Below are 72,089 nucleotides of genomic sequence, written 5' to 3'. Positions count from 1 at the left end.
AGGGTGGCATGACTGTCATTACAAATGAGAAAAATGAGCTTATTCCTACTAGGACTGTAACAGGATGGCGTGTATGTATTGATTATAGAAAATTAAATGACGCCACCAGAAAAGATCACTTTCCCTTACCTTTCATTGATCAAATGTTGGAAAGATTAGCCGGAAACAGTTACTATTGTTTTCTTGATGGTTTTTCTGGATATTTTCAAATTCCAATAGCACCCGAAGATCAAGAGAAAACCACGTTCACGTGCCCTTATGGTACTTTTGCTTACAAACGCATGCCATTTGGACTTTGCAACGCCCCTGCAACCTTTCAAAGGTGCATGATGGCTATTTTTCACGACATGATAGAAGAATGCATGGAAGTTTTCATGGATGACTTTTCAGTCTTCGGTGATACTTTTGAATCATGTCTAGTTAATCTGGAACGAATGCTTATTAGATGCGAACAATCAAATCTAGTACTTAATTGGGAGAAATGCCATTTCATGGTTAAAGAAGGCATCGTTCTTGGTCATAAAATTTCAAAGGAAGGAATTGAAGTGGATAGAGCTAAAGTAGATGTAATTGCTAAACTTCCACATCCCACCAATGTTAGAGGAGTTAGGAGTTTTCTAGGGCATGCCGGTTTTTACCGACGTTTCATAAAAGATTTTTCTAAAATTGCCACTCCTATGAATAAACTCCTAGAAAAGGATGCTCCATTCATCTTTTCAGATGAATGTATCAAATTTTTTAATATTCTTAAAGAGAAACTCACTAATGCGCCGATCATGATAACACCAAATTGGAATCTACCGTTTGAATTAATGTGCGATGCAAGTGATTTTGCAATGGGAGCCGTTTTAGGACAAATGATTGAAAAACGATTTCAACCTATATATTATGCTAGTAAGACATTACAAGGAGCACAAACGAATTACACAGCTACTGAAAAAGAACTCCTTGCTATTGTCTTTGCTTTTGACAAATTTCGATCATATCTCGTTCTAGCAAAAACGGTGGTCTATACCGACCATTCTGCTCTCAGATACTTATTTTCAAAACAAGATGCCAAACCAAGATTAATTCGTTGGATCTTACTCTTACAAGAGTTCGATATTGAAATCCGAGATAAAAGAGGAGCAGAAAATCTCGCCGCTGATCATCTTTCTCGTCTTGAAAATCCTGAATTAGAAGTTCTAAATGAATCGGCCATACAAGACAACTTTCCTGAAGAATATCTATTGAAGATAGATTATAATGAAATTCCATGGTTTGCAGACTATGCAAACTACTTAGTATGTGGATTCCTTGAAAAAGGATTATCGTACCAAAAACGAAAGAAATTCTTCAGTGATATAAAACACTATTTCTGGGAAGATCCACATCTGTTTAAAAGTTTTCCAGATAGAATAATACACCGATGTGTATTCGGAGATGAAGCTAGTAAAATTTTAAACCATTGTCACACAGGACCAACAGGAGGGCATTATGGGCCTCAACTAACAGCAAGAAAAGTTTATGATGCTGGATTCTATTGGCCTACAATTTACAAAGACGCACACCTTCTTTGCAAATCCTGTGATGCTTGTCAAAGGGCCGGAAAAATAAGTCAACGTGATGAAATGCCATAAAATGTCATTCAAGTATGTGAAGTATTTGACATTTGGGGTATTGACTTTATGGGTCCATTTCCAAAATCTCATAATAATCTCTATATTCTCGTAGCCATTGATTATGTATCTAAATGGGCGGAAGCACAAGCTCTCTCAACTAACGATGCACGAGTTGTAGTCAATTTTTTAAAACGTCTTTTTGCAAGGTTTGGAACACCGAAAGCTTTAATAAGTGATCGGGGTACTCATTTCTGTAACAATCAACTTGAGAAAGTTCTCAAAAGATATGGAGTAACTCATAAAATCTCCACCGCATATCATCCACAAACAAGTGGACAAGTTGAAAATACCAACCGAGATTTAAAACGTATTCTAGAGAAAACTGTAGGATCAAATCCGAAGGAATGGTCCATTAAATTGGAGGATGCACTCTGGGCTTTTAGAACAGCCTACAAAACTCCAATTAGAACCACACCTTTTAGACTTGTTTATGGAAAAGCATGTCATCTTCCAGTAGAAATTGAACACAAAGCATTTTGGGCTTTGAAGACATGTAATCTTGATTTACATGAAGCTGGACGTCTACGGTTAAATCAATTAAACGAATTAGAAGAATTAAGACATGAAGCATACGAAAATTCGTTAATCTATAAGGAAAGAACGAAGAAATGGCATGATAAAAGAATCAGAAGTTCAAAAGAATTTAAAGAAGGAGACAAAGTTCTTCTTTTCAATTCACAATTCAAGCTATTTCCTGGAAAATTGGAATCAAGATGGTCTGGACCATTCATAGTCAAAAGAGTTTTTCCATACGGAACGATAGAATTAATAAATTCAAATGGAATTGAATTTAAAGTTAATGGTCACAGAGTTAAACATTACATAGATAGTCCAATGGAAGTTGACAATGAAGTTAATCACAATTTTGATACCACAGCTAACTAAGTGTGGGGAGAATCAAGTCTTTTAAAGGATAATATGTATTTCTGTTAGAGTTAGATTTTCTGTTTTCGTGTAGTTCTCGAAAATGGAACCCGAATGGTCTTTCCCTAGCAGACCCTAAAGAACTAGTCTTCTCCCCCTATTCTGAATTTTTATTTTTTTAGGTTTTTACGAAATGAAGACTTCCTGTGAACTAAACCATGGTCTAATGCTACACGTTTTGATCACTAAACGTAATAATGACACACTTCCGAGTGAACTAATATTAGTAATCAGAGAAAGATTGGACGGAGTAAGAAAAGAATCTAGATGCGAAGATAATAAGTTACAATTTGGTAAAGGAAAATCAAAATCCGCAGCGAAAAGAAGAGCACGACACCTAGAAAGATGTCACAAATGCGGAAAATGGTCACATGGAGGTAAATGTTCAAATAATCAAACCTATTCAAACACCGAATTTGTTACTTTATGCAGAGACGGACCGTTCATATGTTTAGAAGAAAAAACACTGAATGCTCGAGGTTACGCCTATGTAGCCATGGAAAATCAATTAAACCGACTATCTTATGAATGGGATAGATCATATCACTAAGAATACTATCTCACAGGTAAGTCTGTACAGTTTTTATTTTTATTTGTATTTTTAACCTTTTGATAATAAACGCTAATTTGTTCGCTATAAAGTATTAAATTGGTATTGAATAAAATTAGGTTTGGCGACCGAAATTATTGATATCATACAAAAATTTATTACATCACTGCGAAATTTAACGTTTATTCTTAAGGTATAAATATCTTTAATCAATCAACCCAAAATATTTCAAAAATTCGTCATGAGTTAAATTAGGTCATGGAACTGAAATTACTTTACCGAAAAGAGGGGCGTATATTTTTGATAATATTTGATTGATTAAAGTGGGATAAAAAGCCAAAAAGATTTTTAATTTTATTTTTACCATGTTTTTAAAATTAATATATAAATCTTAAATTAATATTGTAAACTTTGTAAAATCAATATATTTAAATTTGTTAATATTTTAAAAATTAATATTTTTAAGTTTGTATGTAGAACAACAAAAATATAATATAAGTTTGGTGTGAATTTATAATATGAATTTTTAATTTAAGTTTGGTGTGAATTTATAATATGAATTTTTAAATTAAGTTTGGTGTGAATTTTTAATTTTTAAAATATGATTTTTAATTTTATGCATTTTAAATTTAAGTGGTGTGAATTTAAAAACAAAAAAATTTACTTTATTTCGCTAAGTTAAAAATATGATTTGTAAAATTCATCGTAAGTTGAAGACTAGGTCTTTGAACCGAAATTGCTTTACCCGAGGGAGGGACGAGAACTTTTATTATCATTATTTTTAATCTTATTGAATTAAAGTATGCCAAAAACATTAAAAAAAACCCCAAAAATCTTTGCTTTTAAAACCGCGCTTTAAATAGACAAATTTTAAAATTTTGTCGAAGGACGGACTAGGACATCGATCCGAAATGACCTCATCCTAAAACAAAGGAAAACAAAATTTTAAATTTATTTTATATTTGTTTTATAAGTTAAGGATTATTAAAAAAAAAAAAAGCACCGCGACTCGCGGAGTTTGTAAGGTCCAAATGCCGCGACTCGCGGAGAGACCAAAACCCAGAAAAAAAAATAAAAGGGATCGAACTGATCAGTCCACACCACCCACACACATATACTGCGAAAAAACACCCGAAAATACACACACAAACACTTCGAAATTCGTAATTTTTATCCGTTTTTCATTAAATCTTTTACTAAAATCATGTTAAGAAGGATGCTATCAAGGAATTACTCAAGGAAAATGGTAAATTTCTACACCTAAACACCATTTAATCCGAAAATTAGTGTTCTTGAGCAATTTTATACCCAATTCGATTTTGATGCTTTTTAGTGTAATTATGCTTAAATTGTTTATGTATTATGCTTGTATAACCTAGATTGATGCTATTTAACATGATTAGAAGCTTTAAACTTCAAATTTTGAGTAATCTAGGGTTTGTGTTCTTGAGCAATTTGGAGCTTTTTGATATAAACAGGTTATGGCCGATTTTTGTCATGAATTATTGCTAAATTAAGTAGTGTAACATGTTTAGGTAGTTAAATGATCCAAACTTTGAGCCTAAACTTGATTTTTGAGAATTAAAGTGGACTTTTTCAAGTCTAAAATTCATGAATTTGATTTTTGAGAGATAATGCCATTTGAAACTTGTTTAATTGCTAGTAATGATTATTTTGACATGTTATTTGAGTTGAATGCTTATGAACTTGGCGAACATTTTCGTATATGCTTATTTGAAAAAGTGTAGATTTGATAAAAATATGAAAATGAGCATAAGTTTGATATAAATTAGACATGTCATTGTAATTATTTTGATTGATGATTTTGCTGACACTAATGCATATTTGGATGCACAAAAATTGTGTTTGATGTGTTTTGCAGACTGAAAGGGGTGAATCTTCATCCCAAGCTCGCAATGCTCCTCCTGAGAATGCGGAACAACAGGATGTTGATAGATATTATAAACAAGATATACCTCATCCAGTTATGACATTTTCAGATATGCATTTGGAAGATTTGCACCCGAACTTGAGATTTGACAGACGTTGGATAGATTATCCAAAATACCAAAGGGGCTTGCATACTCTTCATTCTAAAGTTGTTGAAGTACCTAGGGTAATAGAATGGGCACCATTAGAAGCTGTAGAATTGGCCGGGCCAATTAGAGAATTACTTACACAGAGGTATGGTAATTCTACTTTTAACGATTGGGTACGATTATTCAGCATGCATAGACCTGTATATAAAGTATGGTGTGAAGAATTATTGTGTAGTATAGAAATAAATGATCGGGTAGCTAGTTTAACCGATCGATCTTTTATTAGATTTTTGTTAGGAGGTTCGATGCGCCACATGTCTCTACTAGACATGGCTCAGGCCTTACGTATATATACGCCTGAGGAGTTAGCATCTGCCGATTGTAAAGGGTTGATATTGAACGGTAGGAAAATTGATGAAAATTTTGATACGCATGGTGTATGGAGTCAAATGACAAGCCATCACCGATTTAAAGGGGGAAATTACTCTTATTTGGATATAGATAGAGCAGAGTTAAGAGTAATTCATAGGTTTTTAGCCAATTCGATTACACAACAAGGTAAGAATAAGGAAAAGGTAAATGAACAGGATTTGTTTTACCACATGTGTATTCGAGACCCACAAAGCGCTGTAAGTATACCTTATTGTGTGGGTTATTATTTATCAGCTATGATTAGGGGGATGAGACCGCATAGCATAATAGGAGGTGGTATATTTATTACATTAATTGCTGAGTATCTCAATGTGGATATAAGTCGGAGGGGATTATTAGTCGAAGAACCAGAACCCCGCGATACAATAGGTTTAAATGTATACCATGGTGCGAAGTTTTGAAGAGGCGAAATAACGTCGCAGTACAATACCATGGTAGAGATCCACAGGTTGAGAGAAACCAACAGCCAGGTAATGTAGGAGGGGGAAATGAAATGACAGAAATGCAAAGGTTTATAGCTTCACAAGAGTATGAAAATGCTAGACATCGAGCATTTGAAGATTGGCAAGTACATCAAAATCAAATCATAGCTCATTGCCAACATGTAGGTAGAAACTATATTCCTACTCCATCGCCCGTATTTCCTCCCTGGTCTATAGAGATCCAACCACCGTATCCTACGTATAACCCAGCCGAAGCATTCTATAACACATACGGTTATGCATGGAACCCCTACTGGTATCAGTATCATCCCTAGTCTACTTAGTTTTATTTATTTTATAATTTGTAATGTTGATACATTTAATACTTATGTTAATATTGTAATAGTTTTTATAATTTTCTAACTTTTATTATTAGATTTTAATAATTTTTGAATGTGGGGTAATATAACAAACTTCAAAAATATGTATATATGTTTGCAGTTTATCTTATGTACACAACAGGGTAAAACAACGCATTTTCAAAGACTGGCATTAAGTTCAGCAAAAGCAACTAATTTTGACGACAAGATGCAAAATATATGTGAAATAACAACAACACAGAATGAACAAATGATGTGCACCATTTATCATTCAACACAAACAACAATATGTTTGAAAACTTTGGTAAAATTTAATCATTTCTACGCTAATCACCCTCAATAATTTAAATTGTTACTGATTTCTTGCAAATGAGGGCATTGCAAGATCTTAAGTGTGGGAAGGGATTAAATTCTTTCGGATTTTTAAAATTTTTATCTTAAACACTTGGTTACCATTAAAAATACTAGTAAAGTAGTAGTTGTATTAGAATCTAGTGCTCTCTGATAATAAAGAATAGCCCTAGTCTTATATACTGACTACCCAATTCTAGTAAAATTTTTCAAAATTTTCAATTAAATGAACTCAAAATCATGTTTATACATATTTATGAATGATAAAACTAGGTTTTAACACCGAAATTATTGTTACCTCAGAAAGGACATAAATTGAGAAACAAACCAAAATGTTAGAATTCATTTAAAATGGAATAGAGGACAATAAAAAGGAAAATAAAAGCCAAGTGTGGGAAATTTTCACCAAGTTATTCAAAATATATATCACATATTTTTGTACAAATAATTGAAGATACTTTTGTTTTGGACTAAATTAACTGTTTTACCCGATGAAAGAAAAGAAGAGATGGATCTACACGATGAATCAATTCCATTATTAAAAGGAAGTAAAGTCTTCCGAAAAAGAAACGCACTTCTTGATTTAGGTCATGAAGTTGTCGTCCAGACCAGCTGTAGGTTGACGAAAAATCTAGAAAAGTCATCACTAAAATCAGCAGGAAATCTACGGACCTCAGCATCAAACAGGGTCGCCAAGTGGTCAGATTTATCCTAACCATGAGAAGGATTTATCTCATACAATAGGGGGGACACCGTGCAAATTAGCTTGATAAGACTAATGAATCAGATCCCCAGAAAGGATAATCTCCTTAAAGATTAAAAATTAGCTTTTAAGACTGATATTACTCGATCCTTGAGATTGACCTTAAAGATTGAGAATTCAAACTCATGGAATTCAATGATATCTACACTCGAGCTTGAACGAGAATATATTTTGATCAAAATTACAAACCGATTTGTTTTCTAAAAACCCATTTTAAATGCGTTCATTACCATTGAACGTAAAATCCTAGAATTCACCTGGAATTCATTAGGTCACCTGAACCAAATCGGGTGTCAACCGTAAGAACGGTGGTTGCATAGCATGGTCAAAGACAGGACCTTGTGCCAGACCGACAAATTATAAGGGTGAGCTTTACTATTGCTCCTACAAAGGATAGTAATTGCGTCCGACACATTATAGACCATAATCAAAAGCATGTCAGGGGACATTGTCTTAACAGTTGCTTGTTCAATGCTTTCCTTTACAACCGGACAGTAGTTTACCGAAAGGTAATATACGGAACAAGTAAACTGGATATGTTGCTTTCCCAATACAAGGTTAGCAAGTGGGCGACACAAAACCACAAGTTTTGAGCTAAATTTTCAAATATGAAACCCACCAAACCCACAAAAAGAATTTGCAAACACCGGTGAAGGGTTATTCTGAAAAACTTATCTAGGGTAAAAGCTAGATTGAATTTTCAAAAAGATCAAATATTTTCATAAAGATCCAATTTCCTTAAAGGATCTAAATTTTATAGTCATGTGGGACTGTAAACCACATCGTTACTACCATTGTTTATACCGCTGTAAAGAAATTACTGATGTACAAAGTGTGAAGAATAAAGAAGTGATTCTAGTATTTCAAGACTATATTGCTTGAGGACAAGCAACGCTCAAGTGTGGGAATATTTGATAATGCTAAAAACGAACATATATTTCATAGCATTATTCCTCAAGAAAGACAAGCTTTTAGTTGCAATTGTCCTATTTACAAGTGATATTCGTTTAAATAATAAAAGGTGAAGACAAAAGGCAGATTCGACGAATTGAAGACACAAACGACCAAAAAGCTCAAAAGTACAAAAGACAATCAAAGAGGTTCCAATTATTGATAAGAAACGTCTCGAAATTAGAAGAATACAAGATTCAAAACGCAAAGTACAAGATATTAAATTGTACGCAAGGACGTTCGAAAATCCGGGACCGGGACCAGAGTCAACTCTCAACGCTCGACGCAACGGACTAAAAATTACAAGTCAACTATGCACATGAATATAATATAATATATAATTAATTCTTAAAATTAATATATATATTATAATATATTTAAAAATCGTCGGCAAACAAAGAGCCAAAGCTGGGTGAGCTGTAAAAACAAACTCCGCGACTCGCGGAGTTTGAAGGCAAAAAATGCCGCGAGTGGCGGAGCTTCCCTGGACTCAAATCCCTATAAAAGCAAACGCAGTTTGATCGTAAAAATGATCATATAATCTATCTCTCTCTCAATATATACGTAATATATATATATATATATATTTATATTTTAATTTTAATTTTAATTTTAATTTTAATTTTAATTCTAATAATAAGGGTATGTTAGCGAATGTTGTAAGGGTGTAAGTCGAAATTCTGTCCGTGTAACGCTACGCTATTTTTAATCATTGTAAGTTATGTTCAACCTTTTTAATTTAATGTCTCGTAGCTAAGTTATTATTATGCTTATTTAATCCGAAGTAATCATGATGTTGGGCTAATTACTAAAATTGGGTAATTGGGCTTTGTACCATAATTGGGGTTTGGACAAAAGAACGACACTTGTGGAAATTAGACTATGGGCTATTAATGGGCTTTATATTTGTTTAACTAAATGATAATTTGTAATTTTAATATAAAGATTTACAATTGGATGTCCCTATAAATAACCATATACACTCGATCGGACACGATGGGTGGGGTATTTATATGTACGAATAATAGTTCATTTAACCGGACACGGGAATGGATTAATAGTCACTAGAATTATTAAAACAGGGGTGAAATTATGTACAAGGACACTTGGCATAATTGTTAACAAAGTATTAAAATCTTGGGTTACACGCAGTCGATAACCTGGTGTAATTATTAAACAAAGTATTAAAATCTTGTTACAGTTTAAGTCCCCAATTAGTTGGAATATTTAACTTCGGGTATAAGGATAATTTGACGAGGATACTCGCACTTTATATTTATGACTGATGGACTGTTATGGACAAAAACCAGACGGACATATTAAATAATCCAGGACAAAGGACAATTAACCCATGGGCATAAAACTAAAATCAACACGTCAAACATCATGATTACGGAAGTTTAAATAAGCATAATTATTTTATTTCATATTTAATTTCATTTATTTTATATTTAATTGCACTTCTAATTATCGCACTTTTATTTATTGTTATTGTATTTAATTGCACTTTTAATTATCGTACTTTTTAATTATCGCAAGTTTATTTTATTGCACTTTTATTTATCGCAATTTCATTATCGTTATTTACTTTACGCTTTAAATTAAGTCTTTTATTTATTTAATATTTTACATTTATTTTTAACTGCAACTAAAGTTTTTAAAATCGACAAACCGGTCATTAAACGGTAAAAACCCCCCTTTATAATAATAATATTACTTATATATATATTTGTATTTTTATAAAATAAAACTAATATAGCGTTAAGCTTTGTTTAAAAGATTCCCTGTGGACCGAACCGGACTTACTAAAAACTACACTACTGTACGATTAGGTACACTGCCTATAAGTGTTGTAGCAAGGTTTAAGTATATCCATTCTCTAAATAAATAAATATCTTGTGTAAAATTGTATCGTATTTAATAGTATTTCCTAGTAAAATATAAGCTATTTCATATACACCTCGCATAACATCAATCATTAAGAATCATTATTTTTATCATTATCATTAATAATATTATTATTAACATTTTTTTTATCATTATTATTATTAAACTTAATAAGAATCATTATTATTGATATCATTGTATTATTATTATTACTATTATTATTATTAATATTAGTAATTTAGATTATTATTAATATAATTATAATTATTAATTAATTAATGGTATTATTTAAATAAAATAATATATATATGAAATAAAAATTTGAATCCGTTGCATGTACCTTTCCTACTGTAAATAATCTTGTTCTGGTCTCTAAAGTTGTTACATAATCGAATCAAATCACAGAGATAATCCAATTCTGTTAGCAATCACACTCAGCTTTATTTTTTTATTAATTTATTCTGTCCTTGTGGCTTGTAATCGAATATTGACACCCACAATTTTATTTAACATTTAAGCAATTCAATCTAAAAGAACGATTCCATTTTCATACAATTCCAAAATCTGTTTGCAATCCCTTTCACCTTTAAACTTTTCTTTATTTATTTACGGTACCAGAAGAATAATACTGTCTCAACTTAGTACAATCAGTGTTGAATTTAAATCACAAAGTGTACGAATCTGTTAACAATCTTTATCTACTTTTAATTATTTTGTTTTCTCTTTCTGACTCGAATATTTCCATCGGCATCCTTCCAATTTCTATGAACCAATCAACCAGCTCATCTTCTTTAAATATTGATACATGATGAATTATTAATCCACTTTCTGTTAGCTATCCATATCTATCAGTGTCTACCCTTGTTTATATTACTAGATATATACCTGCAAACATAAACGAAGAGAAGATAATTCATCAACATCCTCGCCACCAATTCACTCTCTATCTTTCCTTTATAAAGATATATTCATACACATATATACTAGATATATATACATACCTTCATTTTATTTTTTTATTTTTGATGAACCGCCACCATGAGACCACAACCACTATCATGACCACCCACCAATACCATCACGATTAAACTTACTGCTATTCGTTTATTGCTACTTGGATTCACCTCAAACCAACACACCTCGCCACCATCATTTTTCATTACCACGAAACACGTTGATGACCGTTGTTATATGACAACAAAACCCATTCAACAGAATCACCTTAGAACCACAACCACCTTTTGTTCACCACTTCATTGCCACCATTAAGACTGCTGTTTTGATTGATGTCTTGCAGGCAAGAAACACCACAATCACGCTCGTTTTCTTCATCAATCGATACAACTGCTCGCCGGTATTTTTTTTATGCTACTCGACTTCTGCTGTTAGTTATACTTTCGGTGGTTAGACAAATAAACGAAATAAAAGGATAGGATAGGATAGATTCGTATTTTATAGATTCTATTATTCATCAACTTGGATATAGATATCACATATAAAGAAATACTAGTGGAACAAGAACAATCTTCAATGGCCGACAAGGATCCTTTAATGGACGAATTATCTATTTTTTTTTTAAACTGGACGAAATCATTTCCACCTACTCATCGATTTTACTTGGACCAAGAACCTGCTTTTGGACTACTTATTTTGAATACATGTTAGGTGTAAGTAATTTACTGTGGAACGTGATTAGTGCTAATTGTGGGACGGATGAGATTTATTTCCTTGGATCCCATGTATTACGTATATCATGTTCCTTGGTTAAAGATTGTGGCCGACCAAGGGGTCACCTAATATGGCTGATTGTTAAATTTCTTTTAATGGTTAATCAAACTAGGATGAGCTGGAAAGTGGAACAATTATACGTTATGGTTCCTATGTTTACTAGACGAGTCCCACCTCACAATTTCATCATGAAAAGTGGTATTAAACCGATTACTAGGCTTGTATTTTATTGGGCCATGAAACCTTGTGTTGTTGGATTGATTAAGTGAGTTGTGGGCCGAGACCCAACTCAGTTTCTTTGACTACTAGGATTTCTTTTTCTAAATGAATTTGATGATGATGAATGATAAAGATAATAGGAAGATGATAATGATGCGTTGATACAGTTTGAGTGAGAAGATATAGATAATGATAGTGGGTAATCATGAAACTAGATGATAATAAAGATACAAAAACGATGGCAAAATGATAAGTGATGGTGTATGAAGTGTTAGTAATACATAAAATGATAAACATATGATAATAATATTGATATGTGATGAAGTTGAGTAAGTTCGATATGATTATGATTTAGGATCATGATTATGATTTCATAATGATAATGATGATTATGATTATGATTCGTGAGAGACGAAGAAGATAATGATCATGTAGAATGATATTGATGATGATACATTAATGAAGGTTAGAACAAATTAAGGTGATGATGAATAGATATGGGTTTGGTTGTAGGAGATGAAAGAAAACAGGAAAACACGGGTTATATATATATTTGTTGTGATAAAAAAAAAAAGATAAACCGAAATGGAGGAGTGGTTATGGGTATTTTCGTTAAAAGAGAGGTCTCGGGTACGAGCTTGGTCTGTGGCAATTTTTTTGGATAAACTTTAAAGGTAGTATACTTATTAACCTTACTCTTATCATTACTATTATTGTTATTATTATTATTATTATTATTATTATTATTATTATTATTATTATTATTATTATTATTATTATTATTATTATTATTATTATTATTAGTATTATTATTATTATTATTATTATTATTATAATAATTAAACAAGATTAGTATTATTATAAAAATGAATATTTTATTAAAATTATTATTATTAGAATTATTAGAATTATCATAATTTTTATCATAATTATCTTTATTTTTAAAATTATTATCATTATAAATACTAACTATAACCTTAGTTTTAAATGTATTTTGTATATAAAATATAACTGTATTTTTATGATCTTAAACTAAAAAGATATATATCGTAAGTTAGATACAAACATTAGATATATAGGAGTATATATAATAAGTATACTACTTTTACTAATAAAATACTTTTCGTTCATTTACGTTTTAATATAACTCGAAATTTATTAAGAATATTATCATATTAAAAATTATGAGTATTTAAAAAAAATATTGATACTAAGTATTTATTTTAAATATATTAATAAAGTATATAATATATTATTATCATAACCTAATGAAATATATAAAATAGAAATATTTAAGTAACTATAAATATTACATTTAATATCACAAGTAAATTACTAATATAAAAATATATATTTATTTGAATATTATTATATGTGTTAATATGCATACTTGATATAGGTTCTTGAATCTGAGGCCAACCCTGCATTGTTCAGTTCCGTCGTATGCATATTTTTACTACAAAATATCGTATCGTGAGTTTCATTTGCTCCTTTTTAAATGCTTTTGCAATATATATTTTTGGGACTGAGAATACATGCGCTGCTTTTATAAATGTTTTATGAAATAGACACAAGTAATCGAAAACTACATTATATGGTTGGATTATTATACCGAATATCGCCCCTTTAAGTCTGGTAACCTAAGAATTAGGGAAATGGCCCCTAATTGACGCGAATCCTAAAAGTAGATCTATCGGGCCCAACGAGTCACATCCAGGGTATGGATGCTTTAGTACTTCGAGGTATTATTTAGTATATTAGCTGCGCGCTGTATACTGGGGGATATTCTATATGCATCTTGTTAAGGTTGGTTACCAGGTGTTCAATCCATATGAATGATTTTTATCTCTATGCAGTTTGCAAAATGCCTGATATGAGATGTATATTTATGGAAAAATGAAAATCTTGTGGTCTATTAAAATGATAGAAATGAATGTTTATGATAAACTAATGAACTAACCAACCTTTTGGTTAACACTTGAAAGCATGTTTATTCTCAGGTATGAAAGAAATCTTCCGCTGTGCATTTGCTCATATTAGAGATATTACTTGGAGTCATTCATGACATATTTCAAAAGACGTTGTATTCGAGTCATTGAGTTCATCAAGATTATTATTAAGTCAATTATAGTTGGCTGTATTATGAAATGGTATGCATACTGTCAACTTTCGATGTAAATAAAGTTTGTCTTTTAAAAACGAATGCAATGTTTGTAAAATGTATCATATAGAGGTCAAATACCTCGCGATGTAATCAACTATTGTGAATCATTTATAATCGATATGGACTTCGTTCAGATGGATTACGATGGGTCATTAGAGTTGGTATCAGAGCGGTGGTCTTAGCGAACCAGGTCTTGCATTAGTATGTCTAACTGATAGTTGTTAGGATGCATTAATGAGTCTGGACTTCGACCGTGTCTGCATGTCAAAAGTTTTGCTTATCATTTCGTGTAGAAAATTACCTGCTTATCATTCTTAGGGAATCATTTTCTTATCATTCTTAGTCTAGACACATCTTACTACATTGATTGCATGAATAGTGTATAGACAAAGATTCATATCTTAGCGTATCTGTTACTGTAAAATTTGGCTGACATTTTCTGTAAATTCCTCCGTATTCTACGAAATCTTGTTCTATATATATAGATATTCTATGTAATTAGAATACCATCCGATAGTCGAAAATCATTTCATACTGAAAAACCCTTTACTCAATCGTACGAAATGGAACTCACCACTAGTTCAAGTTCTTCGGAATCCGACAGCTATTCCGACATGGAGGTTCACCTAAGCTCCGGAAGCAGCGTCACCATAATGAATCAACTAATCAGCCATCCCCAAATCATCTAATAGGTTCGTAGTCGACTTAATCAATGGAGACGTGAAGAAGGTGATCCTTTCCACCAACCATATTGCCCTATTGACAAAGAATCTGAAGCAATTACATGCGAACCTGTTCGAACCACCATTTTTACTCTCATTTCCAGAATAGCTCGCAATAATTACATAATATCTACAATTCTAAACCTTATCCATCTACTCGTTCCAACCGCCAATAATCCCAGAGTAATAGAAGAAGTCAACGAGCTTCGCGCTCGAGTAGTGGCTTTGAAATTATGGTGCAAAAATTACCAGCTTCAGCAACATCACCGGCACCAGCAGTACCACCAGCACCAGTAGTACCACCAACGACCACATCCGCATCACACGCCTCAATATCACAATCTATACCTTGAATATAATTCTCGTTCTACATATCGTTTTGCGTACTGTTCTACACCATCTAGCTTGTACTACATATCTCTCTACATCAATACACCTCATGGAATATTCACAACAATAACCGATGAAGTATTGATTCATAACTTCATTGGAGAATCATTTAATAGGGGATTATGTAATCTCTAAAGTCTTAGAGATTATTTACTCTAGTTTTAACCGTAAATCAGATGAGTTTAATATCATATTATCTCATTAAATCTATGGTTATATATATATATATATATATATATATATATATATATATATATATATATATACATGTATTTTCATAAAAATGGTAATTAAAAGTTCTCTTGTACAAACTATTGATGATGAGAATATTTTAACGGGTAGGTAATACCCTAGAAATATTTAGATCTCACATTAACATGTTACACTATACATTCTTCAAATTCGGTTCAACAGTCATTTACTATTCTACATACTACCACAGATTTACGTATTCGTTCACCAAAGAATAACCATTTTCATTCCAATTCAATTTCATATTCGGATTTTGACCAATCAGAATCCAAGTCAAGATTTGACAAGTGGCATACTGAAGAAAATAATGAACAAAATAAAATTGATTAGTAACCAATTAATTAACTACGTAAAACTTTAAACCTATACTAACCAAATCCTAGCTAACTGTTCCTATATAAATATTTCCTTATAATATACTAGTTTTGATTGAACTATTGAACTATTGGACTACAATCATTGGACAATTAAAAAGTATTAAAAGAGTAGGAAATATTAATAACAACACTTTTTGACTTAAAAGATCGTAAATAAATTTCATCTATTAGAGTTAAATATTTCCTCAAGTTTGCCACTTGATTCTATCTTAAACCATCCTTTATATCTTGACGATTACCATCTCCGTTCAAATCCTTCGAAATTTTTGAAACAACTTGGATTGATAACCAATGATTCAGTTATGATAACTTTGAATGCTGATGAAGTAGCAAAACTATAGATGGTCTTAATGGCCAAAAGTTTGATGATAAAGAATGGAGTATTGGAAACGCTCAATAGAAAAATTGGTACTAAAAAGCGGATTATGCAAAACTATAAAGGAGACTGCGGACAAATACAAGGACCATACCATGTATTCCAAGAATCTAGATGATTCTGTATCCGATGAAATCTTTAGAGAATATCTTGCTCCGTACTCATGTTAAATCTTGTGGAAAATCTTTCTACATCAACCTTCGATCTTAGAAATTCTGAAAATATCATCATAAATATCTTCGATATTTCCGAGGATATTTGCATAAATATTCTTGTCTAAAATTATCTATCTCCTCGTGCTATCTGTATTACATCATAAAAGAAACTGTTTTAGTTTCTATATTCTGTAAAAATTTGAGTTTAAATTATGAATGATTTCTGGAGAAGTGTTGGGAATTGAAGCATGAGTTAGTATAATATAATGACGCTTGGCCAACGTGATTATATTACTGTAAGTCATGCTGAATTTCTAATGGAATATGATGATGATTCACAGATCATACCGTCATCATGTGCCATGTTACATAACTCTTTCATTCTAATTAACCTCTGAACATACCAAGAAAATATATTCTTGATAGTTCTATTCTCAGTGATTCTGGTAATTTGACAAATCAAATCGTGCTATTACATTTCTTCCTGCTTAGAACATTATGATAAATTGAAAACTTCATACCTACGAATTCTGGACCATTATTCGCTTGACTTGAAGTCGGGAAGAGAAAACAAGAGCACTGAGCTCCGAAACATAACAAGAAATATAAGGCCGATCACAAACACAGAAATTACAAACCGTGTATATCAATGTGTATAGCAATATAAAGACTCGGGAAAACTAAAAACACTATAAACTCAAGAGCATAGTAGAAGTAAACAGATTCCTCTGGTGGTAGATGAAAAAAGAGAATGATCGATATGAAAGTCAGGAATATATTCAGAATTAAAACTGGATGAAGCATATTGACTAAGAATTTGGAAGTATGAATTAAAGTATAGAAAATGGGAGTAGTGGGAAATAATGGAACGGATGAAGTTCATTTATAGTGGAAATACCAGACAAAGCAATCAAGACAGATGATCGCATTTAATTAAAGAAATCTTAATTTCCATAAATCCCGAAGAATCGGATCTTATAGATTTCCAAGAATTTTCTTTTAAATCCCTTGAATTCCGGAATTCGACAATGACAACGTCAAAAGTTAAGACAGACCTCTATTACTTACTCATTTATGACAGCTTCACTCGTACGCTTCACATAATCGAATCATCTATATTAATCATTAATGATAAAGCTCTATTTTATCAACTCATATTCACCATGAAAACATTTTTTGTGTTATCCATGATGACCTCGATCAAATTTCGGGACAAAATTTCTTTAACGGGTAGGTACTGTGACGACCCAAAAATTTCCGACCAAATTTAAACTTAATCTTAATATGTTTCTGACACGATAAGCAAAGTCTGTAAGGTTGAGTCTCAAAAAGTTTGAACTGTTTCATATATTCATTTGTCCTTCGACTGTTCCCGATGATTCACGAACAATTGTGTGTAAATAAAAATGTAACTATATATAAATATATATAATATTAATCTATATATGTATATGATTCTTAATAATTATAATTATATGGTAATGGATATAAAATGGGTAAATATTAAATATTCAATATATGTTATATACAAATTATTACATATGTAATATTTAGTAATGTATGATATATACAACTAATTAAAAATTAAAAATATAGTTGTTATACTAATATTATTATTATTACCAGTATTATCATTAATATTAATATTAACATCAGTATTATTAATATTTTTTTTATATATATAAATATGAAATTCGATACATGTAACTTGTTGTATCTTAATTATTACTTGTATTATTATTATTATTACCTCCATCATTAAGAATCATTATTTTTATCATTATCATTAATAATATTATTGTTAACATTTTTTTATCATTATTATTATTATTAAACTTAATAAGAATCATTATTATTGATATCATTGTATTATTATTATTACTATTATTGTTATTATTAATATTAGTAATTTAGATTATTATTAATATAATTATAATTATTAATTAATTAATGGTATTATTTAAATAAAATAATATATATATGAAATAAAAATCTGAATCCGTTGCATGTACCTTTCCTACTGTAAATAATCTTGTTCTGGTCTCTAAAGTTGTTACATAATCGAATCAAATCATAGAGATAATCCAATTCTGTTAGCAATCACACTCAGCTTTATTTTTTTTATTAATTTATTCTGTCCTTGTGGCTTGTAATCGAATATTGACACCCACAATTTTATTTAACATTTAAGCAATTCAATCTAAAAGGACGATTCCATTTTCAATACAATTCCAAAATCTGTTTGCAATCCCTTTCACCTTTGAAATTTTCTTTATTTATTTACGGTACCAGAAGAATAATCCTGTCTCAACTTAGTACAATCAGTGTTGAATTTAAATCACAAAGTCTACGAATCTGTTAACAATCCTTATCTACTTTTAATTGTTTTGTTTTCTCTTTCTGACTCGAATATTTCCATCGGCATCCTTCCAATTTCTATGAACCAATCAACCAGCTCATCCTCTTTAAATATTGATACATGATGAATTATTAATCCACTTTCTGTTAGCTATCCATATCTATCAGTGTCTACCCTTGTTTATATTACTAGATATATACCTGCAAACATAAACGAAGAGAAGATAATTCATCAACATCATCGCCACCAATTCACTCTCTATCTTTTCTTTATAAAGATATATTCATACACATATATACTAGATATATATACATACCTTCTTTTTCTTTTTTTTCTTTTTAATGAACCGCCACCATGAGACCACAACCACTATCATGACCACCCACCAATACCATCACGAATAAACTTACTGCTATTCGTTTGTTACTACTTGGATTCACCTCAAACCAACACACCTCGCCACCATCATTTTTCATTACCATGAAACACGTTGATGACCGTTGTTATATGACAACAAAACCCATTCAATAGAATCACCTTAGAACCACAACCACCTTTTGTTCACCACTTCATTTCCACCATTAAGACTGATGCTTTGATTGCTGTCTTGCAGGCAAGAAACACCACAATCACGCTCGTTTTCTTCATCAATCGATACTACTGCTCGCCGGTATTTTTTTTATGCTACTCGACTTCTGCTGTTAGTTATACTTTCGGTGGTTGGACAAATAAACGAAATAAAAGGATAGGATAGGATAGATTCGTATTTTATAGATTCTATTATTCATCAACTTGGATATAGATATCACATATAAAGAAAAACTAGTGGAACAAGAACAATCTTTAATGGTCGACCAGGATCCTTTAATGGATGGATTATCTATTTTTTTTAAACTGGACGAAATCATTTCCACCTACTCATCGATTTTACTTGGACCAAGAACCTGCTTTTGGACTACTTATTTTGAATACATGTTAGGTGTAAGTAATTTACTTTAGAACGTGATTAGTGCTAATTGTGGGATGGATGAGATTTATTTCCTTGGATCCTATGTATTACGTATATCATGTTCCTTGGTTAAAGATTGTGGCCGACCAAGAGGTCACCTAATATGGCTGATTGTTAAATTTCTTTTAATGGTTAATCAAACTAGGATGAGCTGGAAAGTGGAACAATTATACATTGTGGTTCCTGTGCTTACTAGACGAGTCCCACCTCACAATTTCATCATGCAAAGTGGTATTAAATCGATTACTAGGCTTGTATTTTATTGGGCCATGAAACCTTGTGTTGTTGGATTGATTAAGTGAGTTGTGGGTTGAGACCCAACTCAGTTTCTTTGACTACTAGGATTTCTTTTTCTAAATGAATTTGATGATGACGAATGATAAAGATAATAGGAAGATGATAATGATGCGTTGAAACAGTTTGAGTGAAGAAGATATAGATAATGATAGTGGGTAATCATGAAACTAGATGATAATAAAGATACAAAAACGATATCAAAATGATAAGTGATGGTGTATGAAGTGTTAGTAATACATAAAATGATAAACATACGATAATAATATTGATATGTGATGAAGTTGAGTAAGTTCGATATGATTATGATTTAGGATCATGATTACGATTTCATAATGATAATGATGATTATGATTATGATTCGTGAGAGACGAAGAAGATAATGATCATGTAGAATGATATTAATGATAATACATTAATGAAGGTTAGAACAAATTAAGGTGATGATGAATAGATATGGGTTTGGTTGTAGGAGATGAAAGAAAACAGGAAAACACGGGTTATATATATATTTGTTGTGATAAAAAAAAAAGATAAACCGAAATGGAGGAGTGGTTATGGGTATTTTCGTTAAGAGAGAGGTCTCGGGTTCAAGCTTGGTCTGTGGCAATTTTTTTTGGATAAACTTTAAAGGTAGTATACTTATTAACCTTACTCTTATTATTATTATTATTATTATTATTATTATTATTATTATTATTATTATTATTATTATTATTATTATTATTATTATTATTATTATTATTATTATTATTATTATTATTATTATTATTATTATTATTATTATAATTAAACAAGATTAGTATTATTATAAAAATGAACATTTTATTAAAATTATTATTATTATTATTATTATTATTATTGTTAGAATTATCATAATTTTAATCATAATTATCTTTATTTTTAAAATTATTATCATTATAAATACTAACTATAACCTTAGTTTTAAATGTATTTTGTATATAAAATATAACTGTATTTTTATGATCTTAAACTAAAAAGATATATATCGTAAGTTAGATACAAACATTAGATATATAGGAGTATATATAATAAGTATACTACTTTTACTAATAAAATACTTTTCGTTCATTTACGTTTTAATATAACTCGAAATTTATTAAGAATATTATCATATTAAAAATTATGAGTATTTAAAAAAAATATTGATACTAAGTATTTATTTTAAATATATTAATAAAGTATATAATATATTATTATCATAACCTAATAAAATATATAAAATAGAAATATTTAAGTAACTATAAATATTACATTTAATATCACAAGTATATTACTAATATAAAAATATATATTTATTTGAATATTATTATATGTGTTAATATGCATACTTGATATAGGTTCGTGAATTCGAGGCCAACCCTGCATTGTTCAGTTCCGTCGTATGCATATTTTTACTACAAAATATCGTATCGTGAGTTTCATTTGCTCCCTTTTTAAATGCTTTTGCAATATATATTTTTGGGACTGAGAATACATGCGCTGCTTTTATAAATGTTTTACGAAATAGACACAAGTAATCAAAAACTACATTATATGGTTGGATTATTAAACCGAATTTCGCCCCTTCAAGTCTGGTAACCTAAGAATTAGGGAAATGGCCCCTAATTGACGCGAATCCTAAAGGTGGATCTATCGGGCCCATCGAGCCTCATCCATGGTATGGATGCTTTAGTACTTCGAGGTATTATTTAGTATATTAGCTGCGCTCTGTATACTGGGGGATATTCTATATGCATCTTGTTAAGGTTGGTTACCAGGTGTTCAATCCATATGAATGATTTTTATCTCTATGCAGTTTGCGAAATGCCTGATATGAGATGTATATTTATGGAAAAATGAAAATCTTGTGGTCTATTAAAATGATAGAAATGAATGTTTATGATAAACTAATGAACTCACCAACCTTTTGGTTAACACTTGAAAGCATGTTTATTCTCAGGTATGAAAGAAATCTTTCGCTGTGCATTTGCTCATATTAGAGATATTACTTGGAGTCATTCATGACATATTTCAAAAGATGTTGCATTCGAGTCATTGAGTTCATCAAGATTATTATTAAGTCAATTATAGTTGGATGTATTATGAAATGGTATGCATACTGTCAACTTTCGATGTAAAGAAAGTTTGTCTTTTAAAAACGAATGCAATGTTTGTAAAATGTATCATATAGAGGTCAAATACCTCGCGATGTAATCAACTATTGTGAATCGTTTATAATCGATATGGACTTCGTTCAGATAGATTACGACGGGTCATTAGATAGTGTATCCTAACGGTCACCGTGCGAGTACCAACGGTCATTGTGCGAGTACCGTTCCCTTGTGTGCGATATGGTTAACCATGGTTATGTGTTGTAGTGTAGCATAATATATTGTTCGAGTTATATATGCTATTAATTGTGCTAGCTTGTGGTTTGGAGTTTTAGCATTATACTTTGCAATAGTATGCTATTTATTTTGCTAGCGTGTTTGAGGTATTTGTGTTGTGATTGCAAGTAAGTAGGTTATATATGTATGTGTGTAACTATTGCACTCACTAAGCTTTGTTTACCCCTCTCGTTGTTTACTTTTTAGGTACAAGTTCGGAGAAGGGAAAAGGGGTTGCCGGGAATTAGATATTCCCATGTTGGTTGCTAGATGAAGCTTTTTGGAAGTCGACCTAGTGTTTTGGGTAGTTTAGCCCCAAACTATGCTCGAGTGTCGTTTGGTTTAAAACTATCATTTATGGGTCGAACTTGTGTTACATTTGATTAAGGGCCTTCGTGCCGATGATGTAAACTTTAAACATGTTAAACGTTTAAACGCTTGTATGAAATGGTTGACATCTTATAACCAATTGAATTGGCGTGTTATTAATTCATTATTTAATATATATATATATATATATATATATATATATATATATATATATATATATATATATATATATATATATATATATATATATATATATATATATATATATATATATATATATATATATATTCGGGTTAATGCGGGTTAGGTTGTTTCAAGTGATATCAGAGAATGGTCTAAAGGATTTAGGCGACTTGAGATAAGTGCCTAGACTTAGACTTTATTGTGTATGCGTTTTATGTGGGACTTGTAGGAGACGGGTCGGACCGGGTTTGGTTAGTGCTTAGGTTTAGGCAAACTAACCTTGTGCTACTTGTTTTGTGTTGTATTTGCAATTATCAAGCGAGATAGACGTTGTACTAGCAAGTTAATGTGATGTGCTCACGTAATAATGACTAGCTACCATTGTTACGGGTGCAAATCATGTCAAAAAAGTGATGTACGATGGTTGTTGAGTAAGATGAGATGGTGAGGTATATATATATATATATATATATATATATATATATATATATATATATATATATATATGGCATGTTTTTTCATTTCGTTGTTTAACCTCTTCCGTTTTATAGAATGAAGATGAGAAACGGACACGACACCGATAACGGAGGTACAAGCGAGGACTCCGAGTTCATGGCCAAGGTTGAGGCCATTATCCAAAAACATCATGAGGCATTTTTAGAGGACGTTAAGAAGATGTTCCTAGTTTCGATCGACGAGCAAGTAGTCGATCTAGTCAAGGAACAAGTTAAGGTTGTTCTTCATGAGGACAATGTTGGAAGGCGAGACTTCTATTATAAGAATTTCAAGGATGCTCAATCTCCCACTTTTGATGGTGAACGGGATCCCCTAAAGAGCAATCGTTGGGTTTCCGATATGGAAGGATCTTTCCGTACTTATGAATGTCCTCTCGATAAGAAGACGAGGTACGGAAGTAGCATGTTAAGGGGCGATGCTAAAATGTAGTGGGACGAAAAGATTCGACTTTATGGTGAGGAACAATGTATGGAATTCACGTGGGATGAATTCAAGACAGAATTTTTCAAGGAGTACCGAACTTCGGCCGATCTTTCTAGGCTTAAGGACGAGTTGCGTGCCTTGAGGCAAGGGTTGATGGATTTGAACACTCTCAAATCTGTTTTCTTGTCAAAGACCCAATTTTTCCCGGAGTATGTCGGGAATGATCATATGTTGAAAGAAGATTTCTATCGAACCTTGAACGACAACTACCAAGAGAAGATTAGTAGAAACTCGGTGAAAACTTTTGATGAGTTGTTTGACATTGCTAAAGGTTTTGAGTCGCTCGTTTCGAAAAAGAGTGGCTTTACTTTTGTCAAAAGGAAGTTTGACCCCACTAGTCACTCGAACAAGAAGAGTAAAGGTGCGAGTGAGAGTGTCAGGATTGTGAAGAAGGGTGGTTTTAAAGAATACAACCCTCGGTGTTATAATTGTGGGCAATACGGACATCTATCCTGTGATTGCACGAACCCGGTAACGACAAAACTCACTTGTTTTAATTGTAATAAAGAAGGACACCGGAAGTTGGAGTGTCCCAATTTGTGCACCGACCAAGTTAAGAGGCTAGAGAAGGCGGCGGGTACGGCTAGGGGACGAAATTATTTAATGACCAATGATGAGGCCAAACAATCCAATGAAGTTGTCTCAGGTACTTTCATGGTTAACTCTAATCCAGCAAGAATATTATTTGATAGCAATGCTAATTTGTCTTTTGTGTCACCTCGATTTGTGTCTAAGCTTAACAAACCGCTAGCTAAGTTAAGTCATCCGGTAGAGGTCGAAATAGCGGATGGTAAGACGGTGCTAGGGGTTGATGTTTGTAAAGATTGTAATGTTGTGTTTGGTGCCGAAACCTTTAAAATTGATCTTATCCCGATGACTTTGGGTGAGTTTGATATTGTCGTTGGTATGGATTGGCTCGATCGTTATAGAGCTGATATTGCATGCCACAAAAAGTTCATTCGTGTAAAGACCCCAAGTGGGGGAGAGTTAATCATTCATGGCGATAAGCGAAGGAGACTCGTACCATTATGCACTTATGCACGGGCGCGACGTTTTCTTAATAGTGGTGGTATGGTTTTTCTTGCCCATGTAGTTGATACTCGTGAAGAGCCACCATCTATTCGTGAAATTCCGGTGGTTAATGAATTCGAAGACGTTTTTCCGGATGAGTTACCGGGTGTTCCGGCGGAAAGGCAAGTTGAATTTCGCATTGAGTTGGTTCCGGGGGCTACCCCCATTTCTAAGACTCCTTATCATTTAGCACCGATGGAAATGCAAGAGTTGTTAAATCAAACCCAATAGTTGCTTGAAAAGGGTTTCATTCGACCGAGTGCCTCGCCGTGGGGTGCTCCGGTTTTATTCGTGAAAAATAAAGATGGTAGTATGTGGATGTACATCGATTATCGGGAGTTGAATAAAGTGACAATCAAGAATCGTTATCCATTGCCTTGGATTGACGATTTGTTTGACCAACTCCAAGGTGCAACGTATTTTTCTAAAATTGACTTACGGTCTGGCTATCACCAAGTGCGGGTCCGTGAGGAAGATATAGAGAAAACGGCTTTTTGAACTCGTTACGGGCATTTTGAGTTTGTAGTTATGCCTTTTGGTCTTACGAATGCACCGGCTGCATTCATGGATCTTATGAACCGAGTGTGCCAACCAATGTTGGACAAGTCGGTAATTGTGTTCATTGACGACATACTTGTCTATTCTAAGAGTATGAAGGAACATGAACACCATTTGCGCGAAGTGTTGAAGACATTGCGGAAGGAGAAGTTGTATGCTAAATTCTCCAAGTGTGAATTTTGGCTAAGGAAAGTGCAATTCCTTGGCCATATTGTGAATAAAGAAGGTATTCAAGTAGATCCGGGGAAGATAGAGACGATGAAGAGTTAGGGACAACCGACTACGCCTACGGAAATTCAAAGTTTTCTTGGATTGGCCGGTTATTAATCGTCGGTTTATCCAAGACTTTTCTAAGATCGCCTCTCCTTTAACAAAGTTGACAAGGAAGAACGCAAGATTTAATTGGGAAAATGAGCAAGAGATTGCTTTCCAATTGTTGAAAGAGAAGTTGTGTCAAGCTCTGGTTTTGGTGTTACCAGAAGGTGTAGAAGATATAACGGTTTATTGTGATGCCTCATTAAATGGAATCGGGTATGTTCTAATGCAAAGAGGTAAAGTCATCGCTTACGCCTCTCGACAATTAAAGGAACACGAAAAGAGATACCCGACTCATGATCTTGAATTGGCGGCGGTGGTTCATGCGTTGAAAATTTGGCGTCACTACTTGTATGGTGTCAAGTGTAAGATTTATTCGGATCATAAGAGTTTGAAACACCTCTTTAACCAACGTGATTTGAATTATCGTCAATGTAGGTGGATGGATGTGGTAAAGTACTACGATTTTGAAATACTTTATCATCTGGGTAAGGCGAATGTGGTTGCGGATGCGTTGAGTCGAAAGAGTCAACATCCGGCAATACGAGTAGGATCGTTATGCATGATTATTACTAACGATTTTCTTGTGAAGCTCAGTGAGATTCAAATTGAAGCTTTTGTTAACAACAAACATGAAGAATGAATCATGGGGTAAACGGAGTCCATTACCTTAGGCCCGCATGGTTTGTTGTCTTTTCAAGGGTGAGTGTGGGTGCCTAGAATGGGAAATTGCCGACAAGTGCTACTTGATGAAGCACATAAGTCAAAGTATTCCGTTCATCCGAGTGCGACAAAGATGTATCTTGATTTAAAGAAAGAGTATTGGTGGCCCGATGTAGTGACCCGAACTTTTCCGAACCTTTCTATGATTATATGTTTAATGAAAACTATATTTACATGATTAAATGTTTCCAACATGTTAAGCAATCAAACTTGTTAAGACTTGGTTAATTGAAACGGAAATTTTGTAAACGTCTGATTACCCAGTTTGACCAATGATTCACGAACGCTATAAGTTGTATATGACATGATGATACATAAATGAATAAATATATATGTTTAACATGATATAATGATCATCAAGTATCTCATTAAAAATAGTAACAATAAGTTATATACTTAAAAAGGAGACCATTGACGTATGAAACTCGAAACGATACATATAACGATTATCGTTATAACCACGTCTTACTAAATATATATGAAGCATATTAATATATTGTTATATTATATATAACATGATAATATGATAATTAAATATATCATTAAGTGTATTAACAATGAACTACATAAGTAAAAACAAGACTACAAACTTAAGGATTTCGAAACGAGACATATATGTAACGATTATCGTTGTAACGACATTTAAATGTATATATCATATTAATATATATTAATATATAATAATATCATGATAATATAATAATTTAAAATCTCATTTGATATTATAAACTTTGGGTTAACAACATTTAACAAGATCGTTAACCTAAAGGTCTCAAAACAACACTTACATGTAACAACTAACGATGACTTAACGACTCAGTTAAAATGTATATACATGTAGTGTTTTAATATGTATTCATACACTTTTGAAAGACTTCAAGACACTTATCAAAATAATTCTACTTAACAAAAATGCTTACAATTACATCCTCGTTCAGTTTCATCAACAATTCTACTCGTATGCACTCGTATTCGTACTCGTACAATACACAGCTTTTAGATGTATGTACTATTGGTATATACACTCCAATGATCAGCTCTTAGCAGCCCATGTGAGTCACCTAACACATGTGGAAACCATCATTTGGCAACTAGCATGAAATATCTCATAAAATTACAAAAATATGAGTAATCATTCATGACTTATTTACATGAAAACAAAATTATATATCCTTTATATCTAATCCATACACCAACGACCAAAAACACCTACAAACACTTTCATTCTTCAATTTTCTTCATCTAATTGATCTCTCTCAAGTTTTAACTTCAAGTTCTAAGTGTTCTTCATAAATTCTACAAGTTCTAGTTACATAAAATCAAGAATACTTTCAAGTTTGCTAGCTCACTTCCAATCTTGTTAGATGATCATCCAACCTCAAGAAATCTTTGTTTCTTACAGTAGGTTATCATTCTAATACAAGGTAATAATCATATTCAAACTTTGGTTCAATTTCTATAACTATAACAATCTTATTTCAAGTGATGATCTTACTTGAACTTGTTTTCGTGTCATGATTCTGCTTCAAGAACTTTCAAGCCATCCAAGGATCCTTTGAAGCTAGATCCATTTTTCTCATTTCCAGTAGGTTTATCCAAGGAACTTGATGTAGTAATGATGTTCATAACATCATTCGATTCATACCTAAAAAGTTGTCTTATTCAACGTTATAAACTTGTAATCACTAGAACATAGTTTAGTTAATTCTAAACTTGTTCGCAAATAAAGTTAATCCTTCTAAATAGACTTTTAAAATCAACTAAACACATGTTCTATATCTATATAATATGCTAACTTAATGATTTAAAACCCGGAAACACAATAAACACCATAAAACTGGATATACGCCGTCGTAGTAAAACCGGGGGCTGTTTTGGTTGGGATAATTAAAAGCTAAGAAGAACTTTGATTTAAAAGCTATACTTCTGGAAAAATGATTTTTCTTATGAACATGAAACTATATCCAAAAATCATAGTTAAACTCAAAGTGAAAGTATGCTTTTCAAAATGGTCATCAAGATGTCGTTCTTTCGACGGAAATGACTACCTCTTTCAAAAACGACTTGTAAATTGTATTTCTGACTAAAAACTTATACTTTTTCTGTCTAGATTCATAAAGTTAAGTTCAATACAAAAACGTGGCCACTAGAATCACTCAAAACGGATTAGAAACGAAGAAATGGCGAGTAAAACAAGATTGATAAAAAAACTACTCATTTTACCTACGTGAAAGTTAGTAATAAATCTATTCCAACCATAACCTAATCAACTTATATTGTATATTATGTAATCTTGAGATACCATAGACACGTATACAATGTTTCGACCTATCATGTCGACCCATCTATATATATATTGCGGAACAACCATAGACACTCTATATGAGAATGTTGGAGTTAGCTATACAGGGTTGAGGTTGATTCCAAAATATATATATAGTTTGAGTTGTGATCAATACTGAGATATGTATACACTGGGTCGTGGATTGATTCAAGATAATATTTATCGATTTATTTCTGTACATCTAACTGTGGACAACTAGTTGTAGGTTACTAACGAGGACAGCTGACTTAATAAACTTAAAACATCAAAATGTATTAAAAGTGTTGTAAATATATTTTGAACATACTTTGATATATATATGTACATATTTGTTATAGGTTCGTGAATCGACCAGTGGCCAAGTCTTACTTCCCGACGAAGTAAAAAAAAAGCTGTGAAAGTGAGTTATAGTCCCACTTTTAAAATCTAATATTTTTGGGATGAGAATACATGCAGGTTTTATAAATGATTTACAAAATAGACACAAGTACGTGAAACTAAATTCTATGGTTGAATTATCGAAATCGAATATGCCCCTTTTTATTAAGTCTGGTAATCTAAGAATTAGGGAACAGACACCCTAATTGACACGAATCCTAAAGATAGATCTATTGGGCCTAACAAACCTCATCCAAAGTACCGGATGCTTTAGTACTTTGAAATTTATATCATATCCGAAGGGTGTCCCGGAATGATGGGGATATTCTTAAATATGCATCTTGTTAATGTTGGTTACCAGGTATTCACCATATGAATGAATTTTATCTCTATGTATGGGATGTGTATTGAAATATGAAATCTTGTGGTCTATTATTATGATTTGATATATATAGGTTAAACCTATAACTCACCAACATTTTTGTTGACGTTTTAAGCATGTTTATTCTCAGGTGATTATTAAGAGCTTCCGCTGTCGCATACTTAAATAAGGACGAGATTTGGAGTCCATGCTTGTATGATATTGTGTAAAAACTGCATTCAAGAAACTTATTTCGTTGTAACATATTTGTATTGTAAACCATTATGTAATGGTCGCGTGTAAACAGGATATTTTAGATTATCATTATTTGATAATCTACGTAAAGCTTTTTAAACCTTTATTGATGAAATAAAGGTTATGGTTTGTTTTAAAATGAATTCAGTCTTTGAAAAATGTCTCATATAGAGGTCAAAACCTCGCAACGAAATCAATTAATATGGAACGTTTTTAATCAATAAGAACGGGACATTTCAGTTGGTATCCGAGCGTTGGTCTTAGAGAACTAGAATTTTGCATTAGTGTGTCTTATCGAGTTTGTTAGGATGCATTAGTGAGTCTGGACTTCGACCGTGTTTACTTGAAAAATGATTGCTTAACAAATTTTGTTGGAAACTATATATTTTTAACATGTGAATATTATGTGATATATTAATCTCTTAACGTGTTTGATATTATGTGATAGATGTCTACCTCTAGAACAAGTCACATTGACTCACCTAATAATAATGAAGAGTCAAATGTAAATTGGAATGATTCGTGGACTGATTCACAAGTTCCCGAAGAGGAACCGGAAGAAGAGTCGGAACCGGAAGAAGAATCGGAACCGGAAGAAGAATAGGAACCGGAAGAAGAAATAGAACCAGTGGGTGAAATAATAAAACGGTAAGTAGAAGAAAATCCTCAACCAACCGACCAAAGTTAATTATGGTAAATGGTGTTTCCGCCAAGGAAGCAAAGTATTGGGAGGATTACCAATTCTCCGATGAATTGGATCCCGACAAGGATTCCGATGATGTTATAGAAATTACCCCAACACAATTTAATAAGGCAAAAGAGAACGATAAGAGAAAGGGCATAAAAATAGAGAAATTTGATTCCAAACCCGATGAACTTTATATGTATCGTTAACACCCGTATTTCTTAAGTTGTGACAATAACCCAGGAACCTCTAAACCACCAGGTTTTTCTAAACCAATGTGAAAAATGACGGCTCGTATTAGGGGAACATCATATATCCCTAGAAACTTGGCAAAACGAACCAAAACCGAAGAAGAAGAAACGAGAGAGTCGGAATAAGATAGTTGTATTCGTGTGGTGTAATATATGTAATATAGTGTGCTTAAGCTTTATGATATATGTAAAAATTACTTGTATTAATAAGTATTTTTTTTTATGAATCTAACTCTTGTCTATTTTACAGTATAAAAACACAAAATGGATAGACAACCCAATATTTTAAGAGACCTACCCGGAGACATGATTGATGAAATCTTGTCTAGAGTCGGTCAGAATTCCTCGGCACAACTATTTAAGGCGAGATCAGTTTGTAAGACATTCGAAGAACGTTCCAAGAATGCCTTGGTTTATAAAAGGCTTTCGTTTTAAAGATGGGGGATATCACATTGGGAAATCCATAAGTTACGATGTGTTTACTTTGAAGCATATATTACGGGGAACCCAAATGCTATTTTACGCAACGGGTTAAGAAATTATTTTGACTCAATAAATCCGAATATAGGACTTCGTGATTTAGAAAAATCAGCTAACATGCAACATAATGAAGCATGTTATGCTTACGGGTTAGTAATGTTCGCTTCTCACCATAGTGAGAACAAGAACATCGGGCTACAACTATTAAACAAAATGTTTCCACAAGTGACGGAGTCGGTAATTGGGGTAAGAAATGAGGTTTTTAGATTGTTACTGGACTGTTGGACATTACGTAACCTTCGTCCCTTTGACGACGTTACAACACGCTGTCTTATCAACGGCCATAACGGTTATGTTCCACAATACCAAGGATGGGAAGTAGTCCTAGTAAAACCAGAATGCATGACTTGTTTCTGGACGTATGAATTATGTGTCTTTATTGCCTTTGCTGAACGACTTGTGTACTAGCTAGAATTATCTTCACAACCATCTTGTATCAAATTTATTGTGTGCTATATTTCATGCTATATGTAAAATAAGCGGTATTGTAAGTTTGTAAAATATTGTGTAAAAGTTTGAACGCGAAATATTATTATAATCAGTTTTTCATATAGAATTGTAGTAGTTGAATTGTATATTAGCTACTAAGTATGAACTTAACGGGTAGGTACTACCCGAATTTAAACTTATAAAACGCTAATATGAAGAAAAAGCTTTTATAAATGAGTTCATATTATGCTACGAGATACTATTGACTACTCTTAATATTCTATATGATTAACTTGTTTCATTTGACTATTTTGAAGGAAATGGCACCAACTACTCGACACACCTTGAATATGAGCAAAGAGTAATTTCATGCCTTTCTTGCTTCAAACATAGCCGCAGTACAGGCTGCGCTACATACCAACAATAACCTTGGATCTAGCAGTACAGGAAATCGTGTAGGATGCACCTATAAAGAATTCACTGCCTGCAAACCTTTGGAATTTGATGGAACCGAAGGACCGATCGGATTGAAACGGTGGACCGAGAAGGTCGAATCGGTGTTTGCCATAAGTAAGTGTACTGAAGAGGACAAAGTGAAGTACGCTACGCATACCTTCACAGGTACTGCATTAACATGGTGGAATACCTATCTAGAGCAAGTGGGACAAGATGATGCTTACGCACTACCGTGGTCAGCATTCAAGCACTTGATGAACGCGAAGTACCGTCTCAAAACCGAGGTCAATAAGCTCAAGACAGAACTTAGAGGGTTACGAACCCAAGGATTTGATATTACCACGTATGAAAGACGATTCACAAAATTGTGCCTATTGTGTCCGGGAGCGTTCGAAGATGAGGAAGAGAAGATCGACGCGTTTGTGAAAGGATTACCGGAAAGAATCCAAGAAGATATAAGTTCACACGAGCCCACCTCCATACAACAGGCATGTAGAATGGCTCACAAAATAGTGAACCATATTGAGGAAAGAATTAAAGAACAGGCGGCTGAAGAGGCCAATGTGAAGCAAGTCAAAAGAAAGTGGGAGGAAAACGGTGATAAGAATCACCAATAGAACAACAACAGTAATTACAACAATAATCGCAACAACTATCTCAACAATCGCAACATCAATCGCAACTACAACAAACGGCCCAACAACAACAACAGCAACTACAACAATCATCCCAACAACAATAACAACCGCAACAACAACAATAATCAGAAGCAGCTATGCCAAAGGTGTGAAAAGTATCACTCGGGGTTCTGCACCAAATTTTGCAACAAGTGTAAAAGAAATGGTCATAGCGCGACGAAGTGTGAGGTCTACGGACCAGGGGTTAACAGAACGAAAGGAACAAATGGTGTCGGAACGAGTAATGGTGAAGCAAGTAGTGTCAGAGCAAGTTATGCCAATGTAGTTTGTTATAAATGTGGAAAACCGGGTCACATTATTAGAAATTGCCCGAACCAGGAGAACACGAATGGACAAGGCCGTGGAAGAGTTTTCAATATTAATGCGGCAGAGGCACAGGAAGACCCAGAGCTTGTTACGGGTACGTTTCTTATTAACAATAAATCTGCTTACATTTTATTTGATTCGGGTGCGGATAGAAGCTATATGAGTAGAGATTTTTGTGCTAAATTAAATTGTCCATTGATGCCGTTGGATAGTAAATTTTTACTCGAATTAGCAAACGGTAAATTAATTTCAGCAGATTATATATGCCGGAATCGAGAAATTAAACTGGGTAGCGAAATATTTAAGATTGATTTGATACCAGTAGAGTTAGGGAGTTTTGATGTAATAGTTGGCATGGACTGGCTGAAGAAGGTGAAAGCAGAGATCGTATGTTATAAAAATGCAATTCGCATTGTACGAGAAGAAGGAGAACCCTTAATGGTGTACGGAGAAAAGGGCAACACGAAGCTACATCTTATTAGTAATTTAAAGGCACAAAAACTAATAAGAAAAGGTTGCTATGCTGTTCTAGCACATGTCGAGAAAGTACAAACTGAAGAAAAGAGCATCAATGATGTTTTTGTCGCAAAAGAATTTCCCGATGTATTTCCGAAAGAATTACCGGGACTACCTCCACATCGATCTGTTGAATTTCAAATAGATCTTGTACTAGGAGCTGCACCAATAGCTCGTGCTCCTTACAGACTCGCACCCAGCGAGATGAAAGAACTGTAAAGCCAACTACAAGAACTATTAGAACGTGGTTTCATTCGACCAAGCACATCACCATGGGGAGCTCCTGTTTTGTTTGTCAATAAAAAAGATGGTACATTTAGGTTGTGTATTGACTACAGAGAGTTGAACAAACTTACCATCAAAAACCGTTATCCACTACCGAGAATTGACGACTTATTTGATCAACTACAAGGCTCGTCGGTTTATTCGAAGATCGATTTACGTTTTGGATATCATCAAATGCGAGTAAAGGAGGATGATATTCCAAAAATAGCTTTTAGGACGCGTTATGGTCATTACGAGTTTATGGTTATGCCGTTTGGATTGACTAACGCACCAGCTGTGTTCATGGACCTTATGAACCGAGTGTGTGGGCCATATCTTGACAAGTTTGTCATTGTTTTCATCGATGACATACTTATTTACTCAAAGAATGATCAAGAGCACGAATAACATTTGAGGAAGGTGTTAGAAGTATTGAGGAAGGAAGAATTGTACGCTAAATTTTCAAAGTGTGCATTTTGGTTGGAAGAAGTTCAATTCCTCGGTCACATAGTGAACAAAGAAGGTATTAAGGTGGATCCGGCAAAGATAGAAACCGTTGAAAAGTGGGAAACCCCGAAAACTCCGAAACACATACGCCAGTTTTTAGGACTAGCTGGTTACTACAGAAGGTTCATCCAAGACTTTTCCAGAATAGCAAAACCCTTGACTACATTAACGCATAAAGGGAAGAAATTTGAATGGAAGGATGAACAAGAGAAAGCGTTTCAGTTATTGAAGAAAAAGCTAACTACGGCACCTATATTGTCATTGCCTGAAGGGAATGATGATTTTGTGATTTATTGTGACGCATCAAAGTAAGGTCTCGGTTGTGTATTAATGCAACGAACGAAGGTAATTGCTTATGCATCTAGACAATTGAAGATTCACGAACAAAATTATATGACGCATGATTTGGAATTAGGCGCGGTTGTTTTTGCATTAAAGACTTGGAGGCACTACTTATATGGGGTCAAAAGTATTATATATACCGACCACAAAAGTCTTCAACACATATTTAATCAGAAACAACTGAACATGAGGCAGCGTAGGTGGATTGAATTATTGAATGATTATGATTTGAGATTCGTTACCACCCGGGGAAGGCAAATGTGGTAGCCGACGCCTTGAGTAGAAAGGACAGAGAACCCATTCGAGTAAAATCTATGAATATAATGATTCACAATAACCTTACTACTCAAATAAAGGAGGCACAACAAGGAGTTTTAAAAGAGGGAAATTTAAAGAATTAAATACCCAAAGGATCGGAGAAGCATCTTAATATTCGGGAAGATGGAATCCGGTATAGGGCTGAAAGGATTTGGGTACCAAAATTTGGAGATATGAGAGAAATGGTACTTAGAGAAGCCCATAAAACCAGATACTCAATACATCCTGGAACGGGGAAGATGTACAAGGATCTCAAGAAACATTTTTGGTGGCCAGGTATGAAAGCCGATGTTGCTAAATACGTAGGGGAATGTTTGACGTGTTCTAAGGTCAAAGCGGAGCATCAGAAACCATCAGGTCTACTTCAACAAACTGAAATCCCGGAATGGAAATGGGAAAACATTACCACGGATTTCATCACTAAATTGCCAAGGACTGCAAGTGGTTTTGATACTATTTGGATAATAGTTGATCGTCTCACCAAATCAGCACACTTCCTGCCAATAAGAGAAGATGACAAGATGGAGAAGTTAGCACGACTGTATTTGAAGGAAGTCATCTCCAGACATGGAATACCAATCTCTATTATCTCTGATAGGGATGGAAGATTTATTTCAAGATCCTGGCAGACATTACAGCAAGCATTAGGAACTCGTCTAGACATGAGTACTGCCTATCATCCACAAACTGATGGGCAGAGTGAAAGGACGATATAAACGCTTGAAGACATGCTACAAGCATGTGTTATTGATTTCGAAAACAGTTGGGATCGACATCTACCGTTAGCAGAATTTTCCTACAACAATAGCTACCATTCAAGCATTGAGATGGCTCCGTTTGAAGCACTTTATGGTAGAAAGTGCAGGTCTTCGATTTGTTGGAGTGAAGTGGGGGATAGACAGATTACGGGTCCGGAGATAATACAAGAAACTACTGAGAAGATCATCCAAATTCAACAACGGTTGAAAACCGCCCAAAGTCGACAAAAGAGCTACGCCGACATTAAAAGAAAAGATATAGAATTTGAAATTGGAGAGATGGTCATGCTTAAGGTTGCACCTTGGAAAGGTGTTGTTCGATTTGGTAAACGAGGGAAATTAAATCCAAGGTATATTGGACCATTCAAGATTATTGATCGTGTCGGACCAGTAGCTTACCGACTTGAGTTACCTCAACAACTCGCGGCTGTACATAACACTTTCCACATCTCGAATTTGAAGAAATGTTTTGCTAAAGAAGATCTCACTATTCCGTTGGACGAAATCCAAATCAATGAAAAACTTCAATTCATTGAAGAACCCGTTGAAATAATGGATCGTGAGGTTAAGAGACTTAAACAAAATAAGATACCAATTGTTAAGGTTTGATGGAATGCTCGTAGAGGACCCGAGTTCACCTGGGAACGAGAAGATCAAATGAAGAAGAAGTACCCGCACTTATTTTCAGAAGATGAGCCAACACCTCCAATCGCTTAAAATTTCGGGACGAAATTTATTTAACGGGTAGGTACTGTAGTGACCCGAACTTTTCCGAACCTTTCTATGATTATATGTTTAATGAAAACTATATTTACATGATTAAATGTTTCTAACATGTTAAGCAATCAAACTTGTTAAGACTTGGTTAATTGAAACGGAAATTTTGTAAACGTCTGATTACCCAGTTTGACCAATGATTCACGAACGCTATAAGTTGTATATGACATGATGATACATAAATGAATAAATATATATGTTTAACATGATATAATGATCATCAAGTATCTCATTAAAAATAGTAACAATAAGTTATATACTTAAAAAGGAGACTATTGACGTATGAAACTCGAAACGATACATATAACGATTATTGTTATAACCACGTCTTACTAAATATATATGAAGCATATTAGTACATTGTTATATTATATATAACATGATAATATGATAATTAAATATATCATTAAGTGTATTAACAATGAACTACATAAGTAAAAACAAGACTACTAACTTAAGGATTTCGAAACGAGACATATATGTAACGATTATCGTTGTAACGACATTTAAATGTATATATCATATTAAGATATATTAATATATCATAATATCATGATAATATAATAATTTAAAATCTCATTTGATATTATAAACTTTGGGTTAACAATATTTAACAAGATCGTTAACCTAAAGGTCTCAAAACGACACTTACATGTAACGACTAACGATGACTTAACGACTCAGTTAAAATGTATATACCTGTAGTGTTTTAATATGTATTCATACAATTTTGAAAGACTTCAAGACACTTATCAAAATAATTCTACTTAACAAAAATGCTTACAATTACATCCTCGTTCAGTTTCATCAACAATTCTACTCGTATGCACCCGTATTCGTACTCGTACAATACACAGCTTTTAGATGTATGTACTATTGGTATATACACTCCAATGATCAGCTCTTAGCAGCCCATGTGAGTCACCTAACACATGTGGGAACCATCATTTGTCAACTAGCATGAAATATCTCATAAAATTACAAAAATATGAGTAATCATTCATGACTTATTTACATGAAAGCAAAATTACATATCCTTTATATCTAATCCATACACCAACGACCAAAAACACCTACAAACACTTTCATTCTTCAATTTTCTTCATCTAATTGATCTCTCTCAAGTTCTAACTTCAAGTTCTAAGTGTTCTTCATAAATTCTACAAGTTCTAGTTACATAAAATCAAGAATACTTTCAAGTTTGGTAGCTCACTTCCAATCTTGTTAGGTGATCATCCAACCTCAAGAAATCTTTGTTTCTTATAGTAGGTTATCATTCTAATACAAGGTAATAATCATATTCAAACTTTGGTTCAATTTCTATAACTATAACAATCTTATTTCAAGTGATGATCTTACTTGAACTTGTTTTCGTGTCATGATTCTGCTTCAAGAACTTCGAGCCATCCAAGGATCCGTTGAAGCTAGATCCATTTTTCTCTTTTCCAGTAGGTTTATCCAAGGAACTTAATATAGTAATGATGTTCATAACATCATTCGATTCATACATAAAAAGCTATCATATTCGAAGTGGTAAACTAGTAATCATTAGAACATAGTTTAGTTAATTCTAAACTTGTTCGCAAATAAAGTTAATCCTTCTAACTACACTTTTAAAATCAACTATATACATGATCTATATCTATATGATATGCTAACTTAATGATTTAAAACCCGGAAACACGATAAACACCATAAAACCGGATTTACGCCGTCGTAGTTACAACTGGGGCCTGTTTTGGTTTGGATAATTAAAAACTATGAAAAACTTTGATTTAAAAGCTATACTTCTGGGAAAATGATTTTTCTTATGAACATGAAACCATATCCAAAAATCATGGTTAAACTCAGAGTGAAAGTATGTTTTTCAAAACAGTCATCAAGATGTCGTTCTTTCGACGGAAATGACTACCTCTTTCAAAAACGACTTGTAACTTTTATTTTCGACTATAAACCTATACCTTTTCTGTTTAGTTTCATAAATTCAAGTTCAATACGAAACCGTGGCCGCTTAAATCACTCAAAACGGATTAGAAACGAAGAAGTGGCGAGCAAAACAAAATTGGTAAAAACTACTCATTTTAGCTACGTGAAAATTGGTAACAAATCTATTCCAACCATAACTTAATCAACTTGTATTGTATATTATTTAATCTTGAGATACCATAGACACGTATACAATGTTTTGACCTATCATGTCGACACATCTATATATATTTCGGAACAACTATAGACACTCTATATGTGAATGTTGGAGTTAGCTATACAGGGTTGAGGTTGATTCCAAAATATATATAGTTTGAGTTGTGATCAATACTAAGATATGTATACACTGGGTCGTGGATTGATTCAAGATAATATATATCGATTTATTTCTGTACATCTAACTGTGGACAACTAGTTGTAGGTTACTAACGAGGACAGCTGACTTAATAAACTTAAAACATCAAAATGTATTAAAAGTGTTGTAAATATATTTTGAACATACTTTGATATATATGTACATATTTGTTATAGGTTCGTGAATCGACCAGTAGCCAAGTCTTACTTCCCAACGAAGTAAAAAAAAAGCTGTGAAAGTGAGTTATAGTCCCACTTTTAAAATCTAATATTTTTGGGATGAGAATACATGCAGGTTTTATAAATGATTTACAAAATAGACACAAGTACGTGAAACTACATTCTATGGTTGAATTATTGAAATCGAATATGCCCCTTTTTATTAAGTTTGGTAATCTAAGAATTAGGGAACAGACACCCTAATTGGCGCGAATCCTAAAGATAGATCTATTGGACATAACAAACCCCATCCAAAGTACCGGATTCTTTAGTACTTCGAAATTTATATCATATCCGAAGGGTGTCCCGGAATGATGGGGATATTCTTAAATATGCATCTTGTTAATGTCGGTTACCAGGTGTTCACCATATGAATGATTTTTATCTCTATGTATGGGATGTGTATTGAAATATGAAATCTTGTGGTCTATTATTATGATTTGATAATATATAGGTTAAACCTATAACTCACCAACATTTTTGTTGACGTTTTAAGCATGTTTATTCTCAGGTGATTATTAAGAGCTTCCGCTGTCGCATACTTAAATAAGGACGAGATTTGGAATCCATGCTTGTATGATATTGTGTAAAAACTGCATTCAAGAAACTTATTTCGTTGTAACATATTTGTATTGTAAACCATTATGTAATGGTCGCGTGTAAACAGGATATTTTAGATTATCATTATTTGATAATCTACGTAAAGCTTTTTAAACCTTTATTGATGAAATAAAGGTTATGGTTTGTTTTAAAATGAATGCAGTCTTCGAAAAACATCTCATATAGAGGTCAAAACCTCGCAACGAAATCAATTAATATGGAACGTTTTTAATCAATAAGAACGGGACATTTCACCCGACATGAAACGTGATGTTGTTAAGTATGTTGAACAATGCGTCACGTGTTTGCAAGTTAAGGTCGAACACCAAAAGCAGTATGGTATGTTACAACCGTTGGAAATCCCGAAATGGAAATGGGAGCACATTACCATGGATTTCATTACAAAGTTACCAAAGATGGCGAGAACTCAATTTGATACGATTTGGGTGATAGTTGATCGGTTGACGAAGAGTGCTTTGTTTCTTCCCATTCGGGAAACGATATCGTCGGAGACTTTGTCTAAATTGTTTATCAAGGAGGTGATATCAAGGCATGGGGTTCCTATATCTATTGTTTCGGATCTAGATACTCGTTTCACTTCTCGGTTTTGGAATAAGTTTCATGAAGATATGGGTACTCAATTGAAGATGAGCACGGTGTATCATCCTCAAATGGACGGTAAAACCGAGCGTACGAATCAAACATTGGAGGATATGTTACAGGCGTGTGTTATTGATTTCGGTGGTAGTTGGGATGAACACTTACATTTGGTGGAATTCTCGTACAACAATAGCTATCATGCTAGTATTGGAATTCCACCGTATGAGATGCTTTATGGGCGTAGGTGTCGAACTCCTATATGTTGGGGTGAAGTGGGACAAAGAGAAATTGGGAGCACCGATTTGGTTTTAGAGACGAATAGTAAGATTGAGATGATTTAGGCTCGACTTAAGGCAGCGCATGATAGACAAAAATCTTATGCCGATAAACGAAGGCGACCGATTGAGTTTCAAGAGGGTGACATGGTGATGCTTAAAGTTTCTCCATGGAAAAGTGTTATTCGGTTTCGAAAACGAGGAAAGTTAGCTCCTCGGTTTATTGGGCCTTTCAAAGTTTTGGCTCGTGTTGGTGAGGTTTCTTATAGACTAGAGTTACCCGAAGAGCTTGCGGGAATTCATAACACATTTCATGTTTCCCATCTCCGTAAGTGTCTTGCGGATGACTCGACTTGGGTGCCGTTGGATGAGATTTCCTTAAACAACAAGCTAGAGTATGTTGAAGAACCGATAGCCATTCTTGATGAAATGGTTAAAATGTTGCGTAACAAAGAGGTGAGGACTTTTAAAGTCCAATGGAGACATCGAAAGGGTTCTAAGTTTACATGGGAATCCGAAGAGTTTGTATTGGTGTATCTTCCGGCTTGTCATGTGGCTTGGATCGCGAGGACGCGCTCTGATTCAAGTGGAGGAGAGTTGTAACACCCTGTTTTTCTTCATACAAGTCCTAAGGTACGTATTTGAACTTTAGAACGTTTATATTCGTTTGCGTGTGTGATTAAATGATTTAAGAATCGAGTTTGGGGACTCTACTCATAAAATGTCGCATTTAAGTAGGTTATATCACGTCTGGACTCATCGCGATATGTGACGGTTATGTTCAAAAAGCGATGGCTCGATAGCCCTCCCCTCCTGACCTGTATATCGCGTTTTAATGTGTTCTGTCACGACCTGGTACACTATGTCGTGAAACGCGACTGCCCTGCCGCGAAACACGATGTATATCGCAGAAATTGACTTTTTAGCCCATTTTAAATGGCATCTTTTGGGGGTGTTATAGTCTTTTCACTTGTGGACGGTTTGGGGAACTTAAAAGCTGATGAAAGCTTATCCTAACCTCATTAAACACTTCTTCATCTACCCACATTCAATTTAGAGAGAGAGATTGAGTTTTAGAGTGAGAAAGCTCACTTTGAGGAAGAAGGAGACCAAATCTCACCCGAGTCCGAGTTTTAAAGTTGTTCCCTACGTCTCTAGCTACGATTTGATAGTGTTGGTAAGTCTTAAATTCGTGTTTTGAGTTTAATTTGATGTATGGTTAGGGTTTGTTCATTTAAGGCTTGTAAGACCCATTTGGGGGTTAATTTGGTGAATTTGGGTTAAATTGATGTGTGAAAAACCCTAAGGTTATAATCTAGGGTTTGGTCATGTGTTTTGATGATTGTAGAGTTAATTTTATTGTTAAACCACTAATACATTTATGTGTTAGTGAAAGTTTTGTTAAATGAGTTCAAGGTTGACCAAATGGCGGGTCTTGACTTTGAAATGGGTCAAATGAGTAATGATTGACCTAGTTGGGCAAGGTGGGTGTGAAATACCCTAAGTTCGTATTAGTTGGTGTTGTTAGACCTTAATCACTAGTTTTTAGTGATTTAGGATGGTCTTGACCTTAAATGGGCGGTTTGGTATAAATGAGTCATTTAATGCATGTAAGCCATTAAATGCACATGAGTAATTTGTTGGTGTTTAGTCCAACGAGTTGTATGTTAATTATATGCATAATGTAATAGGTACGTTACATTGAAGGTTGCAAGCTTGATTTCTAATTCACGTTAAGGTGAGTGGAATAATTATATATATGCATATATAGTTTATTTGCTTGCGGACTTGTGGTTAGTGTTATCTGGGCGTGTAGATTCACTATAGTATTATCCGGGTGTGTGGATTCACTACTCTTTTGTGCGATGGAGACCACATGTGCGTGAAGGGTGGTTCGGTAAGTGCGGACGTCCACCTAGGGGGTTAGTGTATACTAACGGTCACCGTGCGAGTACCAACGGTCATTGTGCGAGTACCGTTCCCTTGTGTGCGATATGGTTAACCATGGTTATGTGTTGTAGTGTAGCATAATATATTGTTCGAGTTATATATGCTATTAATTATGCTAGCTTGTGGTTTGGAGTTTTAGCATTATACTTCACGATGGTATGCTATTTAGTTTGCTAGCGTGTTTGAGGTATTTATGTTGTGATTGCAAGTAAGTAGGTTATATATGTATGTGTATAACTATTGCACTCACTAAGCTTTGCTTACCCCTCTCGTTGTTTACTTTTTAGGTACAAGTTCGGAGAAGGGAAAAGGGGTTGCCGGGAATTAGATATTCCCATGTTGGTTGCTAGATGAAGATTTTTGGAAGTCGACCTAGTGTTTTGGGTAGTTTAGCCCCAAACCATGCTCGAGTGTCGTTTGGTTTAAAACTATCATTTATGGGTCGAACTTGTGTTACATTTGATTAAGGGCCTTCGTGCCGATGATGTAAACTTTAAACATGTTAAACGTTTAAACGATTGTATGAAATGGTTGACATCTTATAACCAATTGAATTGGCGTGTTATTGGTTCATTATTTAAAAAAATATATACATATATTCGGGTTAATGCGGGTTGGGTTGTTTCATGATGGTAAGTGAAAATCATCGAAAACAATCACAAAATAGTCCAATTAGAAGAGTTAACAAGTTGAAACCTCAATTGCGGCATATTTTCTGATGGTAAGTGAAAATCTTCGAAAACAATCACAAAATAGTCCAATTATAACGCATACTTTGGTGTAATTTTTTTGGCGAAAATATAAATATTATATAACTAATAAAGGAAAATCATCAAAAAAAAGTGAAACCTCCTAAAACGTACAAACGAGAAAACTACCAAGCTAAACTAAATAATTGACCTAACACAAGCACAATAATCAAAACAATGGAGGATATTAATCAACATACACAAACACACAAACGAAATAAACAGTAACAGAAGAGGGTCGCCAATCTATACGAAGATCGGAAGATTAGGAACCATTTTCATCAAAAGACAAAACGCCAAAAAAACCCACGATGATAATGAGATCAACATCTTTAATAAATTCAGAAGTCTTTTGTAATTCCTCACCCTGTATCGGTCTCCTCCTTTTTTTTTAACCGAAACCTTAGGTGGGTCGCTTGAATTGATGACACTAGTCCCAACTTGAACGTCTTCATCATCTCCTCATACGCCGCAAGTTGAGAGTCCGAGATATTGGAACTCTTCACACCTCTGTTCTCAATCAAAGGTTTTTTACCCATAGATTTGTCAAAAGTCGCATCAAAGGTTGCGACCTCAATAGGCTTTTTACCCAAAGATTTTTTTAACTTTATCCAAAGTGAGACTTGTGCAAAAATATTTTACCTTCATGGTAGGCTAAAGAATGAAAACCTTGTCATGATAGCTCCTTCACATAAACTTTACAAATTTAACAAGTAGTATACATTAACATATATAATGTACAAAAGTTTGAAGGACACGTGAATTGTTTCATGTATAACTTTAACATAAATCGCCTAGATAGATTACATACACTTCTGTCAATAACTTAATACAGCAAATAAATATTTTGAAATACAAAGAGTGATGTGCCTTGTGCGTGAAATCAAACCACAATATAGCTAGCAAGTTTCTTACATTGCACCACCACCAGAATTCTTGGACATCATCTTTCTAAACTCTTCAAAATCAACAAAACCATCACCATCTGAATCCACAGATTTAATCATTTTCTCGCAGCTTTCAATCGTGTAATTCTCCCCTAATCGAATCAATATCTGATGCAACTCGCTTGCAGAAATCACTCCATTATTGTCCAAATCGAATTGTTTAAACGCTTCTCTAAGATCGTCGATACTATCACCTTCACATTCTCCTGCAATTCCACTGCAAAATACGACAAACTCATCAAGGCTAACGAAACCGTCAGAATCGGCATCAACTTCAGACATTATTCGCTTTACTTCATCCGGAGAGGTGTTAGATCCTAGCGATTTCAGGACATTAACAAGCTCGTCTTCAGAGATTTTACCGTCCCCATTGGTGTCGAAACGTTTGAAAATGTTCTTCACTTCCTCCTTATCCGTCGGGAACACAGATCCTTTGTTTGTTTCTGGCGCCATTTTGAAAATTTTCTTGTGTTTTTTGTTATGGTTTTGGCTATATGAAAGACGATGAATGTGAAAAACTATAAGAGATGTGAGGTACAAATGCATGGAAAAGGTTATGTTTACATGTTATTATGTGGATACAAAAAATGCATCCTTTTCTATGGTCAAAATAAATCAAATAAATTTGAATTACCAAGTGGCTATATAATTTGAGAATTGTTTTGGTCATAAACAAATTTTACAAAAGAAGCTTACAAGATATGTCCTATGTTAAACAAAGAGGGAGAAACAAGATTGAGAAGTAAACAAATGTGGTGATGACAAATTATGTTGTAAACTTCTTTTGCGAATTTATTTGTTATGATAGCATTGTTTGTATGCGTTTTCGTATTTGTATTAAAATTAACACATAGATATATGTTGTAATGTGTTGGATATTTTCACAAACCTAATTAGAAAAATGTAAAGAGTGAAGAAAAAGTTGTAAAATGACTATATTACCTCGAGTGCATAGCATGCGATATTGCGATAGGATTTAACAGAATTATTAACGACCGTTAGTCAAAGAACTCCCAAGTAACTATGGCAAAGCACGAGAATTGTCCACGTATGAAAAGATCAAGGGTCGGGACTTGTAATATGGTACAAATGAGATGAACAATCCTTATAATATTGTCTATTTAAAATGACCGTAACTGTAAAATGGTGCATACACCAACCTCACCTTAGACTTTCCCACACATATTAAGGGTCAATTTTTAGTACTCTCGTGGTTTTCCCACATCAATTATTCAAACAAATCCAAAATTACAAACAAAAGGCAAAAAAGGATAGAGAGAATGTAACAAGTAGTTCTCTCAGCTTCCATAACTGAAAATTTTGAACCAGCCTAGACCGCACTTACGAATCCTCAGTAGGTGTAGCCTTTAACAAACATTCCTTTCTTAGCATCCTCACTTTCACCTTCAGCAGAATACTTTCCGAGCTGAGCCAATGAGTTTGCTTTCGCACGGGTCAAAAGAGCTCTCTGACCCGCTTCAACGTTCTCGGGCCTCCCTTGCCATGCCTTTAACACAGAGTTTTGAAGTGCACGTGCATATGAAAACGACACGTGCCATGGGTTTGGGCTTTGGTTCATTGCATGTAAGTTTAGTGTAGCTTCCATTTCAGATTGTCCCCCTGACAAAAACTACATACCCAAAATTTCTTCCATTAGAAAGTAACATAATTGATAAGAATAAAAAGGGTATGATAAATGGTCATGCCATGCATACACACCATGATACCGGGAACTGCAGGTGGGACCCGCCTCTTGAGCATGGTGAGAGTATATTTAGCAATGGTCTCAGCGTCAGCTTTTTGCTTGTGGTCAGCCCCTGGTGTAACCATGCTGGGCTTGAGCAAAATTCCCTCAAACATAACATTGTTTTGTGCTAAGTAATAGAAAACCTCGGACCAAACTCTTTCAGCAACTTCAAGTGTTGTGTCGATTGAGTGGTCCCCGTCGAGAAGGATCTCGGGCTCCACTATCGGCAACAACCCGTTATCCTGCATAAGATGACGTAGATTATAACAATCTGAACAACGCAAATGATTTAAACGGGTCGATTAGGTAAATAACAAACCTGAGAAATAGCAGCATAACGTGCAAGTCCCCATGCAGCTTCTTTCACGGCCAAAGCAGACGGACCGCAAGGAATGCTTACAACAGTACGCCTAGACAACAACATAGAAAAAAACAATTACTAAACGACATATTTATATTGTTTACACATAATCTAAATAGCACTAAAAATGATATGTATATCCTACCACTTGGCAAAACGAGCACCTTGACTGTAATACTCAGCTGATCTAGAAGCCAACCCATCTAACCCTTGGCACCAAGATTCATTGTTAGATCCTGGAAGTGGCACCAAACCCTGTGGAACATAATTAGATTTTTGTATGAATATGTATAAAGTTTTAAACACTAATCACAAATTGTTATGGTTGATAGAACCATGTTGAATTTATGTTTAAGGATCTTCAACTGTTCGTCATACCTTGTCAACTTTGATACCAGGTACAATGTTCTGCTCACGCAAGCAGTCAACCATTTTCTTTCCATCTGTAGTTGATTGGTAAAGGGTCTCCTCGAACAGGATGGAACCAGATATGTACTGACCCAATCCAGGAGTGGTCAATAGAAGTTGTCTATAGGCTTGTCTGTTGGGCTCAGTGTTTTCTATTCCGATAGACGCCAGTCTCTTCCCACAAGTTGCATTTGACTCATCGATAGCAAGGATACCACGACCAGGTGATGCAATAGTTTTCTACTCCACAAAAAGAAACAACAATGTTCAACTCTTTCGTCACTAAACCAACTTTCAAACAATGTTTAACTTAATTATAATATTTCATCGCTGAAATCAAACAAATATCTTGAGCTTTAAATACAAATTACATATTACAGATACATCAGACTACATGATTCGCAACATACAGCCCTAATATTGACTGCAAAAAGTTCTATAGTTTTTCCAAATGATACAGCATAAAAAAAGTCAAACAAAGTAGTACAGTGATATCAGAATGCTATAAAAAAAATTAATAAAAAAGATCATGCTTTAAACTAAAGGGAAAACAAACATGATGTCTATTGGCTGCTAATTAAATATTAAATAATTCAAAAAAAGGCAGTCGGCCATCTCGCCTACCACAACAGTGATCAAACTAGTACTAATAATTAAAATTTAAACCAAAGTAAACCCTAAAATCAACTAGTCGCTAACAATCAATTAACAATAGCAAGCTAGCCACCGTTCAATTAATTAGATCAAGTTTCTATTTCTATTTCTATAATTTCTATTTCTATAATTTCTATAATCATAATAATAAATACAAAAATCAAATCAGTTTTAAATAAAAATGAAACGCAAAAATAAAAACACTTACAGCGGTTTTAACAAGTTCTTCTGAGTAAGATCCGGCACGGATGACGGAAACACGAGCTGCAGGTGAACGTGAGGAAGCAGATCCTGAACGTTTATTGAAGGATTGTTGACCGATCAACGATGATGAAGATGCGTTTAGTTTAACGAAACTTGCAGACGCCATTTTGAAATTATAAGTTTTGATCTCTGTTCGTAAAGGTATAGATATAAAAATGTATATACAGATGAAAGAGGTTGTTTTCTCGGTTAGTCCGCAGGGTAACGGAGAGGTTTTATATAATAAGACGAGAGTGAAGGTGGTGTGTGGGGAACTACCAAACCAATATGTTGCCTTGTAGGTGTTGATTTTTAACATCACCCAAAGGACAATTTTACCCTTTAGTTAATATCAAATGACAATAGAAATGATAATTGAAATTCTCGTGATGGATTTTCTATATCTCTCCTTCCCATACACTACTCATGTTGTATTGAATTTCGTTATTGTTGTTGTTGTTATAATAGAAATGATAATATTACGCATGAGTCCAAAATTACTAATTGGATTCAAAGTTTTTTTTTTACTTGACGTGAAGAGCCCAATTCACTATCACTCATTGATAATTTCTATTAAATTTCATCATAGACCTATTCGAACAGGAGTAAGATGTGCAACTGTCCGAGGTTCAGAAATTTAGAATGACTCAAAAATTTGAATATATATACAATTTTCTTAAAATAGTCAATTAAATTATATATAAAAATCGTCAACTAAAGTTATAATATTATATATTTAAATTGTTAAATACATTGTAAATAAAAAGTTAATAAATTTTAGTATTATATTTTTATATGTATTAAAATATTAATTGTGTATTCGGGCTCATTTTTATTTTTGCCCGGGGCCTAACAAATTGTAATTTTGGACATGATCATGTGCATGGAATGAGAAAAGGGAATGGGATAGGATACCCCTGGTCCTAGCCGTAAACAATGGATACTAGGTGATGTGCGCTCGACATGTGTAGTGTTGTGCAAACTGCAACAACTCGTCCCACATCGGCTTAAGTAATAAAGTGTGAGTCTCTTATAAGGTAACTCACATCTTTATCAGGCACAACATGTTTTGAGACTACAAGCACGACAGATCCCGTCAGAACTCTCCTACTAGGGATGGCAGTGGATACCCGATCCTGTGAATATCCACCCGATCCACCCGATTATTCGTGGATATGGACGATCTAAATGGATATGGATACGGATATGGATGAATCGAAATGGATATGGATATGGATGAAAAGTTTCATCCATTGATGAACCCGCTTTCACTCGAAATAACTAAATATATAAAGTTATCACTCGAATTAATATCATTTATGTTGTGATTTTCATTAATTATATTCATATTTCTTTATATTTTCTCTAAAAATATAAAAAAATTCTTATATTTTGATTTGTTTAAATCATTAAATGTATTTATGGTACCTTAGTGGTTTAAATGTGATTCTATGTAAGTAAAAAGTAATCAACTTACAGGTAATCGATATCTTTACACGTTTAACAGGCTATTTGTTGACTATCTGTTATATAGATTAGTAAAAATGTGACTTTCGGTCGCATAAACTATTAAGAAATATTACTTTTGATCGTATATAGTTAATCACCGCTTATAATTGCTAAAAATAAAATAAATTTAAATGGATATGGATGATTATCCAATAACCCGCTTCACCCGACGGATATGGATATGGATGAATGAAATTTTTATAAATGGACATGGATATGGATATGGATTAAAAATAAATAAATGGATATGGATATGGATACGGCCTCACCCGATCCATTTCCGATCCATTGCCATCCCTAGCGAACATTTACAATTACTACGAGGTTTTATGCTATTAAAAATTTATGAGATCATTCTAAACCATGACATACTTTCTCAGTGGCACCTCAACGTCACATCAACTTTCTCTCTCCACTTTCTCACCACCTCCTCTCATGACACTTCCATAAGACCATTTTTAACCCTGCCTATGACGTCACAGGTAGATTGTGCAGTTTTTGGCCAAAAAGTGTAATCTGCCTGTGACGTGGCAGTGTCAGTTTTTGACACTCATTAACCCTGACGCTCCATTTCTGTGTCAAATTCTTGTGGGTCCCACCAGTTTTATTTTTTATTAAATATGAATACAAATTATATTTTATAAAATAAAATAAATATAAAATTAAATAAAGTCACAAATTAATATTTCATAAAATTTAATCATTACATAAATTAATATAATTCAAGAATACATAAAATAAACTAGTTCATGGTGCGGAATGTGGACGGAAGGTTCCAAATATGCTCGACAAGATCTTCGGTTAGTGCGTCGTGCATTGCTTTATCTCTTATCTCTCGGATGATAATGTCTTGATTCCGACCTCTATTCGGTATACGTTCGGGACGATTCTCCATGTCCTCGGTAATGAAAGCTTCCTCCCAATCACTTATCGCAAAACCGTTATCTTCTAAAATCATATTATGTAATATAACACAACATTCCATATATAATAACCCTCAATTTTCCATACTTGAAATGACTATTCTACCTCTAGGGTTTTTGCATGCTTATTAATATTAAAATTAATAAGTAATTACCCTATTTTAATACAACGTTGACTGAATATTAATTTTTAGTCGACAATTATTATTAATTAAAGTGTATATTATTTTATAATATACTTTAGCTAATATTAACTAGTATTAAAATAATTGTGGCACATTTATAAAATACAAAACTATAATGTAACTAAATAAATTAAATGATAAATTATTATAATTATTTAAATAAATTAATAATAACCGAAAATAATAATTATTATTAATAAATCTCGGATAAATAATAATAAAGAGATAATTACAAAATAATTACTAGAATATTCCAAAGGATAAGATTACAATTAATTTGATTTATTTAATATGAATTAATTTGGTAATTATCTACAAATATTCTAGAATTATCCAAAAAGAATATTCCAAACGTGTTCTTAAAGAAAAAGTAATTAGTTTCCTAATCTAATTCAAACTCTTAACCCTATTCTTAAAATTCAACTATAAATAGAGGTCATAATCTCTCATTCCAAGTTTCCAACTTACACTCCACAAATTTACCCTCTTCTTTTCCTCCCTCCCTCTTGGTTTCGGCAACCATCACCATCCCCATAATCACCACCGACCACCACACGCCGCCGGTCACCGCCACCGTCGCCAGATTTTCCCATTATTCGTTTCGTTCATCTTCTTTTAAGGTAGATATATACTTTTTTAACTTGTTTTACTAAAACATAACATATAAAGATAGATATATCAAGTATCTTTAATTATTAAACTTGCTAATCTTGTTTTAAGGATAATTAAATTCGTATTTATTAAAACCTTAATTTTTCAGAAACTAAAAAGTTTTATTTTCTTATTTTGAGTTCATATATGGATTCTTCTTTCAAAACCATTAAAAACGCATATATGGAACATGCTTTTTCGATTTAAAACAAATTAGTTATGATTAAAACAAAATTTTGAATCCAAAATTACATACATAGGGGATTTTGTATAAATTTTTCTTAAAATTATATTCATATATCTTTATAAGGTAAGTGAAATATATTTAATTTATATATTATAACTATCTTGTTTTACAAGATAAATACAAGTAATATTAAGATAAAGATACAAATTTATTTAAAGTATTATATCTAAATAAATAAATACAAATATATTTAGTATATATCTACAATTATATATATAATTAATACATTTATTAATATAATAATAATATCATATTGATAATATAATGGATAGAGATTTAATCAAAAGGGAAGCACTTTTTTGGGGGGAAGTAATATTTTTTCATTTTTTTCAAAAAAAATTTCGGGCATCAAGGTCACATGAAAATATGAACATTTAAAAAAGACACTTTGTGATGAACGTTATTTTGGCGGTAAAACGCTCGAAGAAAAAAAATGAAAACATTCAATGCATTAAATATTTTGATTATGAGTTTTTTTTAAGAGGTTAGAAATTAGGGTTTAGAAATTAGGGATTTAAAAATTAGGGTTTAGAAATTAGGGTTTTGGGTTTAGAAATTAAGGTTTAGAGTTTAGAAATTAGGGTTTAGATTGAATATTTTAACACGAACGGTTTAGAGTTTAGGGTTTAGGGTTTAGGGTTTAGGTTGAGGGTTTACGGAGTAAACCCGAAAACTATAAACCCTAAACTCTAAATCGGGCTAAATTCGAAAAAAAACACTTCACACAAGATGAAAATAAAGCGATGCTGTAACAACCCGTCTTTTTCCGTTTACCTTATGTTTATTTATTTTAACATCCGTTATTTAATTATAACGTCTCCCGTTTACTCTAGCGTATTTAAGATAATTGGTAAGGTTAATTCACGCACCCGTTTTTAAACTCGAGGGACTAATGTTGCCAAAGGACCAAACTAGTGACTAGGTCAACTAGTCAATCCCCCACTTCCCCACTCTTTCACTTCACCTCCCACCACCATCTTTCTTACTTCCATTTTTCTTTCAAATTCACAACGTCAAAGATTCATTATCCATTTCAAATCTAGGAAGATCACAACAAATCTAATTGCATATTTGTGATCTACTACTCAAGACCTTTAATTTGGTACCAATCTTAATACTTGGGGTAAGCTTTTCAAAAACCTCTAATTTCAATAATTAAACATTTAAACTTAAAAGTGTGTTAATTAGTGTCTATGGCTCTTTGTGATGTCGTGTATGTAATTTGTTTGCTCGATCTTGTTATTTTGCATAATTAGCATAAACTTGGAAAAAGGGTTTGTTTAATCTTGAGTTTTAGTTGATTAAATGTTGTTATATGTTAAAGTTCATGTATTAAATATGTTACTAGCATCATTAGCTTCAATTTGATGTGTAGGTTGACTTGGAAAACTTCACTAACGTGATTATTGAATTTATAATTCTTGGTTAGGGTTTAGTAGTCTTAAATATGAATTTTTGATGTATTGAATGCTATGAGGTGTTGTTAGTAAGTGTTTAGTTGCATTGTATGTTTAATTACCTTTGAAATGGCATATTATATGTGTGTACTAAGTTCCCGAATCATCATTTGCATTTATGAACTTGAAGCATTGATGATGAACTTTCAATGATCATTCAACGTGGATTTGATTGTTGTAAATGATGGATTTGATTGATGATATGTATCTAGATGTATTCCTTGTTAAAATACCTTTCCAACGATGTATGGTATGTGTTTTTAGTGTTTTCGGTTCATTAATTATGAATGAAAGAAGATTGGTTCGAGCACTTGAAAAAATTCAGCAAATCAACACCTGGAAACCAGGGCTTTGCGATCGCGAGCCCTGGAGTGCCTAAAATCTCGCGATCGCGAGAAAAGGGCTGTCCCAATTTTTTTTGTGTTTTTCCAATTTCATTCCAGCTTACTCGCAACTCCGATTAACATGAAACTTAGTCAACATGCTTATATATGACTACGTTTTTATGGACAATAGTCGGATACCCGACCCGACCCGTCGACGTTGACTTTGATTTTGACCAAGTTTGACTTTGTCAAACTTAACCAAAGACTTATGTAATCGTTCTAACCTTCTTTTATACTTATATCTTGCATGAAACTTGACAACTTGACTCACATGCTATATAATCGAGTCGTAACGAGTCATAGGACTAATTGAACGACTTTGACCGACCTCGTATTTTACCGGTATTGATACAGCCTACTCGTTTAGGTCAAGACTAGCATTTGTTATTGCACACGTTTACTTTATGAAGTACCTTTTTACTCGTGCACTCAAGGTGAGATCATAGTCCCACTTTTACTATTTTACACTTATACTTGGGATGAGAAAACATAAACGTTTTGTTTTACTAAATGAACACAAGTACGAAAACAAACATTCTATGTACGAGTTAGAACAAAAAGCCTCAATTCAATTATCATTAGTTACATTTGTAGGGTGTAAGCGATAACTTTGTGCGGATCCATACGGGTTTGACAAACCCTCATTCGGGCGGTTAGCTACCGTTGGCGGATGAAATGTAATTTTGAGTATAGTGTAGTTCTAACACTATGGTAACGAGGTTCTTAAACAGTTAAGCCTTGATAATTGGGGGCTCGTGATACAACAACTTTTAGAATGGTTTACTATTATTTCAACGTTATAAATCTTGTGGTTCAATATAACATGCTTACTAAACCTATGATTTCACCAACGTTTTCATTGACAGATTTTCTATGTTTCTCTCACGTCCTTGAATGCTAAGTGGTACTTGCTTCCGCACACTATTTTGATACTTGCTTAGATGTAGAGTATACATGCATACATGGAGCGTCTTTTGACTTTATTTAAATTGTGTCGAATAGGTTTTATTTGTACTTAAACGTTGTAACGTAACTAGTTGTCGAACTACTTTTGTAAACCTTGAAACATCCTTACATTTGAAATGAATGCGACATATTTTGGTCAAACTTTGTTTTAAAGATTTATGACCACGTAACGGGACCTAAGTTAACGGCGCCGTCAATAGCGATTTTGGCGGGTCATGTGACAACCCGGAAATTTCCAACAAAATTTAAAATCTCTACATGATTTCGTTTAACCTCGACTAATTTCCGACGATTCACGAACAACTATATATATATATATATATATATCAACTACCCTATATTTGTATAAATTATTACATTATTAGCATTATTATTAATAATATTATTATTAGTATCATTTTCATTATTATTATTAATGTTACATATTATTAGTAATATAATTATTATTAATAGTATTATTATTATTAATATTATTATTAATTCTATTATTAATATTATTAGTATTACCACTTTTACTAAAAGTAAGAAGATTATATAAATATCACTATTATTAATACAACTTATTATTATTAATATTATTATTAATAATAGTATTATTAACATTTTATAATGATTATTATCATTATTATTAATTATAATTATAATTATAATTTTTATTATTAATATTGTCATTATTACCATTATTATTTATCACTAATATTATTATTTTTATTATTAATATAGGTATTATTATTATTAATATAATAATTAATTATTATTAATAATATTAATTAAAATAAAATGAAAAAGATGTATACCTAAATTAGGTATTAATAATAAACTGTTTTTATTTTTTTATTAAAATTGTGATCTGCATTATTTGATAAAAAAATCTGCTACCGGCTTTACTTTTGAAGTTTAGTGATCGAACTTTTATTTTTTTATTTTTCCTAATTACTTTTTATTTTTATTATTAATACTGATCACGAATTTGCATTTGTGTCGACCCAAAATGTTGCTATAAAATTCGGATAGTTCCAATTGATTGATACCATATGACAATACACTACCATCACTTACAAATCGATTGAATTAAAAAAAATGAAGAACACAGCTTTATACTCTATTCGCGTTTTAATTTTCGAAAAGATCTAATTCGAATTTAATTACAAAATGTATTAATGTAGTTTTGTTAGGATTCATCTATTCAAACTTCCTGCAAAAGCTCAGCTTCCAATTCTTTCTAACGATTTTGAATTTTCGAGTCAAAGTTATTTGTCAAAAAGTCAAACTAAGTGTTCATCACAAAATTCGTTTTTATTTTAATGTTTTTGTTGAAATTAAGGATTCAAAAAGTTTCCATGGATGATTTACAACCTATTTCATGTAGAAATCGGGGTCTAAAACGGTCTCAATTTCAAAATCAACGTTTGAGTTTTTGAGTGTTCTTCGTGAATTTTTTTCTGTTATACGTATATATATTTTTTTTCTTTCTTTCTTTGTTCTTCTGTTCTATTAATCAATCCTACAGCCAATTAATTCTATTTCAAATTCAAGTCTAAAACTAAAACATCTAAATTATTGGGTTGAGTACTACCTCTGGTCGATTTATTTTTGGAAAAAGATGAACACTGAATTAAAGGGGTTAAATGGTATTGGATTAGGTTTTAAATCAGAAAAGCAAGGTCAGACGAATGGTTAAGGTGTTTATGTGTGAGAGAGAGGTCTCGGGTTCGAGCCCATATTGGGCCATTTTTTTAAGAAAGCTTTCTAAGGTAGTTTCCATTTCTACTACTACTACTACTACTACTACTACTACTATTATTATTATTATTATTATTATTATTATTATTATTATTATTATTATTATTATTATTATTATTATTATTATTATTATTATTATTATTATTATTATTATTATTACTACTACTACTACTACTACTACTACTACTACTACTACTACTACTACTACTACTACTACTACTACTACCACTACTAACATCATTATAAGTATTATTATTAGTATCATTAAGATTATTAGTATTATTAAAACTATCATTATTATTATCATTTTAAATATTATTATCATTATTATGATTAGAATTATTATTATTTTGAAAACAATACAAATTATTATTATTATTATTATCATTGTTAGTAGTATTAGTATCATTTTATATTTATAAGTATTATTATTAATGTTATCATTATTATTATTACTAATATGACTATCTTTATTAGTATTATTATTATTATTAAAATGTATTATCATTATTATCATTTTTACAAAAATTATTATTTTTGCTATCATTAACACTATATTATTATTATTATTTTTATTACTAGTATCATTATGAATATTACCATTATCATTATGAATATTATTATTATTGTTATTACAAAATAATACAACTCTTTATTCATTATCATTATTAATATCATTTTATCCAATAAATACTTATATATAGGATATATATATATAAAAGTATATATATAGAAATATATAACAATTGAAATATATATAAACTTATTCGATTACGAGTATATGTGTTAATATATATACTTAATATAGGTTCTTAAATCCGAGGACAACCCTACACTTGTTCAATGCCGTTATATGTATTTTTACTACAAAATACAGTATCGTGAGTTTCATTTGCTCCCTTTTTATCTATATTTTTGGGCTGAGAATACATGTACTATTTTTATAATTGATAGATACAAGTACAAACTATTATGCGACCAACATGAGTACTTTTATTGTGTTGATTTGAAACATACAAAACCCGACTTTGTAATATCATTAATTGCTAGATAATGAAGAGGCAAACGGAATTATTATAAATAGCGCTATTGGGAGTAACGTCCCACACTGTTGACCTCAGGTCAATTGGTGGTATAATAATGATCTCGACAATTACATATATATTGTCTCGGGGTAAAATCGTTTAGTTTTGATATTATACGCTCATAGCATACTTTTGATATACATGATATATCGTCTTTTATTAAATCTTGTGATCTATTACTGAAATCATTATTTATGATAAACCTATAAACTCACTCAACCTCGTGTTGACTTTTTAAAGCATGTTTATTCTCAGGTACTTAAATATTGCTTCCGCTGTATATCTGCTGCTTTGATGATGATTTCTTGCCTTGCTTGGAGTCTTCATGCATTACTTACCAATTCATTTAAAAGTATTTAATACTCAAAATATAATGTAATCTATTTATCTTCCGCTGAAAAACTCAATAAAACTTCCATATAGAGTCGTTCTCGTTTATACAACTGTGATTTGATATAATTAGTCACAAATACCTCAGGCCCTATTTGGGGGTGTGACGGAAATGGTATCAGAGCAGTATTATTGTAGAGAACCAGGATTGCATTTTAAGTGTTCCTTATACAATTAGGTACCTTAGCAATGTCGAACTACAACTTTCCTTGACTATAGTACCTTTAATTGTTAAATGCTACACTATACCTTAGAAACTTTACTTATTAAATTCTTTAATCTTTCTTAGAATGCCGAGCCAACCTAAGAATTCTGCTCACTCTCCTAAGTACTATCTAATTCCGCCACCACATTTAAATGCGACACCAAGATTTCTGAAATTCTCGACATTCCTATGTCATCTATCATGGTTTTATGTATTACATATGTATTACATGAAATATTATCCATGATTTTTGAAATTCCTATATTTGTTACTACTCATACTCAGATGTATATAACTCCCTGTTATATCACGTACCTATATTCCTTATGCCTTTATGCATCGGTTTGCAAACCGAAAAATGTCATTGAGTTACCGAGAATATCAAAGACATTATAATGTCATCACTATTCATTTTCAATACTTCCAAAATCTTTGCTTTCTCGTTATTTTTGATCATTGAACTTTCTTGACGGGTGACGTCTACGAAACTCTAGAATGAAAGGGTTTGGATTACCGATTTAAAGGATCTTATAGCTCAAGCCCCTAGACCTGAATAGGCCATTACGAATTAAAAGTCTTTAATCGAAATATTATCTAATTACATACTTATCATTTTTAATCTAGACACGTCATACTGCAATTATTACATAAATGGAGTACAGATAAATCATATCTTATCATATCTATCTCAATAGACTTTGTCTAACACTTTTCCTAAATTTCCTCCGTAAATTACGGAAATCTTTTTGCTATATATACGTATTCGAGGAGACAAATATATAATTCAGTATTCAACACTCATTTCATATCAAACCCTATTCTAAAATATGGATTTCTCACTTGATTCCTCGAGCTCCACAGGCAGCATAACCGGAACAAACGAACCAATCAGTCATCATCAATTCTGAATGGATTGGGGATGGGTTTGTAGTCGACTTAATCAATGGAGAAGTGAAGAAGGTGATCCTTTCCACCAACCAAATTGTCCTCTTGGCGAAGAACCTGAAGCACTTACCGGCGAACCAATCCGGAACACCATTTTCACCCTCATTTCCAGGATATCCAGTCATGAATATATAATATCTAGAATTCTAGATCTTATTCATCCGCTTGTCCGAATTGTCAATCATCCCAGAATAATAGCAGAAGTCAACGAGCTCTGCGCTCGAGTGGTGGCTCTAGAGAATATGGTGCAAAATCTAAGAGCATCAGCAGCATAACCAGCACCGACAGCACCACCAGTATCAGCAACAGCAACACCACAGCCACCAAGGAATATTATTAATAATGAGTTAAGATGTATTGACTCATTCTTCCTGAAGAATTATATATGTATACCGTATATATATATATATATATATATATATATATATATATATATATATGGTTTGGAACAATAATAAATCTTTTCGTACTAAGCTATTACGTGTGAATCTTAACTAGTATGTACTACTTGGTTAATTCATATCACTAATATGATATGATGTACATCCTTCGTTAATGACTTAACAATCATTAATCACTGCTTCAACACAATAAACTTCATTTCATAATAAACCAAGTGTATTAATCAAATACATGATTGATTGTATACTTCCATTTTTTATATACTCGAAACTTTCTAGAAAACATTATTCATGCCTTGTGAATTTCACAAGAAATCCACGAGCACCAACATTATATGCCGAGGTATATCAATAACAATGAGCAATAAAGTATTAATTCATAACTTCATTAGCGAAATATTTCGCTACAATTATGAAATCTCTAAGGTTCTGGAGATTATTTATCCTCATTTCAACCGCAAATCAAATGAGTTTAATATTATATTAACTCGTTAAATCTATATTATATCTGAAGAATACATATATGAACGTATATCTTCATAAAGATTGTAATTAAATATTCTTTTATACAAACTGTTAATTGTGAAAATATTTTAACGGGTAGGTAATACCCGAGAAATATTTATATCTCACATTAATATGTTACATTGTACATTCTTCAGTTTTGATTCAACAGTCATTAACTATACCACTTACATTCACAAGATATATGTATCCGTTCACTAAAGAACAATCATTTTCATTCAAAATTCAATTACATATTCTGATTTTGACATATCAGAATCCAAGTAAAGCTTTAGCAAGTGTTACCTTCCTAAAAGATCACTACATTCCTGAATTACATTCATTCGTATTCTGCGATGAATTATCACATCAAACCACCGAAATTATCATTCATTAGTTTTGAAATTTACAACATTTCTTCGTCAACCGTTAGATCCGTTGACGGTTACACCCCGCGTTCAACGCACGAATTCAAAATTCTTGAAAAAACCTTAGAACTATAACCAACGATTCAGATTCGTTAACCCTAATAATGCTGATGAAGCAGCAAAAGCTGTAGATGGTCTTAATGACCAGAAGCTTGATAATAAAGAATTGTGTGTTGGAAAAGCTCAAAAGAAAATATGGTATTGAAAAACGGATTGAGCAAAACATAAAGGAAGCTGTGGATAATCACAAAGACTAAACCTGTATTCAAAGAATCTAGATGATTCAGTATCTGCTGAAATTATTAGCAATTACCCTGCTCCTTACTTATCTTAAATCCTTACAGAAGAATTTCCTCATTATCATTTGATCTTAGAAAATTCTAAGATATCATCGTATCTTTCGTTATAAATATCCTCGATATTTCTGAAGATATCTTCATAACTATTCTTGTCCGAAATTATTTATCACTTCGCACTATCTGTGTTACATAATAAAGAAAACAGTTTTAGTTTCTATATTCTGTAAAATTCAAGTTTAAATTACAAATATTTTGAAGAAGTGTTGGGAATTGAAGCATGATTTAGTATAATATAATGACGTCAGGCCAACGTGATTATATTACAGTAAGTCATGCTAAATTTTTAATGGAAGATGATGATTCATAGACTTTATAATCATCATTTGCCATGTTACACGACTCTTACATTTTACTTAATCACTGAACATGTCAAGAAAATATATTCTTGATAGTTTTATCCTCAGTAATTCTGGTAATTTAACAAATCAAATCATGATATTACGATTCCTTCCTGCTTAGAACATTAAGTTCAATTGAAACTTCATACCTACGAATTCTGGACCATTATTTGCTTTACAAAAAGCATAGAGCTCCGACATATAATGGAAAATATAAAGCCCGATAACAACACTGAAATTACAAACCGTGTATATCAATACGTATTGCAACGTAAAGACACGGGAGAATTAAAAATATTATAACCCCAAGGTAATCGTAGAAGTAAACAGATTCCTCTGGTGGTAAATGAAAAAAAAAAGAATGACTGTTTATATGGTCAATATAATAACAAGGATCAATACGGGATTGAGCATTTTTACAATTTTTGGAAGTATGAATCGAGAAAGAAAGTTTAGAACTGGTGAAGATAATGAAACTGAAGAAGCTAATTTATAGCAAAATTTCAGACACAGCAATCAAGGCAATTTACCGCATTTAATCAAAGAAAATCCCAAAATTCCTTAATTACCGGAGAATCAAATCTTATAAAGATTATAAAGATTTTCTTTAATTCCTTGAATTCTGGAAATCAATCGTGACTACGTCAAAAGTTAAGGCGAACATTTAATTTTCTCATTTCAATCTTTTACGATAGCTTCGTTTATACTCTTCCTGTAATCGAATCGTTTCATTCATATTACCCAATGTTGATAAAACTTTATTTTTCAGCTCATATTCATCATTCTTGTTGTAAGCAATGACGATCCCTATCAAATTTCATGACCGGTATTTTCACAAACTCCTCTCTATTTTGTCTACCCTAATATTGTGGCATAAATGCTCAAGGTTTAAATTAGCTCACTATTATTCATAACACATTTCATGTGTATTGAAATGCTTGTATAGCATCATCATCTCTTTCTGAGAAAACCTAATCAATGACACTCTTGTTAATCCTTTAGATAACCTCCGCATTAATGATAAAATGCACTTCATAGAAGAACCTGTAGAATTTATGGTTCGTATGATTTAAACTCCTAAAACAAAACAATATTCTATCTGTTGAAATTCACGCAAGGCCCCGAGCATACATGGGAACGTGAAGACCAAATAAAATGAAAATATCCTCACCTGTTTACAAACAATGCCGACTGATGTCAACAACTAAATTTCGGGATGAAATTTCTATTAACAGGGGGATACTGTGACAACCCGGAAATTTCCAACAAAATTTAAAATCTCTACATGATTTCATTTAACCTCGATTAATTTCCAACGATTCACGAACAACTATATATATATATATATATATATATATATATATATATATATATATATATATATATATATATATATATATATATATATATCAACTACCCTATATTTGTATAAATTATTACATTATTAGCATTATTATTAATAATATTATTAGTGTCATTAATAATATTATTATTAGTATCATTTTCATTATTATTAATGTTACATATTATTAGTAATATAATTATTATTAATAGTATTATTGTAATACCCTAGCTATTTCCGTTAAGCTTTGTTAACTGTCCGTTAAAGTATTTAACGGTGTTTACTTTCGATTTGTGTATTTAATTGAATTTAATGCATATTTGAGTTCATGATGAACTAACATATTTAATATATAATTACATTAGCCCGAAAAACTTATTTCATATTTTGAAATATTGAGAAAACGACACGGTTTTGAAGACTGCAACAGAGGTCTCACGAGACTGTCGGGTAATTGAAATTACCAAAACTTTTAATCTTTGACATCATCATAAAACAAATTAAATAAACTTACAACGTAAAAAGGACTAAATCGTATATTATAAAATAAGAAAATCAAAATAGATAATGATATGTATTAAAGCTTATCTAATACATATCATTTAGACACAAATTTCCACACATGGAACCTACTAGTTTTAACCTTAAGGAAAAGACACACTTAAAGTAGCCAAGATTTTCAACATTCATGGGCTACTATTATTTTAATTACACATGGGTTTTATTACCCACCTTTTATTCTAAAAGGACTCTAGAAAGTGGTGTATTTACATAAATAAAATTGTAAGTCATATTGAAATACATGGACTAAAAACATAAATATGGAATCCATTTCATTCATTCAATTCATATTCATACGTAAGTAAATGCACATGTCACTTTCAATTTTATTTGGCCAAATATATAATACATCTCATATCCCTTAAATATAGGAATCATGTCCCTTGTAGTATATCAATCAAATCTATGCCTACATTTAATATTAGATATGCTTACATTTAATATGAGATATGGTAAATATTAAATATGATATTGTCTACAATAAATATAAATAAATATTTATTATTTCGTAAGCCATGAGTCTATATATACACTCTCAAAACCTCACAATTTAATCACCATCAATTTTTGAAAACCTCACAATTTAAATCATCATCAATTTTTGCTTGTTTGCTCTTGCACTCTATACGAACGTTGTTGCTTTTATCGTCCTCTACGCATTGATATAGGCAATTTGATCTCTAGAGGTATAAAACTATAAACCCAAATTTTATAAATCTGATTTTTGTTATATTACATAGTGTTTGTTGGTCTATTGCTCAATCCTATGTGTGTATGCATGATATTAGTCGTTAATTTGCTCGGTTTGTGTGTTTTAATTGAATCCAGAAATTAAAAGGCATGCTACTGATATTGTAATCAATTTTTGTGTAAATTAAAAGTATCTAAATAAAAATATATCGAAAAATTAATAACTCTGCTCGCAAGAATCGCTTGATTTCGTTTTGTTATGCTAAAGTTATGCTCTTTTGAAGTTTCGGTATGTAATTATGCTATATTACGAAAACTGAAATTTGTGTGATTTGAATTGGCTTATTAAATGATGTTATATGGATATATAATTTAAAAACACATAAAATGGACTAGGATATCATAGTAATCGGATTTGTAAAAGTCATTTTATGATTACCCGAATGTTCATGCTACAACGTGTTGACTAGTAATTAGTTCATGAACCAAACGGCCACTTAACATGCTTTTTGATGACCAAGCTTTTATTTTCTAATAATTGCATGAGTAGTACTTGATATTTTATATAGACTTCATGTGCTAAATATTCCTAGATATTCGTTTATTCGACCCCGAAAACGGCTACCTGATTAGGATCGAATCTGTCTATTTTGCACCAATAAATGGCTAGCATGAAGTAGGAGTTGAATTGGACTTTTTGCTTATGGAATGTTGTAGTATATATGTTACTTAGCATATCTTGTTTGTATGTCAAGCTCTGAATACTTTATTCGCTATGTGTTACATGCGTGCCAAAATCAAAGGTCTGAATTCTATCTAAATCAGAATGTCCGACAAGTTGGTCAAAAATGTATGAATTGGCTACATACATTTCTTTGATTATTTTACCACTGATAATTTGGAGTGTTTAGAGTCATCTCCAATTGGCCGTTCATTAATTTCTATTTTCTAGATTAAATGAGAATTTTTACAAAACTGATGTGCAAACAGAATCTGAACTTGATTGTGATGCATGCTATGTGAGTTATAGGAATCGTATGATAGTGTGTTTAGTGTTTTTAGAAAGCTTATAACATGGACTAATGATCTGGAGTTGTTTATAATTGTTTGATGTGTCATTTATGAACTATGCTTGTCTGATTACATGATTGCAGTGAAAACATACGAGCGTTAAACTAGAAAACGTTAATTGACTAAACGATTGTTTAAAACTTATAAGTTGACATTGGTTTGACTTTATGATAACATTGGTATGACCTACTGATGTATTTGACCTAGGTTGACCACTTTGACTAAGTTTGACTTTTTGTTGACTTGCTTGACTTGTTGACTTTTACTGTACGATTACGTCGGTCTGAGCAATAGGGCAACTGAACTGTGAGTCCGTCTTTTAAAACAAAACTGATGTAACTATAAATGGTACATTTAGGTTGCATTAATTGGTCATTGTAATTCGACTACTTATCGCTTGTGATTTGTCAAGTGCACTCAAGGTGAGTCTACAGTCCCATACACTTTTACTTTTTGGGATGAGATAACATGATGTTTTAAACTGTTTTACGCATTAGACACGAGTACAAAAACTGAATATGCACAATGAGTTTGATCCAAAAGCCTCTAGCTTGAATATGTTAATTACTTTGTAAGGCTCGAACTATAAGGACGGTACCGTAGGTTTGACAAACCTCACTTAATGAACTGGGTGCTTATAATTTTGTAACCGAATGCTTGATCAGTGTTTGCAATATGGGGTAAAGGAAGACGTGTAGCGCATTTAAGCTATCCGCGAGTTAAAGCTTTATATTCAAGTGCTCATAACTGTTGTATACTTTTACTGCTTTGAACTAAATCTCGTGGTCTAACAAAGATAAAATGGTTTACTTAAACCTGTAGATTCACTCAACAGTTTTGTTGATCATTTTCATGTTTTATCTCAGGTTCTTAAAGGTACTTAGCTTCCGCATTGCTTTGATGATTATGTGCTTACGTGGTGCATACACTGGATTGGAGTCCAGCATGGGTCTTTTTGTCAAGAACATTTGATCGCATTTGAAACTATTTCTTTTTAAATAATGTTATGGATTATTTACTTATGTCATTAATGTCAATGTTTTGTTTTATTTTACTTTAATGAAAATGCTTTTGAAATAAATGCGATTACTTTTCAGAAAACGTCTCATATAGAGGGCGTGACCGTTAACTGTGGAACCAGAAGTTAATATTCCGTTAGTGTGTTCTGACGGAGTGTTACATTTGGTATCAGAGCTAATGGTTGTAGGGAACTAGGATTTGCATTAGAGTGTCCGTATGAATCTTTAAGACACCTAAGCGAGTCTAGACTACGACCCATACCTAGAACTGTTGTGAATTACTACACTACTACGTATGCCTTGTTTATGTTATGTGGTAATATATTTATACGTTGCTATGCTGCATGATAATATACTGCTTAAACTGTTATCATATATACTTATACTAGTGTTTACTACTACTAGCTAACACTACTCACTAATATCCACTTCTATCACTACTAAATCTCTACGATTTACTACTACTTACTATGCATCACTACTCGTTTCTAGTATACTTTTAAGCTGTTGTTTTCATTGAACCGATCCAGTATATTATTTTTGTCTAGAAAGATAATGCCTCTGAAAGAATCGACAGCTGCTATGGTCCGAAGACTAGTTGCTGAAGGTATGGCTGTAGAGCGAACAGAGATGGCTCGTAACAACCAGGGGAATACTAGTAACAATACAAATGGTATCAACAGCAATAACAATAATCAGGGTGGATGTACTTATAAGATGTTTACCAGCTGTAAGCCACATGCTTTTCAAGGAACGGAAGGACCGGTTGGTTTGACTCATTAGTTTAAAAAGCTAGAGTATGTGTTTCGAATCAGTGAGACTAGAGAAGTTGACAAAGTGAAGTTTGCCTCATGCACATTGTCAGACAGTGCATTAACTTGGTGGAATGGTTATGCTGCGTCGGTAGGACTCGATCAGGCTTTTGCCACTCCGTGGGAAGATTTTAGGCAACGTATGATCGAGGAGTACTGCCCTCGAAATGAGATTTTGAGAATGGAGCGAGAACTTTGTGAGTTGAAGCTGGTGGGTACTGATCTTGTTAGTTATAACAAGAGATTCTTTGAGTTAGCATTGATGTGCCCAGAGTTGGTCCCGACTGAGAGGCACAAAGTGGAACAATATATCGAAGGTTTGACTGGAAATATCAGGACTGGTGTAACTACTTCTAAGCCGAAGACAGTGCAAGAAGCCATAGACATGGCAAATCTGTTACTTGATCAGGCTGCAAGTGACAGTAAAGTGGTTATGGCGACCCATGAGAACCGTTCAGGTGACGGTAAACGTAAGTGGAATACCGGTCATGACAAGAACTTTAATCAGTAATTTCACAAGAAACAGGATACTAATAAGGGTACAACGTCTGGTCCGAGTACTAGATTAGGGTATCAAGGGAGGTTCCCACTTTGTACCAAGTGTAATAGGCATCATACTGGAGCTTGTAATGGACTGACTTGTGATAAGTGTAAGAGAACTAGACACTCAGCAAAAGACTGCAAGATGGGTACAAATACCTGCTTTAGTTGTGGTAAAGCTGGTCATTACAGGAAGGATTGCCCGAGTGTGGGGAAGACTACTGAGCCTGCGAAAGGACGAGCGTTCAACATCAATTCAAGTGAAGCACGTGATGATCCGAAGCTAGTCACGGGTACGTTCTTACTCGATAATCATCGTGCTTATGTACTCTTTAATTCTGGTGCTGATAGGAGTTTTGTGTCTAAGGATTTTTTCCATAATATTAAGAAACATGTATCGTCATTAGAAAACTTGTACTCTATAGAACTAGGGAATGGTAATCTAATGAAAGCTGATCAAATCTATCGTGGTTGTACTTTTAACTTGGTTGGGAAATCTTTTGGTATTGATGTGATACCGATTAAGCTGGGACGTTTTGAACTTGTGGTCAGAATGGACTGGTTATCCGAGAACAGAGCCGACATCGTTTGTTACCAGAAAGCGATTCGCATTCCTGTTGTCGAAGGTGACCCTTTGATGGTGTTTGGAGAGAGGAGTAATACACCGCTGCATTTCATTAATTATTTGAAAGCGCAAAAACACATAAGAAAGGGTTGTCTTGCTATATTGGTTCACGTAAGTAAAACTGAACCTGAAGGTAAGAAACTCGAAGATGTACCGATTGTCAGAGACTTTCCCGATGTTTTTTCGGAGAATTTACCAGGACTTCCACCGCATAGAGATGTGGAATTTCAGATTGACTTATTGCCTGGAGCGGCACCTGTAGCGCGTGCAACGTATAGACTTGCACCTTCTAAGCTACAAGAGTTGTCTAGTCAGTTACCAGAGCTTTTAGACAAAGGATTCATCCGACCGATTTTTTCACCATGGGGAGCTCCAGTTCTTTTTGTTAAGAAGAAGGATGGATCTATGAGACTTTGTATAGATTACAGAGAACTAAATAAGCTGACTATCAAGAATAGATATCCGTTACCGATGATCGATGATCTGTTTGATCAGTTGCAAGGATCAGGATGTTACTCTAAGATTGATCTGAGGTCAGGTTACCATCAGATGAGAGTAAAGGAGACAGATATACCAAAGACAGCTTTCAGAACACGTTATGGACATCATGAATTTACAGTAATGCTGTTTGGTTTGACGAACACACCGGCAGTGTTCATGGATCTCATGAACCGTGTGTGTAAGCCATACCTAGACAAATTTGTTATTGTGTTCATTGATGATATTTTGGTATATTCAAAGAACGAGAAGGAACATGAACAACATCTCCGTTTGATACTTGAGATGCTCAGGAAAGAGCAGTTGTATGCTAAGTTGTCAAAGTGTGACTTTTGGCTGAAAGAAGTACAATTTTTGGGTCATATCGTGGGTATTAATGGTATTCAAGTTGATCCTGCGAAGATAGAAACGGTAAAGAAATGGGAGACTCCTAAGTCGCCAATGCATCGCTGGTTATTATAGGAGATTCATTGAGGGATTTTCTACTATTGCCCGACCATTAACAACATTAACTCACAAGGGTAAAAAGTATGAATGGACTGAGCAACACGAGTCTGCATTTCAGTTGTTAAAACAGAAATTGACTACTGCTCCGATTTTATCTTTACCCGAAGGGAATGAAGATTTCGTGATTTACTGTGATGCTTCACGACAAGGTTTTGGTTGCGTGTTGATGCAACGGAAGAAAGTGATTGCTTATGGATCACGACAGTTGAAGATTCATGAGAGAATTATACGACACATGATTTGAAACTTGGTGTTGTAGTCTTTGCACTGAAGATGTGGAGACATTGCTTGTATGGTACTAAGTTTACGATTTTCACCGATCACAAAAGTTTGCAACATATCTTCGATCAGAAACAGCTCAACATGAGACAGAGATGTTGGGTAGAACTGCTAAACAACTACGAATGTGAGATCCGCTATCATCATAGCAAGGCTAATATTGTTACAGATGCCTTGAGTAGGAAAGAGAAGGCTAAACCTTTCCAAGTTAGAGCGCTGAATATGACAGTCCGAACGAACCTTACTTCTCAGATACGCGATGCACAACTTGAGGTGTTAACGCAAGAGAATATTGTTACTGAATCACTCAAGGGCCTAGATAAGCAGTTTGCCATTAGAGATGATGGAACTCATTACTTTGCTAATAGAATCTGGGTACCGAAATTTGGTGGACTAAGGGAACTAGTGCTAGATGAGGCACACAAGTCAAGATACTCTATTCACCCTGGATCTGATAAAATGTATCAAGATCTTAAGGCACTATATTGGTGGCCCCATCTAAAAGCCGATATTGCTACCTACATTGGTAAATGCTTGACATGTGCTAAGGTCAAGGTAGAACATCAGAGACCGTCAGGACTGCTGACACAACCAGAGATTCCCCAGTGGAAATGGGAATGTATTGTAATGGACTTCATTACTAAGTTACCCAAGATTGTGGGAGGTTACAATACTATTTGGATTATCGTTGATCGTCTCACAAAATCAGCTTATTTTCTACCGATTAAGGAGACAGATAAGATAGAAAAGTTGGCACATGTTTACCTAAAAGAAGTGGTTTCCAGACATGGTGTGCCGATATCTATTATTTCTGACAGAGACAGCATATTTACGTCTGGATTTTGGCAAACATTGCAAAAGGCAATGGGAACTCGACTTGATATGAGTACATCGTATCATCCACAGACAGATGGCCAAAGCGAAAGAACCATCCAAACCTTAGAGGACATGTTGAGGGCATGTGTTATTGATTTTAGGAACGGATGGGATAGGTACTTACCGTTGGCAGAATTCTCGTACAACAATAGTTATCACAAGAGTATTAAGGCCACACCTTTCGAGATGTTATACGGGAGAAAGTGTAGATCACCGATATGCTGGAGTGAATTAGGGGATAGTCAATTGACAGGACCTGAGATTATTCACGAGACTACTGAAAAGATTATACAAATTCAAGAGAGGTTAAAAACCGCACGAAGTCGACAAAAGTGCTATGCTGATAATCGAAGACGGCCTCTAGAATTTCAAGTTGGTGACAAAGTCAGCTGAAAGTATCACCTTGAAAAGGTGTAGTACGTTTTGGGAAACGAGTTAAGTCCAAGGTATGTTGGACCCTTTGAGATAACTAAACGGATTGGACCCGTAACATATAGATTGAGTTTACCTCAAGAACTTAGCGAGATTCACGATACGTTTCACGTGTCAAACTTGAAGAAGTGTTTGGCAGACGAGAATTTGATAATTTTTTTGGACGAGATACAAGTAGATCCTAAACTTCATTTCGTAGAAGAACCTATTGAGATATTGGACCGTGAGATCAAATGCCTAAAGCAGAGCAACATATCGATTGTGAAAGTTCGATGGAACGCACGAAGAGGGCCGGAATTCACATGGGAACGTGAAGACCAGATGAAGCAAAAGTATCCGAAACTGTTTCCTAAAGAGACCACTTCGGCGGACGTGCACTAAATTTCGGGATGAAATTTCGTTAACGGGGAGGTAATGTAATACCCTAGCTATTTCAGTTAAGCTTTGTTAACTGTCCGTTAAAGTATTTAACGGTGTTTACTTTCGATTCGTGTATTTAATTGAATTAAATGCATACTTGAGTTCATGATGAACTAACATATTTAATATATAATTACATTAGCCCGAAAAACTTATTTCATAATTTGAAATACTGAGAAAACGACACGGTTTTGAAAACTGCAACAGAGGTCTCACGAGACTGTCGGGTAATTGAAATTACCAAAACTTTTAATCTTTGACATCATCATCAAACAAGTTAAATAAACTTACAATGTTCAAGGACTAAATCGTATATTATAAAATAAGAAAATCAAAATAGATAATGATATATATATATATATTAAATCTTATCTAATACATATCATTTAGACACAAATTTCCACACATAGAACCTACTAGTTTTATCCTTAAGGAAAAGACACACTTAAAGTAGCCAAGATTTTCAACATTCATGGGCTACTATTATTTTAATTACACATGAGTTTTATTACCCACCTTTTATTCTAAAAGGACTCTAGAAAGTTGAAATGACCCGTCCTAATCCATCAGGACAAATACATTACATTTGGTTACATCGCGAGGTACTTGACCTCTATATGATACATTTTACAAACATTGCATTCATTTTTAAAAGACAAACTTTCATTTCATTGAAAGTTGAAGACATGCATACCATTTCATAATATATCCAACTATAATTGACTTAATAATAATCTTGATGAACTCAACGACTCGAATGCAACGTCTTTTGAAATATGACATGAATGACTCCAAGTAATATCCCTAAAATGAGCAAATGCACAGCGGAAGATTTCTTTCATACCTGAGAATAAACATGCTTTAAAGTGTCAACCAAAAGGTTGGTGAGTTTATTAGTTTATCATAATCAATCATTTCCAATAATATAATAGACCACAAGATTTTTATTTCTATTCTTCATAAACATAATCTCATAGCAGGCATTTCGCACGGCATAGAGATAAAAATCATTCATATGGATTGAACACCTGGTAACCGACATTAAGTTAATGCATAGAATATCCCCAAACAGAACCTCTCGTCTGTATAATAATCTTGAAGTACTAAAGCCATCAATAACCTGAATGAGGGGTTGTTAGGCCCAATAGATCCATATTTAGGATTCGCGTCAATTAGGGGCCATTTCCCTAATTCTTAGGTTACCTGACTTGAAGGGCGATATTCAGTTTAATAATCCAACCATATAATGTAGTTTTAAGTACTTGTGTCTATTTTGTCAAACATTTATAAAAGCAGCGCATGTATTTTCAGTTCTAAAAATATATATTGCAAAAGCATTTAAAAGGGAGCAAACGAAACTCACGATACTGTATTTTGTAGTAAAATACATATGACGGCACAGAACAATGCAGGGTTGGCCTCGGATTCACGAACCTATATCATTCGTATATATATTAATACATA

At 33.1% G+C, this 72,089-nt stretch overlaps 2 protein-coding genes across 2 annotated transcripts; both read right to left on the bottom strand.

The window, feature by feature from the left end:
• Positions 1-44,641: 44,641 nt before the first annotated feature.
• On the bottom strand, positions 44,642-45,271 carry LOC139896891 (calcium-binding allergen Ole e 8-like). The gene has a single exon (XM_071879533.1). It carries the CDS (start codon positions 45,269-45,271, stop codon positions 44,783-44,785), a length of 489 nt encoding a protein of 162 aa, XP_071735634.1. The 3' UTR covers positions 44,642-44,782.
• Positions 45,272-45,913: 642 nt separating this feature from the next.
• LOC139896890 (fructose-bisphosphate aldolase 3, chloroplastic) lies at positions 45,914-48,495 on the bottom strand. The gene is made up of 6 exons (XM_071879532.1): positions 48,197-48,495; positions 47,305-47,574; positions 47,072-47,181; positions 46,885-46,975; positions 46,538-46,807; positions 45,914-46,448 (listed from the first exon to the last, which is right to left on the bottom strand). Exons 1-6 carry the CDS (start codon positions 48,356-48,358, stop codon positions 46,170-46,172), a joined length of 1,182 nt encoding a protein of 393 aa, XP_071735633.1. The 5' UTR covers positions 48,359-48,495; the 3' UTR covers positions 45,914-46,169.
• Between the last annotated feature and the right edge of the window lie 23,594 nt (positions 48,496-72,089).

Source organism: Rutidosis leptorrhynchoides, chromosome 3, assembly GCF_046630445.1.
Source record: "Rutidosis leptorrhynchoides isolate AG116_Rl617_1_P2 chromosome 3, CSIRO_AGI_Rlap_v1, whole genome shotgun sequence".
NCBI classification, from domain to species: domain Eukaryota; kingdom Viridiplantae; phylum Streptophyta; class Magnoliopsida; order Asterales; family Asteraceae; genus Rutidosis; species Rutidosis leptorrhynchoides.
Note: the sequence above shows the minus strand (reverse complement) of the source record. Positions and strands in the feature narration are given on the sequence as shown.

What these genes read in the sequence shown, in the direction of transcription:
- LOC139896891 (XM_071879533.1), bottom strand. Translation starts at nt 45,271, where the DNA reads ATGGCGCCAGAAACAAACAAAGGATCTGTGTTCCCGACGGATAAGGAG.
- LOC139896890 (XM_071879532.1), bottom strand. Translation starts at nt 48,358, where the DNA reads ATGGCGTCTGCAAGTTTCGTTAAACTAAACGCATCTTCATCATCGTTG. An exon ending in CTGGTATCAAAGTTGACAAG is followed by an intron (nt 47,182 to 47,304) that starts GTATGACGAACA and finishes TATGTTCCACAG; the next exon opens with GGTTTGGTGCCACTTCCAGG. An exon ending in CTGCAGTTCCCGGTATCATG is followed by an intron (nt 46,449 to 46,537) that starts GTGTGTATGCAT and finishes TTGGGTATGTAG; the next exon opens with TTTTTGTCAGGGGGACAATC.